This window comes from Equus caballus, chromosome 18 (genome assembly GCF_041296265.1).
Source record: "Equus caballus isolate H_3958 breed thoroughbred chromosome 18, TB-T2T, whole genome shotgun sequence".
In the NCBI taxonomy this organism is placed as follows: Eukaryota; Metazoa; Chordata; class Mammalia; order Perissodactyla; family Equidae; genus Equus; species Equus caballus.
In genome coordinates, this window is record NC_091701.1 from 14,114,381 (window position 1) to 14,186,469 (window position 72,089).

Below are 72,089 nucleotides of genomic sequence, written 5' to 3' on the forward strand. Positions count from 1 at the left end.
TAATGTATTTTTTCATATTGCTTGATGTTGTTGATTTGTGCCTCCGCATAGAGATAGAGTTCAGTTGCTCCTTTCACTTGTTTCAGCTGCTGCGGTGGCGGAGCAGCTGTTTATACTACACCAACCAGGAACCCTGTCTGCAGTTGCTAACTGGGCCTGGGGCCCTCCTCGTAGTCACAGTGGTCCTTTGGATTCCCTCCTCTGCCGTGGGGGCCGTCACAGGGGGGCTTCAGGCTGCTGGTGCCTACTGTTGCAGCCCACCTAGACGTGCTCCCTCCTTGGGGTCTGCAACGATGTTATGGGCTTTTCCAGCGGCCAGGGGTGGGATCACTTATATTTGTCGCTCCGTTGCTGTCGGCACCCACAAAATCTCACTTGTCCACTATGGGTCGCAGGAGAGCTATTGGCATCTTCTACAGTCTGTGGTTAGTTCACCTAGCTATGCTACTTTTGTCCCGGGGTCTTCCAGCCTTGTGGCTGCCGGATGGGTGCTTTCTACTAGTGCTGTGCAGAGGCTTTCCCTGGGGCTGCTGTGAGCCTGTAGGGTTTCCCCCAGGCTACGGAGCTGGGTCGCTGGAACTCCCCCCAGCCCCAGTCCTGTTCCCCAGGAACTCGGGGAGCCCTTTGCCCTGTCTTGGGGGATAGCTGGAGATCCTGATTTCAGTGGTAGCTGGTCAGCTGCTGCCCTGCCTGATATTCTCCTCTCCGGGACCCTCCCGGTATTGTGGATGCTGGGCGTGGCCCCTCCGCTAATAGCAGACAGAGAGTTTGTCTGCTGCCTGGGCAGAACTCTGGAGATTCCCCTCCGGGCCACGGAGCCTGCCTCTGGAGCTTCACCCAGCCCTAGTCCTCTCCGAGATCTCCGAGATCTCCAGCAATCCCCAGCCCCACAGGGCGGGCAACGGCAGCGTGGGGTCACCTCGCCCTCTGGGATTCCCTCCGGGACCTTCCTGGAGTTGTGAATGCTGGACATGGCCCCTCCACTAATGGCAGACAGAGAGTTTTGTCTGCTGCCCGAGCAGAACTCTGGAGCTTCCCCTCTGGGGCACGGAGCGGGCCTCTGGAGCTTCACCCAGCCCCAGTCCTCTCCAAGATCTCCGGCAATCCCTAGCCCCATGGGGCAGGCAACGGCAGCTGGAGGTCACTTCGACCTCTGGGATTCTCTCTGGGACTTTCCCGGAGTTGAATGCTGGGCGTGGCCCCTCCGATAATGGCAGACAGAGAGCCCTGTCTGCTGCCCGGGTGGAACTCCGGAGCTTCCCCTCTGGGGCGCAGAGCCGGCCCCTGGAGCTTCACCCAGCCCCAGTGTGCTCTGAGATCTCCGGCAATCCTTAGTCCCACAGGGTGGGCAACGGCAGCTGGGGGTCGCCCCGCCCTCTGGGATTCTCTCCAGGACTTTCCCGGAGCCGTGAATGCTGGGCGTGGCCCCTCTGCTAATGGCAGACAGAGAGTTTTGTCTGCTGCCCGGGCGGAACTCTGGAGCTTCCCCTCTGGGGCGCGGAGTCGGCCTCTGGAGCTTCACCCAGCCCCAGTCCTCTCAGAGATCTCTGGCAATCCCTAGCCCCACCGTGTAGGCAGTGGCAGCCGGGGGACCTCCGTACCCTCAGCGACTCTCTCTGGGACCCTCCGGGCACCGCGAACACCAGGCGGGATCTCCCCGCCAATGGCGGGGAGAGAGTCTCTCCGTGGGCCCAGGTGTGCAACTCCAAAGTTTCCCTCTGCATTTAGGAGTAATTGCGGGGGGTTTAGGTAGGGTTCTGGTCACCTGTTTCCACCGTTGCTCCTCTGTTGTGTGCTCGCTCCTGCCCTAGATGTGTGTTGATCTTCTGGGTGCGTCCGTTGGAAGAAAGCCGCTTGCGGGTACTAGGCTGTTTGGTTGGGGTCGGAGAGTTTTCACCTATTTCCACATCCTCCCGGAGGAAAGTCCGTCCGCCTTCCGATGTATAGTCGCGTGGGTCTCTCAGACGTCCTGAGATGCTGTCTGGATATCCTTTGTTAAGCGATAAGTGTCCAAATAATTGTAGACTCGAAGGGGGAGAGACAAAGAGGACTACTCACGGTGCCATCTTGGATCTCCTCCCCAACTCACCTTTTAAGTTTCAATTATTTTCTGTTCCATAATTTCTTTTGAAATATTATAGAGATTAATTGGGTATAATTTTAACATTAAGTGTAATATAATTGAAGTTGCTTTGATATGATGATATGGATAGTAAGTGTTACAACAAAGTCTTCAATTATCCATTCTGTACTCTTCCAAGTGACAGAATATTTGCTCTGTTATTACATATGAGTCCAAGTCAGCCTTGTGATAGAAAAGTCATGAACATGTCAGGCTGTTTTGGACAAGCAATTGGCCTTTGGATATTTCCTCTTGCCTAAGTGCTGGAAAAAAACCCAAGAGGATTTGGCTCTTATGGAAATTATTTATCTGAGACAGGGCAGTTACCCAGCATATTAGTGAATTAAGTTCTCATTAGCATTTGGGGACAGGTTTAACTTGCTTATTGGTCCAACAAGGACCTTTATTTCCTTCACATTTGGAGGAAAAAAGACATTAATGCCAGGCTGCCTTCAGCAAAATTCCGATAAAACATAATTTGGTCATTTAAAAAGATAGACTAGGTGAAGAAACAAAATACTACAGTACTCAAACACACACACACACACACACACACACACACACACAAATGCACTCACATTCTAACACCTTCCCAGATAAGCTCTCATACGTTATTCTTAACAATACACACAATTCTGCCAAACAAATATATCTCCAATATAGTACTCTATCAGTGTCTGTATAAATACAGACATACCTAGACCCAGACACACAGATGTACACACCTCAACACACCCATATTTTAAACACAATCACTAACATTCATAACCCCTAATGATTACTCACTTTCACCTGTTAATATTGCATTGCAATCTTCGAGATATGTGCAATTCTCACGCACGTATCACAACTACCCTTTTGCACACAACATATTCAATGGCTAATACAAAGAGCTGAAATGCTGCTCCTGTCTCCCTCTCCCATACAAGGATACACACACGATTTGTAGTTCCTGTGTCTATAAAATCGTCCTCTGCCTAGAAGGTGCCAATGCTTGTTAATGCATTCCATGTAACTAATTTTCTATTTTGCAAGCACAAATCTCACTTGATCCTTGCTAATCTAGAGGATGCTGTTGTCAGGTAAGAAGAAAAAAGTATAATTAAGTGAGTAGCCTCTATTTTTCATTTGTGAGGTTAGTCCATGTTCCCAGTAAATAGATTAAATGGAGAAGTTTAGAAGTATCTTGAAGGAGAGTGGGGACACCAAAGTGTTTGTTCGTTCTCTGTGTTGTGCACCAGGAAGCAAAATACTTCTTTAGCAAAGGTGTTTTTATAGAACTAGTTTTTGATGACTTTCAGGGAAAGGATGTAACATATATGTAAGTTATGAGCATAGCAATAACTCACCATCCAACTTAAACCCTATTGTCTCCTTTTTGGGGATTGATCATTTGGCAGTAAGACCATCTCATTCTGTTTTCCATATATGTTAACCCGTTGTTCCCATGTCCCATCTCTTTGTCTGAGCTGTGTTCTTGGCGAGTGCTTTTACTGTACTATTTCCTCTTCATTACGTATAATCTGATATTTAACCCAAACTTTGATTTTTTTTATAAGATTTTTTTAAATTTTTTTCCTTTTTCTCCCCAAAGCCCCCCTGGTACATAGTTGTATATTCTTCGTTGTGGGTCCTTCTAGTTGTGGCATGTGGGACGCTGCCTCAGCGTGGTTCGACGAGCAGTGCCATGTCCATGCCCAGGATTCGAACCAACGAAACACTGGGCCGCCCGCAGCGGAGTGCGTGAACCTAACCACTCGGCCACTGGGCCAGCCCCCAAACTTTGATTTTTTTAAAACAACTTTTTTTCATTTCTAGAAGCAATTACAAAGATGCCTGGTCATTTTTAATATTTTCTTAATTCTTCCTCATTTTTGTGTTTCCTATTTGTATTTTTTTATGTGTTACATCCATAATTGTATGAAGGCCTACATTTGGTGGTTTCAAAATTCAAAGTCCTTAGAGGTCTCAGTCCATTGTTCATTGTTTCTGTCGAGTTTCACTCATGATGCTTTGTTTTCTTGTCTGTTTTGTGCTCTTTTTTTTAAAAAAAAATATTGGCACCTGAGCTAACATCTGTTGCCAATCTTTCTCTTTTTTTCTTCTTCTCTGCAAAGCCCCCTAGGACATAGTTATATATTCTAGTTATAGGTCCCTCTGGTTGTGCTATGTGTGATGCCGCCTCAGAATGGCCTGATGAGCAGTGCCAGGTCTGTGCCCAGGATCCGAACTGGTGAAATCCTGGGCCGCCGAAGCAGAGCACACCAACTTTAGCCACTGGGCCAAAGGGCTGGCCCCTGTTTTGTGATCTTTGATTGCATTGAATTTGTTTGATTTTAATTTCTGGGAATCCTGCAGATGATGTCCTTCAGAGAAGATTTGCATTGGCTTCTGTTGGGAGATTCTCACAATTTGGAGTTACACTGGCTTCCTTGGATGCTCTCTGGCTTATAGTGAGTGTTTTAGGCTCTGTCCCCACTTTTCTGCTGTCTCAAGATATGGTCTCTAGATTCCATGTTGCTATTCACATTTGTACTCAGGACAACTTCACCTTTAAATTTGCTGACTACTTCTAGGTCCACTTTCAGCTTTGGTGGAAGGGTAAGGGCTGTGGAAATTTCTAATTCTTTTTGGAGGCTTAGCAATGTGTTAAAAAAAATACTTTATTTGGGATGTAGTATAATAGTTCTTTGGATTATGTAGTCTGTGACTCTGCCAAAATGGATTTGCAAACCCTGATTTTAATTGATAATCCACTCACTCTACTGATATTGAAAATCTCCCAGTAGGATCTCTGCTTATAAAAAGACTTTGATAAATATTTCAAGGGATATATCCATGGGAGCTTAGAGACTGATGCAGGAAATAGACCAGGCATACTTAAGAATCTGTAGCCAACAAAGATACAGACATCACTGCTGAGGAGTGAAAACTGGCTTATGCCTACAATGAGGAGGAGCAAATGCCCAATTTGTGATGGAGGTTGTTTTACACTTTTGTTGTTCTAGTATTATTATAACCTCTTTAATGAAGACTTCTCTGACCTCCCCTAAGAACTAATCTCCCAGCAGCCCCAACTCAGCCCAACTGTACTTAATATCTCTCTATGCATGTATTAGGAATTCCTAGGCTAGTTAGTAAACTCCCTGAGTTCAGGGGGTGTTTCACATGCTTTTCACATCATCCTAGTACTCGGCACAGTGCCTGGCAATGAAGGATGCTCAAACCATATTTACTGAATGAGTTATTTGTGTGTTGTTTTGTAACCACTTATATTGTGAGTCCCTAGACTAGGTCTTATTTATCTTTGTAGCCTTTCAATACTTAGCATAAGTCTTAAAAAAGATAGGTATTGAAAAATATAAATAAATGAACAAAATCAATGTTAAATAAATACAGCTTTGAATGTTGAATAACTATTTTAAGTCCTTACATTTTTATTAAAGGTATTAGTGTCTATAGGTAAGTGAAAACAAAGTTCGCATTTTCACAGGTGTATATGATGATCTCATCCTGGATTTCTTGGTGAAGACTCATATTAAGCCACTCTTTCATACGCTGACTCTTGCAATTTGTACCACAAATGTTATTTTACAAAATATACATATAAATAGAATTTAGATTCTAAATTTCCTGTTGTTTTTTCTTTTAATCATTATAGATGATGTAAAATTTCATAGCAATTTATTTCTCATTTTTATATGTGCCTGAGGAATTGGAGGGGCTACAGAGGGAACAAAAGGGAATAATGTGGGATACCTCCTGAGAAATCTCTACTTGCATTAAGTTTTAAAGGAGGCTAATGATGTGGTTTATTTGAAGTAGGTGTGTTAGGTTAGAAAGAAATATAGAACTGAGGTTATAGTCATTTAAGAAATATTATAGACTTCCTCCTGGCGCTAGGCATGGAAGTCCACCAGATCCATAGCTTGGGTGAAACAAACTACACAAAATAGTTCTTCAGTAAATTCTGAGACCATGAAGATCTGTTCTTCCCACTCGAGGAAATGCGTTCGCCTTCCTGGATATGTGTAGGGCACTTATCAATCTCCTTGACAAAGTACTTTGGGTTGAAGAGGGTGCATGGGAGGAAGCCATCCTACAAATTATTTTACTATATTTTTAAGCCCTTGTTTGGGGTCACGTGTTTAAGACTTGCAGCCGACCTGTAGTTTTTCTCTGTGTCACCTCATTTCATGGTCATTTCTGCCATTCGGTATCGATGAGAACCTCCACTTTGACCTTGGACAGCTGGATAAATTTCATGTGGGGCTATCTCTTGAAACAATAAATAGCTTTGTTCTCTGAACTGAAGTATAATGTTTTCTCTGACAAATGAAGCCCACCAACTCCCACCTATTTGAAATTGAAAAACATGGGGCCTCAGATCACCTCTGAACTCCTTTTGAGAAGAATCATAGAGATGGACTTTCTGCGTGTGTGAAACCTAATGGCCACACCTAATAGCTCCAGTATATTCCATCAAATGGTTTGCAAAGTAAGGCTGTTCTTTTGTCATTGATCTTTACTAGTTGTAGTTTGCAAAGGAACAGAGTTGGACCACGGAATGTTCGTGTGTCCTATATTATTGCCCTTGTTTCAAATTGGAGAGAAAGGAATGCTGCTGGAGATTTAAATAAAGCAAAAGAGTTTATTTTCATCAAGGAGGAAAAAGAACTATGTTGTCCTGCATTTAGTGTCTATTCCAGATTTGAAGTGGAGATACTTGTAACTGGCTTGATACTGATATTTGCTTCCCAGATTGACTCAGCATCTATTTCAGGAAGATTTAGAGAACTGTCTCTATCTCTTAAATTATGCTAGGCACTGTGAGAAAGGCAAGGAGGTTTACAACATTAGCTCTGCACTCTGAAGCTTTCATCTCTGTTTCTAGATGGAAGAAATAGATAAAACGAAGAAATTGTATGTACTAAATGCTAACATTATCTTAGTGCTAGAAGTTTTGGAGCGTTTTCTTTGGTAAAGGTGGTAATTAAGGGCGTATCTGTTTTGGAAGAAAAACTGACCTTGACAATAATCTTTCAAACGCAGTCTGACTTTAAAGAGGAAATTGCATGGCTGAGCCAGGAAAGCTAGCTCAGAAGTGAGCTTTCACTGAAGTCGCTGTCATTTTACGATGATCTGGACCGCTTTAGATGGAGCCCTCAGAATACCCTGAGGAAACAGGCCGAAGCTACAGGTGAGAGTTCTCATTGCTTTCTATAACTATGAAGAGAGACATTTTTGGTAGAAAAACTATGAATTATAGAAAAGGAGAAGACATAAAAATCACATGAAGTTCTACTATCCAATGATAAAAATTAACTTTTTAATTTTTTTGCATTTTTATTCTAAACATAGATAAATGGTTATGACTAAAGCGTATTGTTCATTGTTTCTTTTGTTCCATCTTGTTCCATTATCTTTTCAGGAAACATCAATTTATGTGTATTTTGTATCTCTTTGTTTTGTTTTCTCTTAAAAAGCTTTGATACTCTCCTTGCCACTTTCCTTAGTGTTGTGTGTGGCACACTTCTGATTCTACTTCAGTTTAAGTTTCTGCAATGATATTATTTTTCCCTTCAGTTTTTCTCCATAGCTCCTCATATTCCTTCTCATTCATTCTGTTGTCTCTTCTATTTGATATATATATATATATATATCTCAAATACATATATATATATTTTGACTTAAGTCTCAATCCTCTTTAATTTCTTTGAAAGTACAAAGCAGTCTCTTGCCTAAGATAGTCTTCATCTTCAGAGAAAACTTTGTTTGCCTTTTCTTGTTGTTTCTTTCCTGTATTTGTCTCATAATTTTTCCCTGATTCAATGTTGATTTAAAAAAAAAGTTTTTCTTTGTCTGCAGATAATTTTTTCTGCCCAGTGGAACTTTTGTTTGCTGATGTTTTATCCCATTCAAGACAATTATTCCTCGGTTACACTCAATCTTTCTTCTGCAAGTCTTGGCAAATTCACTTGTCTTTTCTTTCCTGGCTACAGAGTGCTCCTTATGCTCATTTGGAGAAAAGATTCAGGTGCATTATGCACAGTTCTCCGTGTCCACCCATTTCCCTAGTCCTCATATTACAGATGAAGTAGCTGAGGCACAGAAAACCCAGGTGGAAGTCTTATAGAGTCAGTGACAGTGTAAGGACCTGACTATTTTCCTAATGGACTCTCATTCCAGAGTTTATGCATCAAAACATTCTGTGTCAGAGAATTCATAAAGACTTTGACCTTCTTGTTAAACTAGTCAGTCATCCACAACAGATGACAGTTTTGTGCAGATATCTGGTTCTAGAATTGATGCTACTTATGCAAGCTGTCTGTGTGATTGGGCTTATTTGTAAATGTAATGATTTAGTCAGAGGATATGAGGTTACCAAATGTTTCACACACCATAACATGGATCACCATTTTTCCAGTTTCTTAGAGCAGATTTCTTTCCACTTTTTCCAGCCTTGTCTAACAATTTCTCATGATTTTTCCAGCATTCCAAAACAGTTTCTTTGGCATTTCTAGATGCCTATCTTAGTCAGTTTGGCTTCTATAACAATGAACCATAGAATGAATGCCTCATAAACAACAGAAATTTCTCACAGTTCTGAAGGCTGGAAGCTCAAGATCCAGATTTGGTGTCTGGTAGGGACTTACTTCCTACTTCATAGATGGACATCTTCTCTTATAAGAGCACTAATCCCTTTCACGAGGACTCCACCCTCATGACCTGATTACCTCAAAGGCCTCACCTACTAATACCATTACCTTGGGGGTTAAGATTTCAACATGTGAATTTTGGGAGACACAAATATTCAGTCCATAAAACCTCCTATAACAATTTCCTTGTTGCCTGCTGTCTGTTCCAAAAATCAATTCTATAAACTTTAGGTTACTGTTATATCAGAACTCACTTTCAGTATCAACTTTTGCATCAGTTATCTATTGCATTATATAGGGCTGCATAACAAGCAAGGCACTGGTGATTGGTGCTAGAACATTTAGCCCTAGTTGATTAATCCAACAGTCAACATATATTAAGCACCTCTTAGTCTTAATTATTGTTCTGGATGCTGAGATTGACCTTTGAACAAAATTGATGATGAGAGTTGTCATGGTGGGGAGAAGAAGTGCTATGCAGAGGGAAGTGGAAAACCCAGACAATCACAACTTTTCCCAGGAAAGCATGGTAATAAAACTCAGCTAACAGTTCTTTGGGAACACTCCACTACTACCGTAGAAATCAACAACCTTTTCTTCACAGAGGGTCAGATGACAAATGCTCTTCACGTGGGAGACTTTCCCATTGATGCCTTGGTCTTGTTATGACTGCTTCTTGGCATGCTTGGTATAATGTCCTCGCTTTTGCTCCAACTCAAGAAAACATATCCAAAAGTGAGTAACTAAGAGTTATGGATATCACTATAGTCTTAACTTTGAATTTGTAGTTTATAAAAATAGTTAATCATGGAAAAACCTTAGTTATTTTAACTTTTATTAGTAATATCTCACTTTTGAGCCTTCGCTCTCCTGGTTGTGGAAATACCAATTTGTTTCCTGACTGGCAAGCACAACGATGGGAAGATGTTGTCTGATGAGACGAAGTCCAGGTTTATTAACATTCACTGATGCAAGACCCTCCATGGTATCTTCTCTGTTTAATTCCCACCCTAATCTAATTGGTCTACCCCTCATTTACCAAACTGGTTGATGGAGTAACTTGGTGTGCAATGTCATGTTTCTAGCCTATTTCTCTCCTATTTCTACACTATTTCAAATGTGTGTTTTCATGCTCAGCTGCCTCTCTGGAATGATATCTTCTTTCCTCCCTCCTCCTCCTTGGACTGGTTAACTTTTATGATCTTTAAATAATGGGTTCAAACACATCCTCCAGGAAATCTTCCTTGTCTCCCTCACTGTGCTTCCCCCCAATGCTCCTGTGAGCTCTCATAGCATCCTATGTACACTCTGTCCTTACCGCATGGTGTACTTCATGCACTGGGCTACAGATTGGCTCAACTCTCTCTCTCATGCTTGAACTCCTAGGAAAATAGAAGACAGTTCTCTCTTGAGGTCTTGATTCTATTGCTTCCCAGTTGAGGGTGCTGCTGATTTCATTGTCTTCCAATTCTCCTGCCACCCTTTTTCCTTTTCCTTTTGACTTAATTAAAAATGCTTAACACATAAGTATTAAATTGTTAATAAGCAGGAATAAGTCATTAATTTGAAAATGCTTTATTCAGAGGATAGACTTGCCGTAAGATTTCACTGGTGGCTGCACAATAATTAATGAATTTAATTTTCAGAACTAAATACATCATAATTTGAGGCTGAGTTTATGTGCTAATTGCAGTTAGGCCCAGAAGAGAGTGTATTTTCTTGGACTGCCTTCATCTACTTATTTAATTTTGATTTTCCTTTTGAAAAGCACATCTCCTTAAAGTGAACCTTCTAGGAGGTCCAGTTGGCAAGAACGCTGGGCCCACTGGGCCTCAGAATGCGCAAGAGTTGTGTTTGCTGAGGATTGTGATGGTTGCTTCTGATACAAAGGAGCATGAACAGGCAGGCGTGGGTCTGAGGGCTACCTCCAGCTCTTGCTCCCCATATGACTTTGAGTGTGCCCTCTGAGCCCTCCTTTCCTCATCTAATAAAATACTTAAGTTACAACTAAATGAGGTTTGTTTAAAGATCTGGCACACAATAGGTTCTCAATATACTTGGTGCTATTATTATAATCTTTACTACAACGAGGTTGAGGATCTCTATAGAATCTAGTTGTGGGCTAAGTGCTGAATCCATTGAGATTCAGCCCTACCTCTCCAACTTTCCCATGACCCACAGCCTGGCTCGACTGCCCCAACTTGGGACTGTTATTCTTACAGCAACTCGTCACTTACTACCCTTTCTATCCATCACCTACGACTCCCGGGGCCTGAAGTGAGCAGAGCTGTCATCTGCAAAGGCTCAATCACTGATAGAGGGGACCTTTCTGGCCCCTGGGCTCTGGTCTTCACTCGCTTTACCTCCCTGTGGCTCTCTGATGTCTTGGCTTCCTATTAGGAGAGCCCATTTTCAGAACCCCAGAATAAAGGCAGACAGTTGCACTCCCCCTCCCCCAGTCTTTTGTTATGTAGTTTTTTAGGCTGCCTGGAATTGGTTCAATGAAGCAAACTAAAGAAGAGAGGAGATGTAGTTGGGGTGGGAGCTGTGTGGTACTTGATTCTCACAACTGCATGCTGCAGAACGAACTGCTGGGCAATGTGCCCGCTAATGACACAGTGCATCCACCAGAAGCCTCAGCGCACCCCAGACTCCAGTTAGCAGGCAGTATCTACCTTCCCAACTAATTAAAAGGTGGCTGAGGGGACCGGATGTTTGTGTTACCTGCCATAAAACACTCTGGGGTTTGTTTGCAGTTCTCCCTGAGGGAGCCATTGTCTCAGTTCAGGACGCAGCACTTGGATTCAATTAATTCAATGTTTCTTATCAAGTGGAAGTCAGGAGGGTTTCCAGGTCAGCTTGCATGGGAGGCCACTTTTGGTTTGTTGGGGAATGAGCTTTGTAAATAAGAAATAGATAGAGACCCCTTTAGCTTTGCATCACAGGAAAGGCCCAACCCAAGGAAAACACCATTTAACTGGATCCCTCAGTTGACTAAGTTGTTTTGTTTTCAGTTTCAGGAGAAAAGGTCAAATGAAACTGTTACAGTTTAATATTGTGCTTTTTCTCCAAAGAGAAACTTCCAGGCTATGATCTAGAATTAGTATACAGTCTGCATTTCCATTTGTAATAATTTCTAATGTTCTGGGTGATAATTTTGAGACTGTGAATGGCTCTGGTTAATTGAGGGAAGATTGAATTATTTTCCATAGGTTGGTTGGAACCAGCGTTCCTGGTGGGCAAAATAGTCTTTGGTGATTGGCTATCACTTCTCTGGTGCTAATAATATACCTCCTTTTCATTTTTTCTGTTTAATGTCTCTCTAACTGGCCAGAGAGCCTTTTATTCCTCATCTGAGATAAAGCTTAGAACACAAATCTGATATGAAAGAAGTAACCCTAGATTTGTACACTCTGCTGTAAATGACCCTTATGAGGTCACTTTTCGCAGTTTGGTCCAGGGAGAGGGAAGTGAGGTAGAGGACGTTGCATACCTGGGTGCCACCTAGAGGGAGACTGGAGGAGGTCGCAGAAAGGAGACAGGCTCAGCCCTGGTTCACCTTCTAATCTGCTCTCAGCTTTCTCTTTGAATATCCAGCTGTCTGTTGATCTTCATTCCTCTTGCCAGAGTCAATCAGATGACAGTATAAGTAGAGATAATTTCAGAAGCAATAGTTTCAGAAATAGTTACTGTGTTTTGTTTGCTTGTTTTTTTGTCAGGGAGCTATGCAGGGACTGTTAACGTTACATATGATTTGGGAACAAAATCAGATATCAAACATCTTGAATGCCTTTAGGGAGGTAGTCAGACTAATAATACACGAGTTAGGTACTATTAAATCCCATCACTGAGATTTAGAATGGTTAAATGATTTTCTCAAGATCACACAGCTAGAGACCAGAAACTGTGGGGTTATCTACTTTGCTATCTGCCTTTAGAATCAACTCGGTGGTGCCTAATTCCTCTGCAGCATACTTGTGGGCACTATAGGACACTTCTTGAATTTCTTAGATTTCAGGGGAATCTTGGTTCCCTTCAAGGCTATTGGTGTGCAAGACTGAATCCTGCCTTAAACCAGTCAGCTAGACGAATCCTGTTCCCATTTTATTCCCGTTTACTCTGAATTTTCCCAACATGAGCCCAGCTGCTCTTTACTTACTCTTGTCTTGAAGAATGGAATTCTTTGGTGACCAGATGTGATATATAACACTCCTACTTGTTCTTGCTTTACTTCTCCAAAGCCACCTTCTTAATGTGGTTGTTTGGAGATTCTGTCATTCTAGATCCTGGTTTTGACACTAGGAAAGGTTTACCTCTCCCTGTTGACTCTCCTGTAAGTTCCTGGAGTTTTCCTTCTGTCTCTATGCTTCTGTCTTGCTGTAGCTTCTTCCTTACAATTATCCCAGCCCTGTCCTGGGCTTGGAAGAGTGACTATGATCAAAGTAGCTTATTACAAGAAAAACAGACTTCCAAGAACATTGAATGAAATAACATTTTCAATTAATTTGCGATCTATTTTATCAAAAGTTGCTTTCTATTCTCTGCATATTCTAATCAATCGGAGCTTTGTTCTAACATACTAAAAATACTGGACTGAAAAAAGGAACAAGATGCAGCATTCCTGAGATGAATAAGTGATGTTTTGAGCCTGGATGTTTGGGACCCTGGTGTTCACTGTGTGGACTGGAAGAGCTGGACTAAGTTTGGGTGTTGCAATATATCACAAACCAGTGTTAGCTTTTGGAGAAGATGAGGAATATCTCACTAATGGTACCAGACACTTGAAGCCCCACTGAGCAGGACATGAAATATTTACCATCTCCTTTTAAGTGAGAAGGAAGAGACTTCATTAAAATTTCATATTTAAATTTCCATCCATCAGCCAGTTTTCCAGTTTGTGCCATGTTCTCAAATTTTTCAAAGCACTCATGCCTTCAGAGAATGAACTGGGAGGGAGTCTTTACAATATGTCTGCTGAGTTTTCCCCAGAATGGGATGGCTGGGAAAATAACTTTTTGCACAGGAGAGGCAGTGCATTTCTGCTTATGTAAGGAGTTCAAATCTTGCAGAGAGGCCCACACAGGCAGTGGCCACTTGCATCACTGAACTTACAGACAGTATCCCCATCCTCCCCAACTCAGAGAGTAATTGGCCAGGATAGACGGTAGTGAATGCTGACTTCATCTGTCTTCATCTCTGAGTGTACTGTAGTTTGCTAAATATTTTTTGGGTGAGCTGATGTATTTTTCTGTGGGAACTATACTTCATATACAAGGAAGCAGACTATCCATGTTAGCCCTCTCCCACTCAAACAGTGAGCTTCCTTGATTACACAGGTGATGTGCAATTTGTGATGCACTGATTTATAGTTTACATTTCCTACAGTCATTTTCACAATTTAGTACTCATTTCAGGGATGCCTGATTCATATTCTTCATTAGTTTAGAATTTTCTGCATTTATTGAATATTTATTAAACCCTTATTCAACAAATATTGGTTAAGTACCTCCTAGGTATCAGGCACTGTGCTGGGTGCTGGAGATACAAATATAATCTCATAGTTCTTGTCCTTAAGGTTCTCTTTAAATGGGTAAATAAGTAAATAGAAGGTCACAAATGTGTGTGTATGTGTGCATTTGCATACCTGGAATGCCAAAAGAGAGTCCGACCTGAGTTTCAAAAATGTGCTTGTCCTCATGGGAGAAAGAAGAACAAAGAGAATTCATTTTTGTCTCGGTCTTATTACGTGCCTTCAAAGAGAGCTGGAAAAGATGCTGTAGGAGGGACCCAGGGAAGATTTTGGATGCTCATGTAGAAAGACAGAAATGAAGGCATAAAACAAGACACAAAGATAGAAACAGTGACCAAGAGAAATTGAGACAAAGAAGTGGAAAGGGAGGCAGAGGATGAGAAAATACAGATTCAGTCTCTACTTCTAAGGAGCTCACTGTCTAAGAGTGAAAACAATAACCAAAGACAAGCAGAACCGTAACATGAACACAGTTGTAAGGGGAGCCCCTGAAATGGAGGAGAGAGAAAATCTAACTTCCAAGTGTCATCACTCTGACTCATCTTGAGGAGTAAATGACATGTGACCTGCTCAACGAATTCTGCCCTGGAAACTGGAATTCTACTGGCTGAGGAGTCTTATACTTCCCGGCAGAACTCTCTGCTCCAGGGACCTCATGTCTGCGGCTGTGGGCAAGTCCAGGGAATCTTGACTTGACTGCTTTCTCTGCACGTGAGGACTGAAAAGCAAGAGACCTGCATTTTTCTTACTTTTGCTCTAACATCGGAGGGCCTACTGTAAAAATCTTGTGGGTTTATTTGTATATCTTTAGTTCATATTATTTTTATTTTTGAAAATGATTTGTCATTTTGTCTCTAATTATTATTTTAGAAAGCTTAATTTGATTATTTAGGGACAGGCTATATTCTGGTTACAATATTCATTCAGCGAATGTTAATCTTCCCATCTGGAAATCAGAAACTTGGTTTGATTCTTCCTCCTTAGTTCCTGTTGAATCCACTTGTCTTTTAATCCCTACTGCCATGCCTTGGTTAAGATCCCCTCCCTCCCTTCTTTACCTGAATTAGAGCATCGGCATCCTCATCTGTCTCCTTGCTTTAGTCTAACCACTCCCTCATCCTCAGTCTGCTTTCCATCCTGTGGCATCTTTGATGTCAAAGACAAAACTAAGTCTGAGGCAACATTAACACAGATTGTTTATTCATAAACTTACAGCAAGGTACCCATTTGCTGTCACTTTTGTTTCAGCAGAGTTTAAAGGTGTCGAAGGGAGAGTCAGTTTTCTAGACTAAAATGAGGAAACACTGAGACTGTCTGATTGGCAAGTATTCTATTAAGTTTGGTGTTTTGGAAATGGGGAAGACTTTTTAATTGGTCTTGGGTACCTTTGGCAGTCTTTGGCTGCAAAGGACAAGCAAGCAGTCTTGGGACATTTCAAAAGAGATAGGATTGTTCAATCATATGGGTGGAGGGTTTTCTGTGACCTGCTATTTCCTAGAACAAGCTGTGGGGAGCTTTTCAGGGTAATGGTCCTTATGAGAAGCCGACTGCCATGGCAGGCCATTTGTCACTGCTAATGTCATTCTTCGGCTTAATCTTGAGTGGTCTCCCTTAACCTTCAGTAAAAGACCAATTATCTTGGCCTAATATACAGAGATTTCTTTAATTCTTGAGTCTCATAAAGTAATTTATTTGCAGTTGCCCAAACACATGTGATTTCTCTTTCCCCTGGAACTTTACCTATGTTTTTCCTTCCATCTGGAACTTTCTGCCTCCCTATCACTAACTCTACACCAACATACCTATGGGTGCACACACACACATGCGCTCTCTTCACCTAGCTAACTTTCACTTCTCCTTTGGGAATCAGCCCATGTGTCTTTTCCTAAGGGAAGCTTAGTTGACCTCCTTTTGGTTTAGGCTGACAATCTCTTCTGCTCCAATAGCACTCTGTGTATTCTCAGCGTTATCACATTGCATTATCATCCTCATTATTATTATTAGTGGTTCACTGTGGGTCTCTCTCACTGTCCTGTATATTCTTGAGTTGGGATTTAGAAACTGCGTGCCATCATCTTGGTAGTCTCAGCAATCAGCACTTAGCAGGAGCTCGATAAATATGGGTGAATTGATTAAACCATTAATTAATTCTTGCTTGGAGTTTTTCTTCCACATTGACCTTCATCTCAGTATATTCCAGAAGGCTTGCTCAAAGGAAGTGAGGATTCAGGGCTGAGGCCTTGCATTCCTGCTTTGTGCTCAAACACCACCCGTAATTTCAACAGCAGCCCGTACTGAAGATCTTCACTAGGTACCTGTTCATAACATAAGCATCCCCTGTGTGCTGGTGTCCTGCACACGGCAGTCACTCAAGGTCCTTGTGTTTAGTTTTGTTTTCCAGTGACTGATGACACTGCTTTTATTTGCAAAGGCAAACTCAAGCAGAAACAATTCAAGCCCCAGTAGAAGAGGGTGGCAGTAGGTACAGGGCTGACAGCGTTTCTAACAGACTCCTTTTCTAATGCTTTTGTATTCTGTGTCCCCCAACACCCCCATCCTGCAGCTAATGGGTCATTAGGAATGGAAGCAGTCCAACTACCAGGTTTCTGACAGGTTGCCTGCAAACATCACAGCATTAGTTCACGTGTGCTTGTAGCTTGAGATTTTTTTTCTAACTTCTGAAGTAGTGAATCATTGCTTAGAATCATTTATTTTTTCCCTAGTAGGTGCTAATGTGATTCTCTCTTCAACAATCTTAACTTAAATATGTAAGAGCAAGTTTCCCTGGGTGCAGAATAGGTGATAGAAGCTACCACAAGGAAGAAAGAAAACTAGTTGTGTTCTCAGGCTTCTCTCTCATGACTACTGACTGGGCAACTTCCAAATAATACATGCTAACATGAATTTTGTATCCACTTTTGCCTTCAGTACATGAGAAAACACTATTTTATAAACTGAGTCCAAAATAAAACATCAGCTAACCAAATTCAACATCATATCAAAGAATATATTGGGTTAATTTCAGGAATATAAGAAAGCCTTAATCTTAGGAGAATCTATCCGTATAACTCATGGCATTAACAAACTAAAGAAAAAAAAATGTGATTATCTCAAGAGATACAAAACAAAACAGCATTCGATAAAGTTCAACACTTCCTTGTGATGAAAACACTTAGAAAACTATGACTAGAAGGCAATTTCCTTAACTTGACAGTCTGTACACAAACACCTTACATAATGGAAAAACGTGATATATTGCCTTTAAGACAAGATTGAAAATAAGACAAGAATGCCTGTTATCACCATGATTATTTAACATAACATTAAAAGTCCTGAATAAATAAATGAGATGCAGAAATAAAAGGTAAGAGATTAAAAGAGAAGAGACAAAATTTATTTCTTAAAGATGATATGTGTATCTACATTGATTCTACAGACATTATTAGAACAAAGCAGAGAATTCTGAAGGATTGCCAGATCCAAGATTTATTAAAATAATCGATAGCATTCCTCCACTTCAGCAAATATCATCTCCACAAAATCACCTTCACAAAATCAAATTCTCAACAGAGAACAAAAGCAAAAATAACTATGGATTCATCATTCTCTTTGCAGAGAAAAATTAAGAAATGTTTAATAAGGCCTGAACAAAGGAAGATTTATACTGAATTTATGGTGAAAATACCTAATTTTGTAGAGATATTGTTTTTCAGAATTAATTTATAAATTCAATGCAAGACCAGTAAAAATTCCAGGAGGAATTTTTGAGTAACAGCAAACATTCTAAACTTCTATGTGAATATAAATCATTCACAAATAGCTACGTCAATTTTGAAAGAGAGTAGCAAAGTATGAGGCCTGCTATACCAGACATAAGGGCGTACTATAAGTTATAATGACAATATCAGCTTGGTACTACTAGTGTGGAGGTAGACAAATACATCAATGGGGAAAATTAGAGATGATAACAATAGACTCACATGTACCTGGAAACTTCATGTATGATAAAGATGACACCAAAGATCAGGAGTAAGTTGGGCTGGGAAAATGGGCTCATACAATGTAGAAAATTAAAGTTGGGTCTGTACTCACTCCATATACCAAGATGAGCTACACAGAGATTAAAGCCCAAATGTGAAAGACAAAAACCATAAAATTAAGAGAAAAAGATGTGGGACGTCTTCCCAATGAAATTGGAAAGACCCTTAAACCACACACAAACTATAAAGTGAAAGATTTTCAGATTTGCCTGTATCGACAATAAAGATTTCTGTTTAACAAAAGGTATCATAAATGCTTAACAAAAGGATAGCAGACTGGGATAAGACATTTGCATGATCTGTAAACAATACAGAATTAAAACTAAAAAATACAAAGAATGCCTGAAAATTAACAAGGAAAAGATGTGAAACTCACTAGAAAAAATAAATATATGGATATGAGTCAGTGAGCTGCTGAGGGAGAAATCTGGAATGATAAGAAAACAAATGGGTCCTCAACCACATTGGTAATCAAACAAATGTATATCAAAATAAGAAAATGAAATACCACTTTACCTTCATCAGACTGCTAAAAATCAGAAATGTGGATAATTCCAAATGCTGCGAGAATGTGGGGAAGCAGCAGGAATCCCTCGTAAAGAGCTGGTGGGGAGGTATGATGATACAGTAATTGTGGAGTGCACAGCGACAGCAATAAGTGGACGTAAGTAAATCGTCTATGACCCAGCAATCCCACTTCAGAGAAGCTCGCACTTGTCCCTGGAGGGATGTGTTTGAAGGTGTTCCTTACAGTGCTCTTGGTGGAAGCAGGGAGGTGGAGGTAACCCAGGTGTTCATTACCAGAGGAGTGGACTGGCAAAATATGATGAAAACAAATGACAGATAGTTTTGCAAGAGTAGGTTGGTGAAGTAGATGCACATATAACAACACGAATACATTTAAAAGCAGTATTGAGCAACAAAAGTAAGAAATCAAATGCTATCCATAGACATAAAACAGCATTGTGTGTTTCTCAAAGAAATATCCCTTTCCAATGTCTTACATGCCTATAGGTTAGGTTGGAAGTAGGGATCAGAAATAAAGGAAACAGGTTATTTAAATACAAAATGAAAAAGTGCTTTGCCTGACCTAATGATGGTAGCGTGCCATGAACTGACTAAAAAAACAAAAATCTGAGCTGAATTTATACGTGATTCTGAACTACCTGTGTTGCGTATTTAGGCAAATCTTCGAGGGATATCAAGAACACTTAAGGGAAATAACTTGGCCGGAGTCTTAGAAGGGCTATGGAGGTAGGACGTTGGAAGGTCTTGAGGTCCTCTAATAATTATTCTTGGAGCATATTCTCATACTTTAATCAATTTCTTAGCTATATTTGTTTCTAATCTGTGTTAATGGTACTTTTCCAAAGACTATGCTTAAAATATATTTTGATTATTTTTAATTTTCTAAATAAAATGTCCTGCAGTAATTCAAAGTTACATTTTATGGTTAGTACACTTGCAACCGGTGACACTTTCAGTTGACTTTTTTTGCAGACCATAATATTTTCGATGGAGAAAATACTTTCTCTAAGGTGCTGATGTAATTAGTCAGCTCAGTATAAATTCTGCTAAATCAGGGCTCTTCTTCTTTCCGTTTTTTTTTCGTTTTGAAATATGTAAATATTTTAGCTCAAATGTATTCACAGATACTCCTTTTTTTCCATTCAGACTTTCTTTGGCAAATATTTTTATACGGCCAAAACCATCAATTAACTTATCACAATTCTTTTAATGTTGCAAAATTTCATTCCTCTCAGCTGAAAATAGGAGCTCCATCAAATGACCGTTCTTATACATGGAAATTTTCCCAAAGTCAATTACATAATTTCAAGATTAAATATTGTTCACCATTTGAGCTTTCATCGTTTAATTTGTTGAGTCCCTTCTTATGTCAGTAGGGGGTAAATTTTGATGCCATCCTGTTTCAAGAGTTTTTGTTGCTGTTTTTTATAACTTCAATTCACAAGAAGCTTTGAAAGTTGAAGGTTTTGGTCTTCCATTTGTTTGATAATTTGATTAAAGATTTCCAATTGATTCTTAACAAAATGCAACTAAAATTTGGAAAAGTTGTTAACAAAAAATTCCATCGTGGGGCACTTAGGTTCATTTACAAGTAGTTTTTCAAAGGCTCAAATATTTCTCAAATCTGATTGATGTTGAGTAGCAAAGAGAGAAAGTGTGTACATAAATATTTTTGGATATTCAACTTTAATGCCGTCACATTTTGTAGTTCAGTTACTCTACCAGGGCAGAGACAAAAATTAGCAGAATATTGTAGCTTGGATGAGATTATAAATTATTTGTACATCATGACTAATTGCAAGTACATTTTTTGTTCCGTAAGTTTCTTAAGTTGGTAAGAATGTACTTTTATCAAAACAGTGTGCTCCACCAAAATTTGTGTTCATATTATTACACCACAAAACCAATAATTTTATCTTCAAGGTTGAACATTTTAACTCAGATTACACTAGCATTTTCAATAATGTCAGACGTTACTCCTTCAATAGAATAAACTTCCCAAAACTTTTCTTTGTTCTCGAAAATTGAATAAAAAATGAAACCATTTCTAGAATTAACTTATTGTCTAGTTACAGCATCTGATGATATGGGTATAACACAGGCATCATTGAACTGTTTGCTATTTTTCTGCAAATGGAGCCATCTCTTCATATATACACAAGAAGATTTGAAATTGGAAACCAGTAAAATTGATTTAGAAGAGCAATTATTTAATCTAAATGAAAAGTCGTGCTTCACAAAATGATACATAAATGCATCATTAAATAGCTGCCTTTGAGCATAGTCTTCTTAAAGTAACCGTATGCTTTTGAGACAGATTCTGTTGCTTCTCACAGATTTGCGGTTCTGATTTTCTTGAGGCCAGTGATATCACTGCATGTCCCTCCTCCTACTATAATATATGTCAAAAAGTCTTATGTGAAATTTATTTGTCCATCATCAACTTATGAAACCGGTTGTAAAATAAGCTGAATTCCTGAAATTCAGTTTAGAAATTAAAAATGTACATTTTTAGTTCATTGTTGCCAACAGTGTTTATTGCAAAAGAGAAAGAAAAAAATATAAAGTAAATAAACATTGTAGGATGGCACCATATAATAAATGGGAAAACCATTATAACAACTGTACTGGCTACTCTCTCTGTGCTCTACAGCAGGAGGGCTCGGCTTCCATTTACTGTACATATTTTCGAACTTATAACTCACAATTTTACAATGTATAATTTCCCGTGTTTCTCAATGACCCAGCTGGCTGAGAGCATTTTGTAGGCTGTGGCCCAGGCCATGACATGATTGGCTGGTGCACCAAGTGGGTGGCAGGGACACGCAGCTGTGACTCCTTCTCTCGCTAACACTTATGTCTGGGAGGAGTTTGCTGTCCCCAGTTGCTAGCATCTGGGCCCACTTTGTTTTAATCACTGAGCACCCTGAATAATGTCTTTAAAAAGAGGTATTAGTTATATTGTGTCTGAAGAGAGCCAAGACAAGAAACATGAGCTATGGCTGGTTATTGCTTGGATTTTACCATGTGTCCAAGTCATAAATCTTTTCACATCTTACAAGACGAGACCATAGTAGAAGATGGAATTACAAAGTGGAGGTCTACCAAACCCATCCTGCCTTATTTAACACAATCATTAATGATGATATTGCATAAAGAAATGGAAAATCCAGATGGGCTAGGACAGTGATGCAACAGGTGTGCACCAGGACTGTTTTGGCCAAGCAGGAAAGACTGGGCACTTTCTGTATCAGTAATATTTTGGATTAAAAGAATTATTTTTTGGGAGGGATTATGCACTCACACACATGTTTAGCAAACTGTCTGTTATCTGAACAAATGGAAACGGATGTTAATGTGGGTAAGATTAAATTGCTGGCAATTTCCTAATCTTCACTATCATGGTCACATCTGATTCTAATATCGGAAATATTAAATACTTAAAAGCTTATTCATTCATGCATTCATTAAGCTTTCACTGAGCACATATAGTGTGAGTGGCACTCTCAATGGTAGTCTTCTAGTTCTAGGAGCGAGATCTAGACACTTTTCCCTCTCTGACTCTTAAGTTCTGGCCATATATGCACACATTCCCTATCTTGCACTTGTGGATGAGCACAAGACATTTGGAACAACAAACGCAAATGTGAATCACATAATAAAATTAATGATGATCAAAAGACACCATTTGAAAGAAGTCGAGAATTGGAATCTGACAGTACAGGAAAAAGGAATGGGAGAAACCCTTCCCACAATCTGGAGGGCAGTGGAGTCAGCAGTATGACTGGCCAAGACACACCATGGGTTGGAAAATGCAGCCCTGGGACAGCTAGATAACTGAGACACCTTGAATATATATGCAAAATCATGGGAATCCCGAAAAAGGATGAAAAACCTTTGAAGGGAATCAAGAAAAGCGTGACAAAGACAGCTACATTCTCTTGAAGGAGCAAGAGGGCCATGACAGATGAACAAAGGATGGAATGTTCCATACAGAGAGAGCAGCAGATGCAAAAGAAAGGAAATGTGAAAGCCCTTGTAATCTAGTGATAAGTTAAAAAGGCAGAAGCTGAAATTTATCAGCACATAAACTATGTGCACTAAAGGACAAGAGTAGAAGAGAATACGGGAAAATGGAAATTGGTTTTAGGATCGTGCAACTTTTCCTTTTTGTCACTGCTAATAAAATATAATTTGTGATAGCAGGCTGAAGAAATTATTTTGGTTGAATTAAGTTCTTAAAAAGAATAATTTTTCAATTGGACTTTTCTCTGTTTTGGTCACTGCGCTCATAATGAGTCACCACGCTGACACAATTATAAAATGATTATAATAATTGAGGTTGACACATCCCTTAGCAAATTATTGTTATTCTGAATATAAATAGGACTTTTCTCCAAATGTGGAAAGCATGAACTCGTATTATCTGCTTTCTCATGATTTCATCCCCTCATCCTACTGAGTGCCTTGAGAGAGCTTTCATCACTGCAAGGTTTAATTTTAGTCTAACCAAACTGGGTGCCTGTATGTTTACAACTGATAAATGCCATGTAAAAATAGATGGAAACCGTCAGGAGATGTCACTCTTATTTTAAAAGGCAGGAGTTAATTTGTCTTTCACAGAAAAGGAAATTCTCCCTGGCCGTGGCAGGTAGTGTTGAGTCTAGAATCATTGCGTGTCTTGCTTCCCTTTCTGTTCTTCTTGGCTCTGCCATGGGCAGTCTGGACAACTTCCTCCATGAGAGGTACAAGCCTCAGGTCGGGGGGGGGGGGGCGGCACGGGGAAAAGGGTGTCTCTGGCACATTTAAACCTTTGTGACTGAGTTACCCTGGGTAATTTTAATCACCTTTAATTTTCCTCGTACAAGAGTGTAATCATGCCATTTTCTCATCTTTACCGGGTGCAGTTAGGACAGCAATGTCCTTTTCGATTTCAGAGCTATAGTCTTGTTTGAAGAGTAGATGAGGAGCTGAGAAGTCTGGAGTTAATCTCAGATCGTCTATTAGTTTGACATACTATCATCAGCAAGCTGCTGCTCCTTTTGCAGCCTCAGGTTCCTTTGTGAAAATGGGATAGCACTTACTTACTCCCAGGGTTGTGTCAGATTCAAGTAAGATGATGCCTATGAACTACTTTCTAAAAGTGTAAAGTACTAGACAAGTTTGAGTTGGATTTTGTATTTATCAGGAAGCGAATTCACACATAGAGGTGTACAACTGATTCATTGAAATATGTTGGTAGTTCTGAGTAGTGGTTCTTACATGACTAAATTCAGTTTAATTCATTCTCTTCAAGGTAAAAACATGGTATGAGAGTTTCTACCATTATGATAGAATTGTAATTACTATTCATTGTGTTTTTGTTATCTAAATCAAGCTAGTATCAACATTTTATGACAATAGTTGTACATATTCATTTAAACAGTAAACACTTGGAAGCCAGAATTATATGCATAATGATAGTAATAGGTATTATTTGTAGTACTTATTACGCATCACTGTAATGAGTGCTATATAAAAATTAGCTCTTTGAATATTCATGAGGTAGATTCAATTTAGATCCATTTTACACATGAATAAACTAAGATGGATAGGTTCAGTTGGTTACACAGCAAATCCGGCCCACCTACACTCCTTAGAGAGGCAGTATTGTGTAGGGCCTTGGGCCTGCGTTTTAATCTCACCTTCGCTATTAATTAGCTAAGTGACTTTCTGTGAATTACTTCAAATGGGTAAAATTCAGTTTCTACTTTTGTAACAAAATTAAAAAATGTGAAAATAAATATTCACCAATAGGTTGTGGTAAAGGTCCGAGGGGATTTTCGAAGCATTTATTACAGGGCTCACTTAGCACACTATAAATGCTCAATGAAAGGCAATTGACATGATGATTATCATTATTATTGTTATTACTTTAGTGACGCTTTTTGTTCTTGGTAGTGTTACAAAAGTAGGCAAGGCAAGGTCGCTAATTGCAAGGTGTTTAAAATAAATTATTCTAGAGTTTTCCTTTAATCTACCATCATTATTGCTGAGCATAACCTATAAAGCATCAGTAGCCTTGGTCCCGAATCCTTGGCTTTGCTTTGCCTTACCAGTTATCAGCCTACTTGCTCCCATTTCCATTCTCACCTTCTCCTCTGGGCCTGATGCAGGCCCTTTGCATGACTGAGGTTTGGCTCTCCCTTTACAGTGATTTTGGCTCTTCTTCAAGGTGATGTTGCCTTGGGCTGCTTTGGGGACACCTTCTTGCTCTCACCCAGGCATATATGGACCCTCCTAGCCCTCTGTTCCACTCTGCTTCCCAGAGGTACCCTATAACATGAGGTGGAGAAGTCAGGGAAGAAAGGCATCAATTTCTTGAGGAGGTCTCTTTGGGTTTCAGAATTAGTGGGTGCTTACTCTATACCAGATCCAGTAAAATAGGCCATATCTTTTTTCTGAACCGCTATCCAGAGATTAAAAGAGTACCTGGAACATAGTTGATGCTCATTAAATATTTACTGAATGCATGAATTTTCCGATTTCATCTTCACAACAAACCCGCCCAAGATGGGAGGTATTGTTGTTCACACTGTAATGAAATGTGGAAACTACAGCTCAGAATCCTTAAGTAATGGGCCCAGGGCTGCCTGATAGCTTCTAAAAGTTTGAGTCAGGAGTCTATTCTAAGCAATCTGATTCTGGTGTCTGCCACTCAATCACTATGAAATATGCTTTGAGTCTCTAGGAAAAGTCTATGCCTCCTGAGAGCATCAGAAATGCCCTTGCTTAGAGTTAAATGTCAGATTGGATTGCATCACTGTATGCAAAGGGTGAGCTGTGCTCTGTTGTCTGCAATGTTGTACACTTTCCTGCTCCATTGTTATACTGGTTTCTACTGGTGGTTGGGTCATGACATTATGTTAATTGGAGATCATTTTGTTACCAAATACCCTCAACCCCTAAAGTATAAGTATGAAGTTAAGGATGACACTCCTTTGCATCAGAGGATCCTAGAACTCCATTTAAAAATTTAGATGTAGGGCCATAGGCAACTTGGAATATTTAAATAGCTTGCACTGATTCTGCATTTCTAAACAGGGCTGACCTATTACCATGTGACTGGAAGTCAGTGAAAACAAGCATCAGGCTTCAAGACTCTGTTTTAGGTACGGCCTTGAGCCTCTCTCTTAGAGCTTCTCTGGATCGCTCTCTTTCCAACTCTAGAACAATTTGGATTTGTTTCCTGTTTTCGATGATAAATTAGGCTTGTCTGTTTTTTAAACTCAACATTCCTTAGAATATACCTTATACTAGTTCTTGGCTCCTCTTCCATTCATTCATTTACTCACTCATTCATTCACTCATTCAGAGTCCAGAAAATCCAGTCTACTCAGATTTGCATCTTGATCCTGCTACTTGTGTGACTGTGGGAAGCTTCTTAGTCTCTCTGGACTTAGTTTCTTTATTTTTAAAATGATGATAATGATAATATCTGTCTCATGGGGTTATAGCAATGATTAAATGAATTAATACATAAAATATGCTTAGAATACTGCCTGTCACATAATGAGGGCTATATAAGTTTTCTATTCTTGTTATTATTGTAATTCACTTCTTTATTATTGTTTACCAGGTATACTGTATGCCAGGCATTATGCTGTGCTGTATGCTGGATATAGAACACGTACCCTCCTGGACCTCATAATTTATTAGGGGAAACAGGCACATAACTAAATAAGAGTTGATAGTACAATTTATGAAGTTATAGGGTAAGGAATTACAGAGACATATGAAAGCACTAATCAAAGGCCTCTACTAAGAGCATAAATTAGGGGATCAGGGAGGGCTTCTGCAAAGAAAAGATTTTTAAGCTGAGGCCTCAAAGTTAAGCAGAAGATAAGCAAATATGTAAAGCAGACAGCCTCCCTTAACCTTTTCAGGGTCTAGGAAAAGTGCACAAATAGAAACCTACATGTCATAGGTCTAAATATTTGAAGGTTGAAATGAAGCTGTTAAGTCAAGTAGCTTTTATCTCTCCTACATTGAAAAATATACCTTCATAACAACCTGGAAAGCTGGGTTCAAAGTCAGACTTCTCAGGCACTCTAAGTTCTATGTTAAAATGAAGCAGCACAGGGAGAGCTCATCTTTGACCCCTTCCTGGTTACAGACAAGCTCCCTTTGTTTCCTGCCCCCAGATCCCTCAGTGTGGGGCATTGTGTGCACAGCTCCATCCACATGATCTCTCCCTGCCCAGCTCCCTCTTGACCAACTCTCAGGCGTAGGGGTGTGGACACCTGTGGCAAGGCCAACCCTTAGGACAGACCCAGAGAAGACAGACCCTGGAAGCAAGCTGAAGACAGGGAATTCTGAGGTTCCAGGTACCCACAGTAAGGTCTGGAAGGAGGAGGCATGACCTGTAGGATTCCCATTTTCTGGAGAGGGACACCACAAGAAGAGGACCAGACTAGGGCCCTGAAAGAAGTGGTTCTAAAACTTTAAGATTAATCAGAATCATCTGCAGGGTTTGTTAAAACACAGATATCTGGGCTCCACCCTACTGAGTTTCTGATTCAGTAGGTCTGGGTAGGGGTCCAAGAGTTTGCATTTCTAACAAGTCCTTAGGTGATGCTGATGCTACCGTTCTGGGAACTCTTCGAGAACAATTGCTTTAAACATGGCACCAGAAAAGGGGCCCTCTTGCTCAAGTCTATGAAAGTGGGTTATGCTGAGTCCAGGAGTGCTCTTGGTGAGGGACAGCATGTGAAATGACCCAGAGACAAGTGAAGCCAATGGTATATACATGGAACTGATCCCCATATGTTCTCAAGCTCCAGCCATTGGGAAGTTAACCAGGTATAGACCAGTCTGCCCAGTGGGTTGGCCACAATGTGCCCATATGGGGATATTGCTACATAAAATGACAGGGTCAAATGCCAGAACCCTGGAGTGAGAAATCTTCCTTTCTTGTTCTCTTTGTGTAGTGGCAGGGATCACAAATCAGAAATCTGCCAGAACCTAGGCTGTATCCTATGTGCCTTTTTTTCCTTCCCTTAGAGTTTCTTATATTTTCATTGTTATTCAGCCCCTGTAGCTCAGCTCCAGCTGGACATGGTAAACCTCCAAGCTGGTAACCTGTGTAATGAAACACCCAATGGATCAGGTTTCCTAGTAATCTATAGAGGACTCATCTGATGAGTAGAAAATAACATGTTCAGTTGTTTCAGGAACTATCTGTTTACTCTGCTTTGATAGTAAGAATTACATTAAGGCTGAAACTTACCTGTGGAGATCAATACCAAATGGATTTATTTAGCATGTGCAGGAGAAAATGGCAGAAGTGTCTGTTAACCTGATGACACTTTGTGCTGTTATTGAAAGTTCATTATTTAACTGATCTCCCTGCATGAGAAGGCTGAACTTTGAAATATTATTAGATATGCTGATTGAAGCAGAGGCTGCAGCACACGGGTCTGAATATTAGCTTAGCTTTTCAGTATAGCGTGTCCCCAAACATCGCTGCTGTGCTTTAGCATTTAGACTACATGGATTTTCCCCTCACCTCTCTCTTTTATCATGGAGTCTTTGCACATGTTATGTTACTTTCTTAGAATGACTTTATCCTTGTGTTCAGAAAACCCGATCTTTCTTTCTAAATCCTATGCCAAGGCCACTTTCTCCAGGCGGATCTGGTCTGATTCCTTTTTACAGCGTTCAGGGCCAACAGGCAGTGTTTACCAAGTTACTGAGACCTGGGCCAGTGCCGTGTCCAGGGCAGGGCTGGAGCAGGACTGGAAGTTACAGACTTTATAGAAGCAGGTGTAGTCTGAGAGGCCAGGGCAAGTTGAACACACATGCAGCAGGATCATGCAACAGATCCAAGAGAGGAGAGAAAAGCGGCAAGGTATGATGCAAGAAGAGCAGAACTAGGAGGAATTTCAGTGTAAAAAGAGACCAACTGATATGTCTAGATACGGGCCATGGGGGCTGGCCACATGCCTTGCACCGGGGTGTCTGGTCGTTAGTTGGACTGTTATCCCTAGTTATATACACTAGTGCTATACACACAACCTTATTTTATATCCTGATTAAACTTGCTTTGGTCTGTTTCAGCACTTAAATGATCAACTGACCTCAATGAAAGTATTTTGAAATAATTGAGTTGTTTGTAATCACGTGATTTTCCTTGAATCAAATGGACAACAACGATAACAAAAAACCAACAAAAGACTCAAAAAACTTTAAAGTCATTTCTTTCTCTAAGGGATGGTGGAAGGTTATTTTCATGGATGATTGGAGAGTGTCAGGACAACTGCGTGTGGGCAGGTGCTTAGACTCCTGCTAACCAGGAACTAAACAGAGAAACGGCTTTAATCAATAGTGAAGTAGCTGAATGGCATTCTGTTGTGTGGATGTTTGTTTATCCATTCACCAATTAAAAGATATTTGGGTTTTTTCCAGTTTTTGGCAATTCTGAATAATATTGCTACATATTTCTGTGTTTAGGTTTTTGAGTGAACATAAGTTTTATTTCTCTAGAATAAATACCCAAAAGTGGGATTACTAGGTCAAATAAAGCATATGTTTATCTTCATAAGAAATAGCCAAATTGTTTTCTAGAGTGACTGAAAGATTTTGCATTCCCACCAGAATTCCTGTGGGTCTGCATCCCTGTTATCACTTAATATTATCAGTATTTTTTAATTTTGGTATTGTTAGTATTTTTTAATCTTAGCTTTCTAATAGACATGCAATGGTATTTCATTATGGATCAGATTTGAATTTCCCTAATGACTAATGATGTTAAACATCTTTTAATGCACTTATTTGTTGTCTGCATGTTTTTTGGTGAAGTGTCTCTTCAAATATTTTGCCCATTAAAAAAAATTGAATTGTTTGTTTTATTGTTGAGTTTTAAGAGTTTCTTTAAATCTTCTGGATACAAGTCCTTTGTCTGATATGTGATTTGAAAATATTCTTTTCTGTTCTGTGGCTTGTCTTTTTACTTTCTTACAGTGTCCTTAACAGATCAAAAGTCATTGATTTTGATGACGTCCAATTTATCAATTTTTAAAAAAGAGTTTCCACCCACTTTTTTTTCTCAGGGAAGATTCACCTTAAGTTAACATCTGTTGCCAATCTTCCTCCTTTTTTTCTTCCTTCCCCCCACCAAGCCCTAGTACATAGTTGTGTATAGTTGTAAGTTCTTCTGGTTCTTCTATGTGAACCTCTGCCACAGCATGGTTACTGACAGACAGGTGGTGTGGTCCCACGTCGGGGAATCAAATTGGGCTGCCGAAGCAGAGTGCACTGGACTTACCTGCCAAGCCATCAGAGCTGACTCTCAATTTTTTTTTATTAATTGTATTTTTTTGTGTCATATCTAGGAACTTTTTGCCTGAATCAAATCACAAAATTTTTCTCCCAAGGCTTCTTCTAAGACTTTTATAGTTTTACATTTTTTCATTTATATCTATAATCCATTTGGGTTAATTTTTGTCTGTCTTGAGAAGTATAGGCCAAGAATCATTTTCTTGAATACAGATGTCCATTTTCTACACTCCCATTTATTGAAAAGATTATACTTTCTCCGTTGAATTGCTTTTGAACTTTTCTAAAACATAAATCGGCCGTATTTGTGTAGATTGATTTCTGGATTTTCTAAACGCCCTCATTGGTCTATATATCTATCCTTTCAACCACTGTGATCCATTTATACATGTCTTTCCATTTATGAGGTCTTCTTAATCTCTTTCATCAGCATTTTATAGTTTTCAGCATATGGATTCCGTATACATATTCTTAGATTTATTCCTAAATATTTCATATTTTTGAAGGTATTGCAATTTAAAAAATATTGTGATTTATGATTATTGCTAGTGCATAGAAATCATTTGCATATTGATCTTGTGTCCTGTGACCTTGCAAAACTTACTTATTAGTTCTAGGAACTTTTTTATAGATTCCTCAGGATTTTCTCTGTAGACGATTATGCCGTCTCTGAGCAGAGATGGTTTTACTTCTTCCTTTCTAATCTGCATGCCTTACACTTTTTTTCTTGTCTTAATTGCACTTGTTAAGGCCTTTAGTATGATATTGAATGGAAGTGGTAAGAGCGAATATCCTTGCTTAGTTCCTGATTTTAGTGGGGGGGTATTTAGTTTTTTACCTTTAGGTATGGTGTTAGCCATAGTTTGACTTAATTAAGTAATTAATTAATTTTGTAGATGCTTTTTTTACATTGAGGAAGTTCACTTCTATTCCTAGTTTATCTGAAAGTTTTTGTCATGAATGGATGTTAGATTCTTTTCAAATATGCTTCTGTGTCTATTAATGTGATCATGTGGTTTTTCTCATTAAATTTGTTAATGTGATTTTTTGAGTGCTGAATCAACCTTGCATTCCCAGGATAAACTCCTCTTGGTTGTGATATATTATTCTTTTTACACGTAGCTAGATTCAATTTGCTAATGTATTGTTGAGGACTTTTGCACCTGTGATCATGAAGCATATTGGTCTGTAGTTTTCTTTTCTTATACTGTCTTTGTCTGGTTTTGATAGGAGGATAATACTCCTAGCTTCATAAAATGAGTTCTGAAGTGTTCTTCCTATTTACTGCAGACATAAGGAAAAATCAGCATTATTTTTTCCTTGAATGTTTGGTAGGATTTGCCATTTGGGACTGGCACTTTCTTCTTTTATTTTTTTAGAAAGTTTTAAAACTACAAATTCAGTTTTCTTAAAAGACAGAAGATTACTTTTTTTTTCTTCTTGAGTTTTAATTATTTGTGTCTTTCTAGGAATTGGTCCATTTCCTCTAAATTGTCAAATTTATGTGTATAGAGTTGTTCATAGTATATTTTTATTATCCTTTCAATATCTGTGAGGTCACTAGTAATGTATACTCTCTCTCTCTTTTTTTTCTTTGGTGAGGAAGATCGGCCCTGAGCTAACATCTGTTACCAATCTTCCTCTTTTTGCTTGAGGAAGATGGTCCCTGAGTTAACATCTGTGCCATTTTTCCTCTGTTTTGTATGTGGAACATTGCCACAGCATGGCTTGATGAGTGGTGCATAGGTCCATGACCAGGATCTTAACCTGCAAAGCCCAGGTCGCTGAAGTGGAGCACATGAACTTAACCACTGTGCCACTGGGCCAGCCACATAATGCATTGTCTTTTATTCCTGATATTCGTAATTTGTGTCTTCTCTCTTTTTGACCAGGAAAATGGTCAATCTGACTAAAGATTTATCTATTTTTTGAAAGAATTAGCTTTTGGTTTCATTTTTTTTTCTCTTTTCAATTTCATTATTTCTCTTCTGATCTTTGTTATTTTTTCCTTTCTGTTTCCTTTGTACTTACTTTATTTTTCTAATTTCTTATGGCAGAATATTAAATTATTGGTTTGAGACGTTTCTTGTTTTTAATATTAGCATTTAATGCTACTAGTTTCTCTCTAAGCACTGCCTTGGTTGCATCATTATTGTATTTTTGTTTTCATTCAATTCGACGTATTTTCTAATTTCTCTTGAGCGTTCTTCTTAAATTCATGGATTACTCAGTAGTGTGTTATTTAATTACGAAATATTTAGAGATTTTCACAATAGTCTATTATTGATTTTTAGATTTATTTTGCATAGTTGGAAAACTTTGAATAATTTTAATTTTTTAAAATTTAATGAGGTTTGTTTGGTTGCCACAATATGGTCTTCATGGTGAAGGTTCTATGCACGTGAGAAAAATGTATAGTCTGCTGCCATAGGATGGGTTGTTCTATAAACAATTAGATTAGGTTGGTTGATGGTGTTGTTCAGTTCTTCTGTAACCTTGCTGATTTTCTGTGTGTTTATTCTATTTATTAATGAGAGACAAATACCTAAGTCTCCTACTGTAATTTGGATTTATCTGTTTCTTTTTTCAATTCTTTAAGTTTTTGTTTGAGGCATTTTGAAGCCCAGTGTTCCATGTATAAATATTTAGGATTGTAATGTATTTTGATTAATTAACCCAAATTAACTTTTATCATTACGTAATATCTTTCTTTATCTCTAGTGATTTTCCTTGTTCAAAAGTCAGTTTACTGTGTTAGAGATAGCCACTCCAGTTTTTTTCAGTTAGTGTTTGCATGATAGATCTTCTGCCATTCTATTGTTTTTTTTAACTATTTATACCATTATGTTTCAAGTGGGTTTTCTATAGACAGCGTAGAGTTGCGTCTGTTCGTTTTATCCAATCCAACAGTCTCTGTCTTTTAATTGGCATGTTTTAACTACTTACATTTAATATAATTGTTATTATGCTTGTATTTAGGTCCTCATTTTACCACACATTTTCTGTTTATCCTTTCTATTTTTCATTCCTCAATTTTCCCTTTCCTTCTTTTGCTGAATTATTCGAATATTTTCAAAATTCTGTTTTAATTATTTATTAATTTTTTGACTATGTATTTTTGTGTAGTTTTTTTTTCCTTCTTCTTCTTCTCCCCAAAGCCGCCCAGTACTTTGTTGTATATCCTAGTTGTAGGTCTTTCTGGTTGTGGCGTGTGGGACACCACCTCAACATGGCCCAACGAGTGATGCCATATCCACACCTGGGATCTGAACTGGTGAAACTCTGGGCTGCCAAAGCAGAGTGTGTGAACTTAACCACTCGGCCACGGGGTCAGCCCCTGTGCTTTTTTAGTGGTTAGCCTCAGAATTATAATATACATACTAAATACATTCTACTTATAAATAATGTTGTATTATTTCAAGGAACATATAGGAATTTTACAACCATATAGATCCCTTTACCATCTTCCCAGTATGAGGTTGCTGTCATATGTATTACATATCCATACATTGAAAATCCCATAGACTATGTGATGATTTCTATTTTCAATGGTCATGCATAATTTTAAAAAATATAAGAGATAAAATATAGTCTGTTCTCTTTACTCACATGCTTACCATTTCTGTTGCTCTAACTTCATTCCTGGCAGTCCATGATTTCTTTTGCTATCATTTACCTTTCACCTGAAGAACTACCTTTTTGCATCTCTTTTAAGGCAAGACTGTTTGTTTTCATCTGAGAATGTTTGCATTTTGCTTTTATCCCTGTAAGATAATTTCACTTGTTATTGTATTCTGAGTGGATAGTTTTTTTCTTTCAGCACTTCAAAAATGTGATTGCGCTGTCTTCTGGACTCCCTAGTCTCTAATGACAAATCTGCAGTCATTTGAATCTTTGTCCTCTAATATGTAAGATGTCATTTTTCTTTGACTGCTTTCAAGATTTTTATAAATCTTTGTTTTTCCGTAGCAACTTAATTATGATGTGTCTGGGCATAGTTTTCTTTAAGTTTATCCTGTTTGGAGTTTTCAATGATTCTCGGATCTGTAAATATATGTCTTTCACCAAATGTGGCCAGTTTTCAGCTATTATTTCTTCAAATATTCTCTCTGCATCAATTTCTTTCTACTTTCATTCTGGGACTCCATGACACAAATGTTAGACCTTTGACTGTTGTCCCACAAATACCTGAGCTTTTTAAAAAATTTTTCTCATAGCCTTTTATCTCTCTGTTGTTCAGATTAGATAATTTCTATTGCTCTGTCTTCAAGTTTACTGACTTTTTCCTCTGTCTTCTAAATTCTACTCTTGAGCCCCTCCAGTGAATTTTTATTTCTGATATTACATTTTTGTATTAAAACTTTATTTTGGTTCTTGGCTCTATTTTAGTTTATATTTCTTTGCTGAGAACTTTTATTTTTCCACTTGTTTTTAAGAGTATTTGTCTTCACTTCCTAGAGCGTAGTTACAATAGTAGCTTTAAGGTTGTTATATGCTCATTCTAACATTTGATTAATCTTGGGGCTGGTATCTATTCATTGTCTTTCTCCTTAAGAGTTGGTTAGGTTTTTCTGGTTCATTGTGTATTAAGAAATCTTGGGTATACTGTATATTTTGGATATCACGACATGATACTCTGATTTCTGTTTAAATCATCTACACAATGTTGATTATCTTTTGTTTGTTTTAGCAGCCAGTTAATCTGGTTAGATTGAGATTGCACACCCTGGTCCACTTTTTTAATGTAGGCTCCTGCACCAATGTGAATTTATTTTTAAAAGTTTTTGTAGTATTGTTTCCAGTCAGTTTCATGCATATGCAATTCAGGGGTGAGTCTTTGACTTTAAGTGTACATTTAAATATCCCTTTTCTTTAGTTATCTACTTTCCGTTATCCACACCCCCATGCTCTGATGCCCCTAGTTCCCTCTTCCTGGCGTTCTGGCTATAATGTTGGGGTCTTGGGCCTTCTCACACTGTCACCAGGTTCCATCCTGCAGGCTTCGTTACGATGGTGGGAAGGAGAGGGGTTCTGCCTCTTTGTTTGTACCTCCTTGGTTGCACTTACACTGCCTTAGTTGCCAGTGGGAAAGCGGGAGGGTATTCATCCTTTGTTAGTGCTCGCTCGGTGTGCAGTGGAGAGAACTGATAAGAATCTACCCTGCAGAGTTCACTGCCATTGCACCTGTGGGAAGTTTCAGGGATGATGTCTTTTGCTGCCATTTGCTTGGTATAGGGTGAAGAGAGTCAACAGGGCTCTATCCTACAGAATTCATTTTTGCCGCAGTAGTAAGGTAGGGAAGAGAAGGGATGCCATTTCCTTGCTGGCATACACTTAGTGCAGAGTGGGAAGATCTCAAGGAGTTTGATCCTCAGGGTCCACATCTGCCTTGCTGGTAGAGGGAGAGAATTAAACCACTTCTTCAGTACTGCTCACTTGAGAAGCGCAGGTGAAGTCAAAAGAATTCTGTCTCATGGGGGACCCCTCTTCCCAGTCCTCTGGCTAGACAGAGTAAACTTTTCCTGGGGATTTTATTGTTTATACTTGTTGACTTTTCTGTGTTTGGGGCTGTTTTAGCATTGAAACTGGGATATATAGGAGGCAAAAAAAATCCCTAACTAACTAACTGCTTAGTTGTACCTTGAGTCTTGATATTCTTATCTGGTCCTCCTGCTTTTGTCAATCCCTCAGAGTCTCTGACAGTTGATTAATGTGTTTAAGATAAGGTTTTTAACTGTAACTATTGGGAAAGATAGAGTTGAATGTGCTTACTCCATTTTGCCTGGAACCAGACGTTCCAAACCTCTTGAAAGGGTTGACTCTAGTTGCCAACTGTGTTTCTTTTTCACTCACTCTTCAGCCCACTCCAAGCAATATTCAGTCTCATTACCCCATCAAATCTCAGCAAGGTCTCTAGGGACTTCCATATTGCTAAATCCAACTGGATTTTATTTAATCTTTCAGCAGAATTTGGCATTCCCATTCTTAAAACAATCTCTTCTCTTGATTTTCATAATACAATAATCTCTTAGTTTTTATCCTACTTATGTGGGTTTTCCCCTCTGGCTCCTTGGTGGAAGCACAATCCTTTGCCTAGTTATTAACTATTTTCATTCTTCAAGGCTCACTACTAGACATTCTTTTACTTTATTCTCTACTCTCTCCCTTAGCAATTTTATCTATGCCTGAGGCTTCAATATCTATCTTTATGTAGATGGCATATAAACTTATATCATCAGTTCAGATTTCTCCTCTGAGTACCAGACATTAATGTCCATCTGCCTCCTTGATGTCTCAATTTTAGCTCTACATGGTCAGGAATGATCTCATGATCATCTTTGTAAAACATGATTATTTCCAGTGTTCCCCATTATCTATCCATCAATATTCAATATTTCACAATTGATTTCACCCTCGTAAATACCTCTCAAGTATGTTCATATTGCTTTATCTGCACTGTCACGATCCTAGTCTGAACCTGTATCATCTTTTATCAGGATTATCATAATCACCTTTTATTTTATTGTCCTGCATCCTACATTTTCTCCTGCAATCAGAATGAGCTCCTTAACAAACCAGTCTGATCATGTCAGCCTGCCTGCTTAAAAACAATTTGCTTTTAGAAGAATCCTTATCTTGGACCACAAGGCCTTGTCTGATTTGGTCCTTGCCTAGCTCTTCAGCTTAATCAATTAATTAATTCATGCACTCATTTTGCAAATATTTATTGAGTGTCTACTATGTGTTAAGAACTCTTCTTGTTGCTGAGCATATAGCAGTAAACAAAACAAAGTTTTTTTCTATGAAGCTTATATTATAGTGGGAGGATATATACACAGAACACACATATAAACAGTATTTCATCTGATGATGAGTGAGAAGATGCAAAACATATCAATTTAAGGAGACAGAGAATTATGGGGGGAAGTGTTATTTTAATAGAATTGACAGGGAAGGTCTCACTGGGAAGGTGACATTTGAGCAAGGACTTGAAGAAAATGAATAAGCAAGCCATGCCAATACCTGAGGGAAGGAACAGGCTTCAGGAATAAGTGCAATGTTCTGAAGCAAGAGTGTGTTTAGGTGTCCAAGGATTTGTGAGAAAGCTAATGTGGCTCAGAGGAGTAATTCAGAAAGAAGAGTAGTAGGAGATGACATAAGAAAGATATCAGGGGTCCATTTGTGTAAGGCCTTGTAAACCATGATAAAGACTCTATATTTTATTGTGCATTGGAGGAGAATATATAGATGGTTTATAAGCACGGGTAGGCCTATAGGCAATCTTTGTACCAGAGCTCCCTGTTGGACAAGTCAAGGCTTTCTCAGAGCTATACTGAGGTCTGAAGCTCTCTTTATTCTGTACTCCATCCTTCTTCATCTCCTTTCACAGGTGTTGGATCTGCATCATGGTCTGAAGACTTTCCTTGCCTCCTCCTTTTCCCTCTCTCCCAATAAATCCCCTTCACTTGTGACTCTGAGATCAGCAGCTACTTGGAGGAACTACCTGGCACAATCATTAACCACCAAGTCTTTCAAAGTAAAACATTTTATTCTTTCATTTTGTTTTCTCCTTATATGCTAAAATTCAATTAATTATCAAGTTCTGTCAATTTTCTCAGAAAAAAATATCTTTCTCATCCTGTAATTCTCAAAGTGATATTTACCATATTCTTGGAAATCTACAAATTCTCCCTATTGGAAAAATTTACATATTATAGCTTGACAAAACTTTATAACTAAGCATGACACAATTTCAGTGTCCATTGTTATCCATCACGATCCAATCAGAAGACAAAATGACATCAGTAATCTGAAGAAGGAGAAAAATACAAAGAATTGTCAACTACTGAAAGGTGGTTAACTATCAAAAGACGTAAAAGAGGATTCCAAAGAATACAGAAATATCAAATGCAAAAGGAAGCTACAACCTGTAGAACGTAGAGAAAATGAGCAAGAAAGGAATTATGTGCTTAAAAGAACACACCCGAGGCTGAGATTCAGACCTCATTGCAGAGAGTGTAAAGCTGCTGGGGGAAAACTTGGCAGAGGGCATGAACTAGAGCAGGTTCATAGGAATGGCCCTCTGGGTGGCTGAGAACTTGCTGAAAGGTGTGAGGGGGCCTGAGTTGGTCCACAGGAACAGTCTGTGGGTGGTAGGAAAAACATATGGTGCAAGCTACAGCTGGCGCATGAAGGCTGTTGAGGTGAGTTCTACTGGGCTTCTCATTTCTCACATCCTGGCAGCTGCTCCCCAAACAGCACATGGGAACCAGGGGTAAAAGGCCTCTCCTCTTGTTATGTTTGCAGTATTCCTCCAGTATCTTCTATTGACAAAACCTAACAAGGATCCATCCAGTAATGAAAATGTTTACCTGGTCCAGCTCCAGTGTCACAAAGCAGAGAAAAGAAGGGTGGATTTGGAACTGAGAGGCAATAAACTGATCCTCATATTCAAAGTAAAAGCCAAATAGTGTCATGAGATGTCATAGTTGACACTATCAGTGATTCACTCATAGCCTCTCCAATCCCTTCACAATTTTCCTGCATTGATTCATGGCCTACCCTTACACCCAACAGTCAGCACCAACAGTCAGCATTGCCCTCAGGTTGCCAGAGCCTACTTTCCTGAAATGCTGGGTAGTTTATGTCTCTCTAAGGGCGTCCTTTATCCAGTGACTGATGAGTGTGATGGGTACATGAGCATAAGTATTTAGGCTCCCCTGTCCCTAGTCAGCGGAACTCTGGAGGGTGATCTACTCTGTCTCCAGAGCTCCCCGGAAGGATTAAGTCAAAGTTATCACCTTCAGGACTTTCCTTCACAGCAGGCCCTTACCTGGCTTGCTTCTGTTATCTGTCCTGTTCCTTTATTCCCCTATGAGTTTTTCCTGAGAACTCTTCCTAATAAACTCTGTTCGTTAGAGTCCTCGTCTTGGGGATTGCCTCTGGAGAACCCAAATGAAGTCAGATGCTAAATAGTATATAATAAAAGTTTTGCATTAGTTTGAGAAAAGAACTGCAAAAGTCAAATCAAATTATCGCGTAGGATATGGTAGTAGGAAATGCTGAACTAAAACAGCTAATGACACATGTGTCTTTCCATTCAGTGCCACATCTTTATGTGAATTAAAGATTCACATCTGTCACAAGTGGCACATATCACTTGTGACAGATCACTAACAGTAAAAGCATAATAGTAAATATGTAATAAATTTTTATATTCCCAAGCTTAGCAATAACAGCATTAGGTAACTATTTAATCTGGATATCAATAATGTCACAATTCTCTTAGAATGCACAGGAAACTGGCTTCACAGAGATACTAGGAATCATCTTATTAAAACTGCCAGTATAGTAATGCTCACTGGCAGGGTTTTGATTAAGTATAATGTTGGATACAGAGTCTGAGAGTTATTAATACCATTTTGTAGAATATACTTATGCAAATAGTCATTTCTTACACGAGTATTACAAAAACAGATAAAAACAAAATTGGTTTGGAAGTTATATGTTTTCTTCTCTTAAACGCAAAATGGTCTTTTAATTCCAGCAGAATAATATGTCACATTAAAGTTAACATTAATTTGAATTTTATTAATTTTATATTTTTGTTTGTATTTAATTTAAATATAGGTTAGCTTTTATTGTTGTATATGAGCTATAAGCATAAGGAGTTTATACCTAATTTTATATCTGTATATTTTTAAGTGACATCGTAATAAAAATAGAGGGGAGGTATTGGTAGTCTCACTGATGTATTGCATTAAAATGAGTCCATATATTGCTGAGGTTAAAGAAACAGTTCTTTAGTTCATTTAATTTAAGTCCATTTAATTTAAAATATGGTCCCTGAACCAGTAGCAGCCATATCAACTTGGAACTTGTGAGAGTTGTAGATTCTTGAGCCCCAGCCAGACCTGCTGAATCAGAAATTCTGGGGTTGGAGCCCAGCGACCTGTGTCTTCACAGGCCCTCCAGGTGATTCTGAGGAGCTCTGAAGTTCCAGAAAGCTGCTCTAATCCTTCCTCTCCTCCGCTGTTTAGGCTCTCTTCCTCCTTTGAGTGTCTCTGGCTACATTCTCTACACCCCTAATCCTCCTCCACACAGCTATGAAAGGGATCTTCCTAGAGCAGATCTGTCATGCCCCTCCCCCTTTAAGTTAACTTCTGTAAGACAGGCATCTCATATGTAAAATGGGAACAAGAATGCCCTTCATCAAGTTGTTTTGAGGATGAGCATAAAGTAAGCATTAATTAAATGGTGACGGTCACTATTATCATTCTTCTCCTCATCATTTTTACCATCAACAGTAGCATCCTCCATTGTCTAAAGAATTAATTATAAATGTGTTATAAGGTTGGGGAGTTATCTACTATATGAGCCTTCATGGGAGCTGATCCCCAATTTACGAGCATCCCTTGTGTCAGGCACATAACTGACATCTCGGGTATGTTTGTGTCTCACTCTGAACCGGGAATGAATGACTCGAAGCAGTAGCAAAAGATTCATGCTGGCTGCGGGACAGCAGCAGCAGAAGCAGTTTTCAAGAGCAGCAATGGTAGAGCTTCTAATGGTGTCCAGTGTCCAGTATTTGTGGTGTCTGTGGGAGAAGCGGTGGGGACAATGGTGTCAACCCAGGACTAATTTTGGGGATGATTGACAGTGACTCTGGCTGCCTTTCTTCTCTTTTTCTTCCCTGCTTTCTGTGCCTGCCTGATTTTTCAGGCTTTTAGGAGATTTTGTGAGCTATTCCTAGCATCTTTTCTTGCGATTAAGAAACAGTCTGGTACAGACTTCGAACTGTATTTCTGGATTCAGTTCTGATCACTCTCCATTCTTACAAACCTAATGCTTTAACAGTCCTGGAGCATTCACCCTTTCGCAAATGTATCACATAATTTCATGCTTCTTTATTTGTGCTTATGATGGTCCCTCTGCCTGGGAAACCTATTTTGCCTGGTAAAATTCTATTTATCCTTTAAGTCCGAGTAATTCTTTCCAGAATTAATTTCTCACTATTGATGATTAGATAGCTAATGGGTGTCCTACTTGTATTCTGAAGAAGACTACTGAAATAAAATACTGAGATGTTTAGAAAATCACAATAAAAATAACAAAATTTCCTTTAGCTAGTAGGCCAGTAGGACAAACCCCCCTCCATCATTTCTCTAACTGACACTACCCACTTTCTTCCAGGGCGTTTATGTAATTTTGCTGTTAGTGCCAGCCAGTTGATTCCAACTCCTAGTGACCCTGTGTACAGCGGAGAAGAACCCTGCTGGGTCTTTTTGCACCATCCTTTCACCTTCCAGTGTTATATTAGACAATGCTCTGCTGCTATTCATAAGGTTTTATGGCCAGTTTTCTGGAAGTAAGTGGTCAGTTCCTCCTTCCTAGTCTGCCTTAGTCTGGAAGCTCTGCTGAAACCTCTCCACCATGGGTAACCCTGATGGTATTTGAAATACCAGTGGCATAGCTTTCAGCATCACGGCAATATGACACTGCCGCCACAGTATGACAATGGACAGATGGGTGGTGTGGGAAATGAACCTGGGCCATGGTGGTGACAGCACTCAATCTTAACCATTAGACCACCAGGGATGGCTTATATAATTTAGGCATTGTAATTGTGATGGGAGATAATACATTTTAGCATTATGAAGTAACTAGCCCATTAAAAAAAAATCATGAAGCTGGAATAGCGTGAAGATTGTTGATAAAAGGAAACAATGTATAAATAAAGCCATAAGTCAACTTGTCTATTGTATTGAGGCCCAGTTCTGGACATTGTGCTTGACTTCCAATATATTTTCCATTCTCTCTCACTTGTGTAGCAGCCATGTGGTTTAGGGTACTGACCCTAGCTGCAAAGGTGCACCCTGATAAGTCTAAGGGAATGATGATCATCAGTGGTTTAGGGACCCAATCTTAAGCCAATCACATGATATTATACTTGTCTAAGTGAACATATTGACTCAATCAGACTAAAGACTTTTGGTTCTCTATCTCTTTCATCAACTTTCTCTATGTATCTGTGTATCTATCTATCATCAATCTATCATTCCAGATAGGAAACAAGAAGCTTCAATGACCATTATGAACCAAACTGCAATCCAAAGTTTGAAGCCAACAGTGTGAATGGCAAAAAGGAAACACAGAAGAAAATCTGAGTCCTTGATGACACTGAACTACTAATCCACCAGTCCCAAATTCTACCCTGTGCAGGTCTACTTCATAGAGCCATGTTTTTTAGGCATTTTATGACTTAATTAACACAGACAAAGATGTGACTGGTGGTCTTGAGGTCCTTAGTCTGAACTTACCGATGTTAAAAACAATGTATTATCTTTAATGCTTAAGGCAGTTTGAGCTTTTTCAAGGATACTACTTGCAGACAAAAGGACTCTGATGTCCACGTAATGTATACACTCCCAACTCCCCTATTTTGTCACTGCAAATCACATATGCTTCCCTGGGTGCATTGACACCTCCTTGGGAGTTGGCGGGATATGTGTCATTTTTGTATAGCTTGGATCTTTCCTAGTACCTTGCACAAAAGAAGGATTCAATACATTTTGGTCAAACTTTTACATTTATGTTCAATTTCTCTAACTAAATTTAAGCATTTGGGGAAAAGACAATGTACGATTACTCTTTTGTATCTCTGGTACCTATTACAAGGAATATGCATCGTATAATTACTCGGTTGATAATAATAACTGATATTATAGCTATCATTTATTAAGTACTTGCTGTATGTCAGTTGGGACTCCTGACACATCACATATATTAACTCACTTATTCTCTACTAGCAACTTTCTAAGTAAGAAATATTATCAGTTTGCAGGTGAGGGAAGAGAATCTTAGAAAGTTACTGACCTGTCCATGGTCACACAGTTATCATAAATGTAAAACCATGATTCAAACCCAAATTCATCTGACTCATCGAAAAAGATGACAATGATAATGAAACATATAAGTTTCTTCCCTCCTCTGACACTGTGATTATATGACTTTATTCCAAGAAAACAAATCTAGCTTTAGGGAATTTATGTTCAAAAATGAAAATGAGCCAAATGACTTCATCCTTGCTCCAGGGCACCATACTCCCACTCGTAAAGTCAGCAAATGGTTCAAACCACACACTGCTGAGATGTTCTGAAAACCCAGTCAGCAGGGGTGGACACCAGAGGGGCAAGAATCAGTGAGAGCCAAAGTAATGAAGAATATGCTCGTTTGCTGAGAAGCCATTTACCGGAACTTTCTGCTCTGCTCCCATATCTCAACATAAAATGAAGCATGAGACAATCACACCAAGATACCAATGTCAGATCATTAGTAACTTGATCATGCAACAATCCTTACAACTTCATATGCCCGACAGTGGGCCAGGCCCAGCAGGAGGCTGAGGAGAAGTAAATGGGCTTGCAATGCAACTGGGGAGAAGAACAAAATATTACGTGAAAGGATGACTAACAAATAAGGTCATGTGTGCTAAAAGCTAAATGAATACTATTGGAAGGAAATAGGAGACTAAGATAGAAAGGACTTGAACATGAATGATTACTGTGGGTAGAGGTGATTAGCAAAAGCTTCAAAGAAATGGCAGAGCTTGACCTGGGCTTTGATAAGCAAGGGATATGCAGAGAGGTAGAGAGAAGACACACACCAAAGGACACTATAGAGATCAATATGTAGCCAAAGTGCTGTTTAGAGTGGAGTGGGAAGATCACTGAGTTAGATGGAGACAAACTTAGTCATCTGGAATTCCAAGATAAGGTGTTTAGAGTATATCCTGTAAGAGAGGAGTTTCCAGAAGGTTTGCAGCAAAGAGATGACATGAGAAAAGAGAAGCAAGACTGACTTGCTAATGGACTCATAGACCTGAATTTTCTTGTGTAATTCAAGCTTTACTATATTTAAATATGAATAGGGTCATGTAAAGCTAATGTCCCAAATCTGCTGGTACTCTTCCCAGAACATCATCCCTCTGTATCCTTTCTGAGTCTCCTGGGCTCATGATGAGTTGCTCTACTTTTCTCCTTGACCATCAGGGGCTATGAAAGGGCAGTGCCTCACTACTTCTGTTGCTAACAGGGCCAGCATAACAACATGAAAGCCTCTGATGTAGGCATTGTCCCCAGTGCCGTGTTGAGCTATCCCGGCACTGTTGTGCTTGCCTCGTCAAAGGCACTCATAGAAGTGAGCATGAGGCTACTTCCCCCACCCACTAAACCTTCTCCTCACCTGAATTCTATCTCCTTAGTGAGTGCCTTGTGAAAACAGTACTTTCAGATTCTCTCCTTATGGCTCAGATATGTGACTAGGCCAAGCTGGGATCCAATATCTTAGGTAAACCCTATCTGGCCTTCCAATTCCAGTCATTTTCCAGAATCCTTTGGGCAAACAAACAAAAAATCCTAAAAACGTAAAAACCTTGTGCAATTGGCTCCTGGCACCTTGCCCATTAGTCCATCAAATGGGCTCAGATTTGCATATTTGCACAGGTATTTGCAGAGCATGCCATCAAGATTAGGCATTTTCTGGTAGGTAACAGTGCAGGACTGACGATGCTGTGTTTACCTTTAGGAATCCTTGGATGAGTTGCTTCACACTATGCTCTACCTAGTCAGAAATACAGTCTTATTCTCTCTGCTGCTGCACCAGGACATTTTGCAAACACTAGGCTTTCCTTGTCCCAGTTATGAAATACTGTGAAAGTGCCTGCATCCAACGGCACCATGGGCAAGTACCTCCAAACACACTCCCTGGGCAGCCTCATCCACAGAAGATTGGTAGGACCAAGAGGTAGCCAGTCACTGACAACATCTCAATCATTTCTCAAACTCATGTTTTATCATACATTAAAGGGAAATGAGGCTACTGGAAGAACCACGGAGAAAAACAAACACACAGAGATACACATGGGTCTCTGATGTATTTTTCCACCAAAACTAACAGTCGACTTTGGCTTTACAATAAAAATTTCCCCGGTGTCTGCAGTTAACCTCGTATATGACCCACAGAGGTTTGCACTTGCTCTGTGTTCTCTACAAACACTTCCTTCAGGCCCTAGAATGCAATTCCCCTTGGCGTTTCAAAGGCAGGATCATAAATGCAAAATGACTGAAGCTATATTAGCTGTTTACATCAAGGATGCCATTAAGTTTTATACAACTCTCACTGGTTTCAACTAAGCATCTACCGCTGGGATGATGAGGTAGTTTATATTCAGCAGGACACTAGATTTCAAAACTCTTGTAGTATTGATTTTACCAGGAAAATTCTTTGATTTATTTCTGAAGTTGGTCCTCAATTGCGAAGGATTCTTTGAGGGGAGAGTAGAGATGATTGACGATGCAATAAGCAAGGTCTTCACCCACCACAGTACTTCTTGAATATCCATTCTTGTGGATGCCATTGCTCAGAGGCATGACAAGAAACAAATTGTTGTGTGAGATCAGCTTCTGCATTGCAGGATGTCTGTACCCAGATATTGGTTATGAGATAGCAGGAGGCATGCGGCAGTGCTGTTACTTGGTAGAATGTGGCTGATATACCATTAACGCTGGCATCACACAATTTCAATAGGACTTAGACATACAGTGGCAGGCAAGCTGAGTTTGACCAAGAAGAAATTTTTATCAATGGACAGGTTAGCAATCTGGAATTCAGGTAGTTACAAAAGAACGGAGAAGCAGGAATTCAGAAACAGGAAGTAAATAGAAGTTAGTTCCATCTGCCCTAAACTCAAGAGGCAACAGGCAAGAGAAATGGCAATGAGAAATGCCTAGAGAAATGGCAATGTTTCTTGCACTTGAGTGTCTTCAGAATTACCTTGTAGGCTTAATAAAACTTATTTCCGAGACCTACCTCCAGAGTTTCTGATTCAATAGATATGAAGTGAGATGTGAGAATTTGCATTTCTTTTTTGTTCTCAGTTTTATTGAGGAATTAATGAAAAATAGCATTGTTTAAGTTTAACTTGTACAACATGATGATTTGATAAATGCATTTAATGCGAAATGGTTACCACAATAGGATTAATCAGTACCTTTACCACCTCACATAATTACCTTTTTTTTTGTGTGGTGAGAACATTAAAATCTAACCTAACATTAAATTGCTAAGCAGGTACTGTTGGCAACTTTAAAGTATATAATATACTATTCTTAATTATAGTCACCATGCTGTGCATTGGATTCCCAGGACTCGGTCATCTCATACCTGGAAGTTTGTACCTTTGAGCTCTGAGCTAACATCCGCTGCCAATCTTCCCCTTTTTGCTGAGAAAAGAGTGGCTCTGAGATAATATGTGTGCCCATCTTCCTCTATTGTATATGTAGGATGCCTACCAGAGCATGCCTTGATGAGTGGTGCAAATGTTCGCACCTGGGATCCAAACTAGTGAACCCTGGGCCACCGAAGCAGAGTGCATGAACTTAACCACTATGCCACCAGGCTGGCCCAGGAAAGTTTGTACCTTTTGACCAATATCTTCTCATTTCCCCCACCCTCAAGCCCTGGCAACCAGCATTCTGTTCCCTGTTTCTATGAGTTCAGCTTTTTAAGAATCCACATACAAGCAAGATCATACAGCATTTTTCTTTATCTGTTTGACTTATTTCACTTACCAAAATGCCTTCATAATCCATCCATGTTCTCACAAATGATAGGATTTCCTTCTTTCTCATTGCTGAATAATATTCCATTGTATATATGTATATATACCACATCTTCTTTACCCATTCATCCATAGATGGACACATGCTTTTTTTCATATCTTGGCTATTGTAAATAATGCTGCAATGAACATGGTAGTGCAGATATCTCTTCAAGATTGTGATTTCACTTCCTTTGGATATCTACCCATAAGTGGGATTGCTGGAACATAGGTAGTTCTATTTTTAAATTTTTGAGGAACATTTATACTGTTTTCCATAGTAGCTGTACCAATTTACATTCCTACCAATAGTGTACAAGAGTTCCCTTTTCTTCACAGCCTTGCCAACATTTGTTATCTCTTGTCTTTTGATAATAGTATGTACACTACAGATTTTTATTTTGTGGTTACCATGAGATTTACATAAAATATCTTATAGATATAACTGTCTATTCTACCCTGATAGTTTTGATTGCCTACAAAAAACCTCTATCATTTTACTCGCCCCTTTTATGTTTTTGATGTCCCAATTTGCCTCTTTTTTGTATTGTATATTCCTTAACAAATTATTATAGCTATTGTTATTTTTAATACTTTTGTCCTTTAACCTTTATACTAGAGTTAAGTGCTTACACACCACCGTATTACAGGAATAGAGTATTCTGAATTTCACTATATATTTGCCTTTACCAGTGTGCTGCAAATTTTCTATATTTTAATGTTACTAATTAGTGTCCTTTCATTTCAGCTTGAAGAACTCCTTTAAGCATTTCTTGTAAGGTAGATCTAGTGGTCATGAACTCCCTCAGCTTTGTTTGTCTGGGAAAGTCTTTATCTCTCCTTCCTTTCTGAAGGACAACTTCACTGGATACAGTATTTATTTTTGGCACTTTTTTCTTTCATCACTTTGAGTATATCATCCCACCCTCTCTTGACCTGTAAGGTTTCTCCTGGAAATCCATTAATAGCCTTGTGGGGTTTCCTTGTAAGTTACAAGCTTCTTTTCTCTTGCTGCTTTTAAGGCTCCATCTTTGATTTTTGGTGGTTTTATTTTCATGTGTCTCGAAGAAGTTCTCTTTAAGTGGAGTTTGTTTGGGAACTTACGAGCTTCATGAACATGCATGTTCAAATCTCTCCCTGGGTTTGGAAGTTCTCAGCTGTTATTTCTTTAAATAAGCATTCTTCTCCCTCCTTTCTCTCTTGTCCTTCTGGGACCATAATAATTCTCAAGTTGTTTCTTTTCATGGCATCCTACAGATCATGTAGGCATTCTTCACTCTTTTTCATTCTTTCTTCTTTGTTTCCCTCTGACTGATTAATTTCAAATGTCCTGTCTTCTAATTCACACATCCTTTCTTCTGTTTGTTTTATTCTGATATTGATGCTCTCTATTGCCTTTTTCATTTTGTTCATTGTATTCTTCAGCTCTACAGTTTCTGTTCAGTTCTTTTTTATGATTTCTATCTCTTTGTTAAACTTCTCATTTTGTTTGTTTTCCTGATTTCATTGAATTGTCTTTCTGTGTTTTCTTATAGCTCATTGAGCTTCCTTAAAACAGTTAGTTTGAATTCTTTCTCTAGTAAATCACAGATCTCCAGTTCTGTGGTTCCTGGAAAATTATTGTGTCCTTTTGGTGGTGTCATGTTTCCTTAATCTTTCATATTCTTTGAAGTCTTGCATTGTTGTCTTCATGTTTGAAGTAATAGTCACCTCTTCCAGTCTTTACTGACTAACTTCAGGAGAAAAATATCTTCCATCATCCTTGTTAGGGACTCTGAAGTTTTCTCAGACCTTCTATGGATACATGTACTCCACATTTCTTGCTCCCTCTTGTGGCAGAATTCTTAAGCTTTTATGACTTCTAATCCTGCAGAACCAGGTCATGTGCTAACCACCTCCCATTTACTTTTTGAAGGGCAGTCTCTCCCTGATCTTCAGAATCAGGCTGACTTTCTGGACATGCTCACTAGCCACCTGCAAAAGCTCACTCATGCTGCCATCAGGAGTGCACATAGGGAGTTGGCCATGGGATAGGGGTGTGTGTGCATGAGGTGCACAGAGCACTGAGGATGCCCATAGACCAGCTGGGAAATCTGTAGGTGAGGCAATCCCAGTGGCTCATGGGTGGGCTCCCAAGGGAATCCCTGATGCAGGGACCAGAGGAACGTGGTCAAGGGATGTGGAGTCCCTTTGATACATTCTGTTCTGAGCCCTGGCTTCTGTTCTCCCAGCCCTCACCATCCCCCAGTCATGCAGCTGACAACTCAGTACTCTGGATGAGATGAGAAAGAAATGGGCCTCTCTGGTGGCATCCTGCACAGCTGGGGAATTTAGGTGCTTACTGACACACTCTCACTTTCCCTCACAGGAGAAATCATAGGCCAAGAAGGTCTTTTGGCACTGAGCTGTGCCACCTAGGGAGAGCGGTGATGCAGGTGAAGTCAAATTGCTCCTCCTACCCTCTCCAATGTTTCTACTCTCATATTTTTTTTGCTTCAACTGTGTGCTGGAACTTTCCCACTGGCCTCCCAGGCTTCCGCAAAGGCTTTCTCAGCTGTGGGTGATAGTGTAATTCACTGTTCTCCCAGGGCTTCTAGATTATGACTGAGAGGGGCTGGAGCCAGTTCACGGGCCACTTCAGGGTCCACAGCCAGGACAGAGGTCTATATGTCTATTACCAGCACAAGGGTGGGCAAGATTTCTCCAGGTCCCATGGTGTGTGGTGCTGGTGACAGAACCAAAGACAAATGGAGTTGTAACCAAATCCTCAGGGCTGTGGAGCTGTTTCCAGGTCTATAGTCTAGACCGTGGTGGGTGAGTCTTTTGCCTGAGTACAGATCTGTGTTCCAAAGCAGCTCTCCTCATTCTTGGACTGTTTTGGGCATTCACAGTCTCCTACCTGAATCCCAAAGCTCCTACAAAGGCACTTTTGTCCCTGGATGGATGCCAAATTGTTTTTGTTGAGGGGGGATATGAGCGAGTGATGTTTTATTCAGCCATCTTGCTGATGTCATTCCTCTGCAAAAATTGCATTTCTAAAAAGTTCCCAGGTAATGCACCTGCTGCTGGTCCTGGGGCCATACTATAAGAGTGACTGCTCTAGGGTTTTTATAGTTGGAATAAGGCCACAGATGAGAAGGTAATTATTTTGGGGGGAGCTGAACGTTTCCTAAGTTCAGAGACCACAAGATTGGTTTTAGGCTGAGTCTGCCTATGCAGAATGGGTAGGAATAAAGAGAAGGGGAATTCCAAGTGGAAAAAAGCCCATTTCTAAAACAGCATAGGCAATTAGAAGAAGCAAGAAGGAAGAAATTTCCTAACAGGGAGCATGGAGTTGGAGATTTAGCAAACAAAAGCACAAGAGCATCACCACTAATGTGAGGACAGAGACCAGCTAGCCACCAGCCTCAGATCAGTGCTAGTGGGCTTGGTGAGATTGACTTGGGTGAAAGTGATCAAGGTGGGTACAGGTATCTACTGAGACAGGCAATTCAGGCCCACTAAAATATCAATGGGGGTCAGGATAAGAAGTGAGTCAGACATAAGGCAGGTCAACATATCCAGAGTGTTCAGGTCAAGGCAAAGAGAATGGGCAAAGGGTTTGGCAGGTGGTCCTAAGCAAAAAAATTGCCAGGAATGGGGGAAGCACAGTGAGGGGCAAGAGATGCAGACAGGGAACCATACTATGAGCTCAGCAAGAGGGCTCAGGAACTCAGACAACGGCAAGGTGAAGGCCGTTCAACGAGGAATCCAAGCAGCAGGCGCAGGAATGAGAAGGCAGAAGAAAGCAATGTGTCTGCTGGATCTCAGGTGCTCTTAGTTATCTCCTAAAGTAATAGAAGCTAACACTAAGCTTCTAACTTCTAACACTAACTCAAGTGTGTGACCTACCTGTTGCAACTCAACCCACCTGGTGCTGAGTACTAGCACCCAATGCCTTCTTCACATTCACTTTGCAGTTTCATGAGGAAAGCTGAAAAATTAAAATCCTTGTGTTCTGATTATTTTAACTCACGGCCAATTCTTTTGGCCAAAGACCAAGGATCCTAAATTTCACTATTTTCTTACTGGCATTGGTACAGCACAGATAACTAAGGAGCCAAAACACATGAATTTTTGAAGTGTTGAGGCCACAGTCTTCTGCATGTATAAGATATTTGTATATATTTTAAAAATACAAAAATATGCATATGTATGTAATATATGTATGTACCCATTGCACATACAGCCCTGTTGGCCTACGGAGAAAGGCAGAAAGATAAGAACTATACTAGCTGCACAGAAAAAGGAAACTGGCAGCTCAATGTGCTTGCTAGCATCCTAGAATCAGGTTTAAATCATTTTTGTATGTATTACATGTCCCCATTCCGTTTGTTATCATTAACCAATTCAACAGATATTTACCAAGTGTCTATTATATTTTAGTTACTTTTCTAGATATTATAGCCCCAATTTTGAACAAAATGTAGTCCTTACTTTCAAATTAATTAGAGTCTACTGGAAGAGACAGTCAGGCACCAGGAAACTAACATACAGAATGAAGAGCTGTGATGGGGTAAGTAGGAAGTGCTATGGGAACAGTTAGGTAACTAACCTCGTCTTTGCAGGGTCAGGGAGTCTGTCAAGGCTAGAATTTTGAACATGCTTTCCCCATCATACTCCATTCCTGCCTGCCCCCCCATCCTTATTACCAATTTCAGGAGGAAAGTTCTTCACTCTCAGAAGCACATGTTCTAGTTAGGCAAGTTAGGGAGACAGAGCAGCATTAATAGGAAAGCGTGGGGGCGGTGGAGTCAGACTGCTTGGGTTCATATCCCAGCTCTGCCACGTTCCAAACGTTACATTGGGCAGTCACTTAAGCTCTCTGTGCTCTGCTATTTTCATCTGTAAAATATTGTTGGTACCACATAATGATGTGAAGATCAAATGGGAAAAGAGATGCAAAAAATGTAGAGTACAGAGTAGATTCTTAATAGGTGTCAATATTCATTGCTGTCCTTGTTACTACTGTTACTCCTATTGCCCTACCAGTGGCAAAATAGAGCCCCAGTCTTTGGAAAAATTTCCTATTGATCCAGTTCCTTCATCTCCAGGGACTTCCTTCTTAATCTTGACAAGGTTGTCATCAATGCCAGTGTCATCACCATCCCTCAATTCCCTAAATAAAACAAACAGACATTATAACTAGGAAAAAAACCAACTTACCCAAGAACATTGAATTATTCCCAATTTCATGGAATTGGATGCTTATGTTTTCAGGGAGATAGAAATAAAGTAATATAGTAAAAGAACTTCGAGAAAAAAAGTCCCTTGACCAAAGTGTGTATCACTTTTATATTAACAACAGGATTGTCACACTTAGGTAGGCATAATACCTTTGAAATACTTTTATTTCTTTCAAAGATCAGCAGAACTAGAACAGAGAAACTGAAGAGGAAAACAGCCTCACCTACCTAATAGATATTGGACATGAGAGGAGGAGTGAGGAAGGATTTGTTCCTGACCCACAAGAGAGCAAAGAGCAGGAACGCCTGATGTTCCGGAGGCCAAACTTTTATCAAATCCACTTCTAACAACATTCTGGATAATAGCTTTACTGAGAATCACAGGTGAAGGAGCTTGGGACGTTAAAAATAACATCAGGACTCGCACAGCGCAAGCTTTGATCACTAACAAATCCAGTGTTCCTGCTATCCGAGTGTATAAGGTGGCCGTCCTTTTAGCCTCTGTTTTCAAGAACAGACAGTCGTGGGCTGAACCAGCCATGCTCTGAGGGAGAAGTTCTTGAAATGCATTCATTCTGTGGGAGAAAGGACCCGTGCTGATGCTGCGAATACATTCATCTTTCTCTGCTGCTTTGGCATTTCACAGGGCAGAAGGCAGACGATTCCCCAGGAATTCAACCATGGCCTCATTCTGGTATCAACTATTTTAATTTTGTTGCAGAATAAAATGCTTTTTAACGGTAACTCTGTGGACTGTGGACTGTGAAATAGGGAAACTGGATGTTTAATATCAAGCATCCTTACTCTTTGCTCTCCTTTGGATCAGAAAGCAAAAGGCTCCAAAGGAGAGCTCTCCACTGAAAATGGTCACTTTAGTAGGTCAGGCATTCAGTTGATTTGTGGGACCATAGCTCAAAATATTAGTCTTCTCTCTTTATGAAGTGCCTTCAGATTTGGTTTACAATACTCGCAAGTAGACAAGTCCATGATTTTACTGAAGTCATTCCTTATCTATGATTCAAATCTCTTAAAACCATCACCTGTCAACCCCAGATCCAAATTGCCTTAAGTTGGCTCCAGTAGTCAAATCTTACTTTAAAAATATGATTCAGCACCATTAAAAATACTCAAAAGGAAGTTCTTTAAAGGTAAGCCCAGAATAGCTCACAAAATGTCCAGAACAATATCAACATCACTAGGACAAATATCTAATATATAACCTACCAAGGTGGCTACTTTGATGGGGAAACTCTCAATGTTGATGTGCAAGTTCTGGTGTATTCAGATAAAAATATTAAATCATGTTAGCATATAATTATACCTCTTATGCTAATTTGTCTTTGTCTATAACACAGGGCAATTTGTTTTTATATCTGTTTTCCTGGGAGTTATGGACCTACAACCTGATGTCTCATAAGTCTTAGGGATATATTTATTCCATGGCTATATAATCCCTTTTGATGCTAAAAAGCTGCTGCCATGTAGCAGTGATGTAATTTGATTCACAGGGCATTTCAGGTAAATTTGAGTGCAAAAGGATAATTAAAGTCTATTACTAAAATATTTTATTTACCTATTTATCTACCTCTCAATTCATTTACTTGTATTTATCTGTATTTATCTATCTGGAAACAAAGAAGGAGAGAGGGCAAAAAAAAGAGAAGGAGGAGGGAGGTGAGAGGAAGAGGAAATAAATGAATTAAAATCTGCAAGGACCAGTTCATGTTAGATCATGGAATTTTGATCTCTAATAAAGAGTGCTTTCACACTTGAGAGTTGAAGTCTCAGAAATATCCAGAACAATCTATGTTATCTATGAGCTTTACAGACAAAGAATTTGCCCCATTATTTCATGTTCTCAGAGAAAATATGCCAGACACTTCAGGCTTAACATATGCTTGAAAAAGGGACCAAAAACATAAATAAAAATGCTCTACAAAGAATTTGGGGTCTCAAAGTTGATATGGAAGCCCCTATTAGAATCAAGCATCAGTCAAAAATACTTGCTGAATACCTTCCCTGTTGAAGCTGTAGAGTCTGTGTAGCCACCCATGCCCAGGGCCATACCAAAACCTGGTCAATTACCAATCATGGCACCACCAATTTCAAAGATTCTACTTCTGAGCACTTTCTATCTTTCTAGAATATTCCTTCTGGTCTGTTTACTCCAATAGTTCTTCAATCTATCGACCCAAGCACTTTTTCAGTGTCTGTTACTGCTCACTCATACCCCCATACTCAAGTTACATTCCATGGCTCTTCAACTCCCTTTTTCCTGCATCCTACTTCCAGGAAAACCCCACCGTGTTTAAATCCAGCTCTCTAACTACTGTGCTCCTGATTGCAAGCAGATGTACATGGATATGAAAAATACACAGCCATGCTAACTGGTATAATGCTAAACAATCACTGCTAACTTCAAGTTGATCATTATCATGCTTCTTAATCTCACTACATTTCCCTAGTCAATTTACTTTCCCATTCTCAGATATAACTATTTTACACCTCTCCTCACTTTACATAATCAAAATGGGCTCTCCAGCACCTTGCTCTCAACAAATTTCCTTGCTTCTTTTTTTTCACTAAGAAAATAGATTATATTTTCTACTGAATTAGACGTTCCTTTCACTTTGATTTATTACCAACCAGCAAACAAATTAGGTGAAAAGTAAATAAGGTCAAGATTGCAAGTGAGTAGATGCAGTTGCCCATTACCTTCCCAGTTCCTCCCAGAGGTACCCTAAGTTTAGTTCAAAACAACCTGCATGGATGGAGGCATCTACTAGGTCAGAGGAGTCCGGAAACGTAGAGTCACTGCCCTTCCTACTTGTACCCAGGGAGCAGCCACAGCAACACGCAGGGGTCTACTCCACTAACACCCAAGGAATTTCTCTCACAACTCATTAGACTATACCTTCAAAGCATGTTCCAAATCTATTCCCTCCACTGCACCTACCACAGTCCAAACCACCATCATCTGACAACTGGACTATTGCAGAAGGCTCAATTTCTACTCTTGCCTGGCAGCCAAAATAATCCTTTGAAAGCGGAAATCAGGGCATGGGCTCTCACAATCTTCCAGTAGTTTCCTATCACACTGAAAATAGCATCCTGTCATTATGATGGTCTCGCACATGATTTGTGCTGGTTGCCTTCCCAATGTCATGTATTACTACTCTTCTTTCTCTGCTCCAGCCCCACTGGCCTTCTTGTTATTGCTCAAACACATCACATACGTTCGCACTTCAATTCTTTGTACTTGCTGCACCGTCAGTCACTAACTCTCCTGCCCCAGATCTTCACACAGCTCATCACTTAAGTAATTAAGATCGCTACTCAAATATCCCCTCTTCAGAAAAATCTTCACTGACAACTTATCCAGAAGAGTTTCTGCACTCAAACGCAATCACTCTGTATTTCCTTCCCCTGCTTTATTGTTTCCCAACTACCTGATATTATATATTTATTTGTTCATTTATTCATATTTTTCTCGTTCACTAAGATACAAGTTTATAAGGGCGAGAACTGATTAAACACTGAGTTCCTTGCCCCTAAAGTAGTGCCCATCACATCCTAGATATTCAGTAAAAGCCTTGTTGAATAAATGAACAAATTATTAACATTCTACCTACTCTGTTATAGTTCAATCAAAATGCCTTGATAGCAGTTATCTTCCGTTATTCTTACCACCAATTTATGAGGTAAGTGGTGCTGAGATCATTGTGCTCATTCTTTAGATAATAAGAGCTATCTCTCAAGATGTAATAAACTGCCCAGGATGACCCAGCCCATAGTGGCAAATCTGGATGCCTGTCTCCAGAATCCTAGTTCAGTTAACACATTTGCCACTCTGAGCAAGGCACAAATACACACTGTATTTTAATGAGCAGCTCCAGGTCACCTTTCAGGACAAATGTTCTAGAATGCTGCTTTTCATTAAAAACAACCTCTCTTTCCACTCCATTATGACTTTTAAATATTTACAGCTTTTTAGACAAAATATGATGACAATTCTCATTAGAGAAATGGAAAGTGGGAGTAGCGTTACTATTTTTAAAATAGTAATGTACATTTTATGGCACCAAAGAGCATTTTTAGTATGATACAGGACCTCCTCTTCCAAAACTTCCAAAACCTTAGCCCCTTTTCTCTCCTGCCATGGAGATTTAATTTGAGATATTTTTACCTCTTGTTTTATTTGTGCATGGCCCTCACCATGTACCTAGCTCATAAACACTTCTAATTGTTGTAAAGTGGTTTCTGCAATTTGATGCCACTTAGCCACATTTTAGTGGGAGTTTCCATAGCAAACTTTCCCTCAGGATTTTCTCATAACTGTAGGATGTATAAACAACGAGCTGTTTTCCACCTTGTTGAATGAAGATATGGGAATGTGCTTCAAACAACAATTTTAGCTCAGCAGTTGGCAATAATTCTGAGACCACCAGCAGCCTTTGCCTGCCTGCCATGGTGTCCTAGAGATTTCCAGTGCATCATGGTAGTAGGTGGTAGGGAATATGCCTTTCAGTGCTCTTAATAAAATTTTGACAAAGACAAGGCAGGCTCTTATCACTCATGGTTAAGTCACAGACAGTGACATTTGAGGTCTGGAACCGTTAAGAACCATAAAATCCTGGGAGCTTTGCCTTCCCACACAACTTGCTGCTGTGCTCATGTTTGTGAACAAGCTGTCCTTCCCATATCCTCAGCTTTACTTACAGCTCCCAGTGGAGAGGAACAGAAAACACATTTTATATTTGTATTTCCTGCAGCATTATGAATATTGACATCTCTTTTGCATTTCTATGCCATGAGAATTCACTGTCTAACTGATTAATGGGTGACAGCACCATAGAACAAATGCTGAGTGCATTCATAATTTCGAATATTATAATAGAAATATGCTATCTTGCTCTATAAGTGGACTTTTCTAGTTGATCTCCTGTCATTAGAATGAATCTATAGTGTCTGATTTTAAATTTTATAATAAGGGAGGATGTGTACTATTTAGAAATGGAGGCTATCAAGGTAAAAGAAAATAGGTTTTTCCCCAGCACACCCAGCAAAGAGAAATCTCTAAACTCATGCTGATCTGGGTGGAATGTAGTCTTGGTCTCTGTCCCATAATAAAGGGGTAAATACAATGGGAGAAGATTACTTTCTATTGTCAGGAAACAAGGCTGTGAATCTATGGTGAATATTTGAGACTGTGCTCAAAATAACAGATATTCTTGATTCATTATGCAACGTTGGTTGCCTCTGTATCTGCTGATCATTTGAGAATGATTTACTTATCTTGAAAGACTACTCTTCCTCTCCTTCATATCAGAAACTTACATTTCTTGGAAAAATCCCCAACTCTAGAAGAGATACAAATAAAAGAGCAACCTCCTGAGTTTCAGGAGCAGTTAAGCAACAGGAAGTTATGGATTTTCATTAATCTGGCCAACTCTTTCTTTTCACAGGTGAGGAGACTGAGGGCTGGAAGGATGCAGTGACTTTTGCCATCACTTATGTTTTATGGCCTTTCTCCTCTACCAAGATTTAGTGCAAAATCGTGGTAAGATTAATTGCATTCTTTGCTATATAATAACCAAGCTTGACATAGTCAAGTAAGTTCATATTCTTGAGGAATGGTAATATTCAGACAAGAATTCATGTTAATTAAAAAGTGTTTAATAAGACAGAAAAAAAATTCAAATATGTCTTCCTTTCTTGACTGAAATTTCTTAAAATATCTCTAATTGCCAGTTCTTATATTTTTCATTCACAGCTAACAACATGAGCGTATCCTTGGCAATATTCTCCTACTTTAGTATCACGTACAGTCCTGGATGAATAGAAGTGAAAAGAAGAAAGTGAAGAAGGTCTATTTCTCCTATATTGTTTATGCTGATCATTCTGACTTCTGATGTTTAGTATGAGGTATAGAGACATCTTGCTATGATATATGTAGAATATTAAAAGGATTGAAGACCTGGAAAATAAAGGATTAGAATTTTCTTGAGTTAATTTTTCCCATCTCTTCTCCCCTCACATTTCCTAGCCATAATAAGGTGTTGGTAGTTACCAGGGAGAATGTTGGTGAAGTTTGGCTTATAAAATGTTTTTTATGAATATCTCAAGTTACATCAGGCTTGGGTAGCTCATTGCCCAATTCCCATGGAATTCTGGGCTCTATGTACCTCTAAAACCCCAGATGTATGGTACCTTAATTTACCTAACCCAATCCCAACCACTCATGTTGGCCATAATGGCTGAAAAAGGAAATGACACTCATTGTCAAAACACATAAAATGACTCTATTTCTGCTCAAAGTACAGAGTCTCACACCCATTTAGTTGAACGTAGTCATACAAATGGCACTTTCCATTGTAGTCTTTCCTTTGCTTAAAATTCTAGACAATTTAAGAGAGACAGTACTCTTTATTCCATTATATTGTTTAAATATCATCTTGGCAACTATGCACACACCTATGCTGATTAGAAAACTGAAAAATTGTCTCCAAATTCCAAAATTTTCATCAATATCTATTACGTCCATGGAAGGCTCCTATCTTCTCCATGAATCTGCCAGCACCACTCCCAATCCTCAGTAATAGTTCCCTTGAATGAACAGCAGAACTCCAAATGACATTATCTTGTATCATTTGCTTATAGTTTCATACATCATTCTTTTGGTTGTTAAATAAGCATTTCTTATGCATATCGTAGAGACCAGAATCATGCATGACAAATCTTAACTATAGTTTACACAAATTACTTTTTAAATATAGTTACCTATGCTGATAGACACATTGAAGACAAACGTGTCTTCTTACTTATGATAGCCTTTTCTGATTTAAAGAATAATTACTGTTTAAAACACGTATACATTTAAACTACAAATTATAGTACTAAAATTAGTCATTCCACAATTTTGCACACTTTTTGAGAAAAAGAAGGCATATAGTAGAGCTGAAATAATCTTAGAATTCTGAGGAATGGTCTCCAGTTCTAGCTTAACCCATTATTAACTTTGAAATTTTGGGCAAGTTATGCACTTTTCAGAATTTCCTTATCTAACAAATAATAAAGTTGTAATTAATAATTTTGCATGTACCTATTAACAATAAGATCTCATGAAAATATATAATAGTGAATTGAAATTCATTATTGATAAATACATTGTCAGAAGCCAGCTTATACACATATTACATGTACAACATATATACACATAAAACTACTTTCTCTGTCTCCTGATTCTGTCATTTGTTGATATTTAGGAATTAGAGAATTCACAGAGATAAATACAAAGGTTTTGTGGATCATTAATCATTAACTTGGATCCTTCTTTTGATGAGACTTGAGCCCACCAAAATATGTTCATAGTGTCATTTTACTTTACTCTCAATGGTTTATTTTATTGAAAAACTGGGAAAAATATAAACTGCATTAACATTGCATAGAAGAAATAATCAAAATGAAATAGCTGAGAAGAAAGAAAACATATTAAATATTGGTAGAGGAAACCAAAATTTATGCCAAAGAGCTACTCTCCCCAAACACCAACCCTGACAAGTTTCCAGGGAAATTTTGCTAATATTCCAAGATCAAGCCATTCAAATATTGCCTAAATTATGCCAGAGAATTGAGAGAGGTGTAAAATTTTCAATTTGCTTTTCTGGGGCCATTATTGAACTGATAATATTGCACTATAAAGCTACAAAACAATCTATCTTATGAATATTGATATAAAAACTTGAAATAAATGTTACATTAGCAAATAGAATTCAGCAACACATGAAAGAAGACTATACTACAATTAAGTGCAATTACTTCAGAAATGCAAGGATGGCTCAATTTTAGTAAACCTATTAAAATTTGCTATTAATAGAGATCAAGGAGAAAAGTCATATAATCCTTTCATTGTCTGTGAAAGGTATTCTAAAATAGCACTTGATAAAATTTAACAGACAGGTTGCATAAAATTCTTACTAAAATATTCATATAAATAAATGGATACTTCCTCAATATGTATATATATTTCAAACCAGAAATCAGAATCTTGCTTAACAACAAAATGTTAGTTTTTTAAATACTAGCTGAGGCAATTAGATATAAGAAAGAAAAAGAGGTATAAAATGTAAGAGATAGAGACAACATTATATTTATATGTAGATGGTATGATTATATATTTGATGGCATGATTGTATATTTTCTTAATTTCATTAAGTTAATAAAATGATATAATGAAATTATATGAAATGAAATTAGTAAAAATTATCACAAAGAATTTAATTATCTAGGCGTACAAAATTAATATTCAAAGGTAATATTTTTCTCTAAAGACCTCAAATTAGAAAATATAATAGAAAAAAAGAAATCTCATTTTAATGGTCATGATATTCACAAAATACTTAGGGAGAAAATTAATAAAAATATATAAGAACTACATGAAAGGAAAACTTTAAATATCTACGAGAAACATCAAGGATTTGATATTTTTATAAGACTAAATTTTTGTATCTGAGAAGAGGAGGATAGGAAAATTTAATATGTAAAGACATTATCTCTAAATGGAACTATAAATGTAATTTAACACACATTTAAACAATAGCAATATTAATTTGTTTGGAAAAAGATGACGTATGTTCACATAAAAAAATAAGATAGAAGAACAAAGACATTTCTGAAAAAGGAGAAAAAAGAGATATCTTGTTATGTACATTTAAGCAATATTAATTAAATTTTGATACAATTATGTATCATTCATCCATCTGTCTACCCATCCATCCTTCCTGTCTGTCTGTCTGCCTGGTTACACTGTATGAAATTGCTGATTTTCAATCCTTTCTGATCCATGAAAATGGCAATTTCATATTGCTCAATGTATTATGTAGGTGGCATTTCAGATCAATAGGACAAAGATGGCCATTCACAAAGAAGACATTTAAATACATGGAAACCAACTCAGCCTCATTTATAATTAATGAAAAACATGTTTGAAGATAGCATTCTTTTAATATTTCAAATGGACAAAGTAAGTTAAGCTTAAATATATATTGTGTTGACAACTATATGGGGAAATAGACAATATCATACATTATTGGTGATTATTTAGATTGGTACCAACTGTCAGGAAGGCAATCAATAATATCTGTCAAAAATGCACAGCTTTTTTCCTTAAAATTTTCATTTGAGAAATTTATTTTACAGAAAACTTTGAACATATGTGCAAAAAATCTGCATAAGAATACTAATTGTTGCACTATTTATAATACCAAGAAATAGAAAACAACATTATTGTCAATCAATAGAGAAAAGGATAAGTAAATTTTGGAATATTTATATTATGAAATGATATGTAGCCATTGAAAATGGTGTAGACATATATAGGATTTTATGTGAATATTTCTAAGAAATAATTTATGCAAAAATACAAGGTATTGAACAACAAAGATGGGAGGTCCTCCGTTGTGTAAAAAACAAAAAGGAATGAATATATAAAAACATATACATATATATCTTTGTAAATGTGTAGACTACCTCTGGAAGGATACATTGAAATCAGGAAGAGAGATTATTTCTGAGAGAGAATGAGGAAACTGGGGATTTAGAGAGGGAAGAAAATGGACTTTTCATGTGATGCCCATTTTTCTGTTTGAGTTTTTATGAAATTAATTAAATATACCAATATTTAAAAAAAACTAAAAATGAAACATATTTGCCATGTAAAATTTTGGGAGAAATTTTGGTTTTAGTTTGAGCATTATAAAAGTCTGATGTATATGTAGAGAGTTGCTTGCATTTCTATTACAGAATAAAAGGGGTTGACAAACAATCCTTGTATGGAAAAGTAAACTTGGTCAACAAGTATAACAACTAAAAAAACATGCAACTTACCTCATGATTACCCTTTCTTTAGTGGGGGCAGGACACCATCTTCGTAATGAGTAATCGAAAAATTATCTGATATTTTTAATGTGTGAAAATCTGCTAGCCACAGCATGCCTACTCATTTGTGTCCCATAAACCTTTCCGTGAATGGGGTACTGTCCCACACTCATTCCAAAACCCACATATAAAGTTTGCATTTCTCTTTGGAAAAAGCGTATGGGGAAGAAGTCTGAATGATGAGAAATCCTTTTTCACATTTCCTTCTCACTGTGCAATAGTAGCACCAGCAGGACTGGCAAATAATATTCAAGTCTGAAGGCACATACGGTTACTACAGAGACCTCCTTTGATACTTCTGAAGTCATTTTAAATGGGGCCGTCCATTTTGTCTGAGTTGCACAACTCATCCAGAACCTAGTACAGTCATCTATTGTCGCCCGCTGATCACCTGTTCCTCCCATGATCTTTGTGTTTGATCTCGGAGACATTAAGCAGCACGGAGAGCAAAAGCATCATTGGGTACCCCGCCACCTGCCCTCGTCAATCGACTTCATGGAGAGAACCTTTTTATTTGCCATTTACCCACTGCCGGAGAGGGTATGCTGGGGTGAGTAGTGTATGTCTGAAGAGTTCAGCAGGGGGTTCAGTCTGCAAAAAGATAACCAAGTTAAAACACAGAAAACGGTAATGCTTTTAAGCAAGGAAGTGATGTCAACCACCAGGTGATCCGCTTAAAGAGTGGAGTTCAACTAAGAGGTTTGTACAATTGCTTCATGGGATATCTTCACTCTTTCCTTGAAGGGTCAACTTGGTCTGGAAGTTCCTCTCAATAGACTCAGCGGGTAGTGCCAATAACTCCCTAGCTAATAAAGAGCTTTTCCTATTTCTTTCTTTCTTTCTTTTTTTTTTTTTTTTTACCGCTGTGGACTGTGATACTGAAGTAACTGGCTTGTGAAAGGAAGTCTAAGCCTGGGCAGTATATCTGCCCATGCAGCTGAGGTCAACAGCAAAGGAACTGATGCCTGGAGTGAAAGAAGATAGCTGGCGTTGGGCACACTGCCCAACAGTGGAAAGCTAGACACGCTCAGGGGAAATGATGAGTGGTCTATAGGGGAGAGCAATAGCAGTAGAAATTGAGAGAACTTGAAGATACAAACATCCCTGGCTTTCCCACAGTGAAGCATAAGCTCCATAGCAAGGAAGTACTGGAAAAATCAGGTGCGAACCCTTAGAGTCAACCCCTTAGGGGTTGTAATCCCACATTCCTTAACCTTATTTTTTTTTCAATAGATACAAATGAATACTAAGAAACTTGCGTAGTAAAGGTCACCCTGTCTTCAATTTTCTAAACCAAACTGAATAAGTATAAATTTATTTGGGAAAACTTTCCATTTGGTAAACAAAATTGAATTCAGCTCAGTGGAATCAAATTATTCTTTCTAGTATAATATATATATTTTTTGTTATATTGAACTAGATATTGTTTGAGGCATATTATATTACTCAATGTATCTAAAATCCAAACAGTTTTTTAAATTACAGGAATGTGTGTTTCTGCTATATCAATTGAACAAACTACCCAAGAAGGTCAGACCATCCATTTTGCAACATAATCCAATCTACATGGAAATGTTGGTCCAGGTTTTGTCTCTGGCCTCTGGTCTAGCCTCTTATTAAATCTTCAGTTTACACACTGTGTAGAAAGAGAGAGACAAGAATTGAACTCTATAAGTCTGGAGTAGAGACCAATGAAATAAATGTTCTGTGCAATAATTCTAAGAAAAGAAGAAAATGACGAGAATTCCCTTACCCTTGGCTTAGATACATACTACGTCTGTTAAATGTGCGTGTTTTCCTGTCTTCTCGTGTGGCTGTCATCCTAATTGAGACATCATCAATGCTTCATGAAGAAGCATCCAATCTCAAAACTTTGTGGGAATAATATAAAATTTATTACACTTTAAATTCAAATATGCTGTCCAGAAGTTCATTTGCAGATTTTCTTATCTTCTTTTTTAGATGCTGGATATGGAGCCATCTTCTTTTTTTTTTTTTTTTTCTTTTTTTAAGGTATGCTTTGGGTGAAGAAGATTGGCCTTGAGCTAATATCTGTTGCGAATCTTCCTCTTTTTTTTTCTCCCCAAAGCCCCAGTGCATAGTTGTATATCCTGGTTGCAAGTCCTTCTAGTTCTTCTATGTGGGGTGCTGCCACAGCATGGCTTGACAAGCAGTGTGTAGGTCTGCACCCAGGATCTGAAGTGGTGAACCCCAGGCTACTGAAGCGGAGCATGTGAACTTAACCATTACACCACCAGGCCGGCTCCCCTGTGGATTTTCCAATAAGAAACTAAGCAATCATTTTCAGATGCCCCCACTTCTGTACTAGAATATCTGGTACAAAAAAATGGCTGGTTTGTTTTATGAAGACATAGATATAAACATGCATATATATGTATATATATAGTATATATATTTTAGAAGTGGTCACTGAAAAGAGAAGCCCCTGGTTCAAAATTTCTGTCCCCAGAGTCCTTTCCATAGATGATCCATAATCTTGATTCACTTGCCATTACTCTCCCCATTTTACTCTGGCTCCAGCATAAACAAATTATTTTCTTAGTTCTACTGAGTGAGTAGTGATATCGTGGGATTTCTGATAAGAACTTTTTCAAGAAAGAAGAAAGCAGCAGTGAAAATTTAAAGCATCCTCTTTCCAGTGGACAGTCTTCTGCTCTCTAGCATGAATCCGCTGGTCTGACGTTATGAAGTTCTTTCCTGGACATGGCTTCTCCTGGTTGTTTATAAGTAGATGCTTGTTACCTCCTACCATGGGGAGCAGCATTTAAATAACGTTTCTGCTTGCAGCTACCTAACATACATCTCCAGCGCAGACCTCACCTTGAGTTTCAGCTGACGTATCTTCATTGACCTTAAAACTCATATTCCTTTCTCCCCGTACTCTGCAGTCCTCCCATTAGTAAATGAGACCACTACTTAATTTCTCCCATTCTTTCACTGCTCATCCTAAGAGTGAATACATGTATGCACACATGCATGCACACACACACACACACCTCATTCATCAAGTCCTAGGGATTCTACTTCAAAAATAAATTTTGAGCTTGTCCCTCAGCAAGTCCTCTGCTTCACTGTCTCTCACTTGGATTTCTGCTTTAGTTTCCTAACTGGTACTCACATGCTTATTCTTGTGCCTCTACAATCTGTACTCCAACTGAGAAGTAAGAATGGTCTTCCGAAATTAAAAAGCGGGCCATGGGGCTGGCCCCGTGGCCAAGTGGTTAAGTTGGCATGCTCAGCTTTGGTGGCCCAGGGTTTGCTGGTTCGGATGCTGGGCACAGACATACACCGTTCCTCAAGCCATGCTGCGGCATCCCACATAGAAAAACTAGAATGACTTGCAGCTAGGATATGCAACTATGTGCTGACGCTTTGGGGAGAAAAAAAAAAGAGGAAGATTGCTAACAGATGTTAGCTCAGGGCCAATCTTCCTCACCACAAAAAAGCATACCTTAAAAAAAAAAAGTGGATCATGACATTCTTTTTCTAACTTTTTATTCTGAAATAATTTTAGACTTGCAGAAGAGTTGCAAAGATAGTATAGAGGGTTCCCATAAACACTTTACCCAGCTTCCTCTAATGTTAACGCCTTATATAACCACGACAATTATCAAAACTAGGAAATTAACTCTGGTACAACACTACTAACTAAACTAAGGACTTTTAAAAATTTCTCCAGTTTTTCTACTAATGCTCTTTTTCTGTTTCAGAAGCCCATACTGATAGCACTCTTCTGCTTAAAAACTTACAAGTGTTTCCCACTGTCCTTAGAATAAAATCCGAACTTCCAATCGTGTTTTATAAAGCACTGCATGCTGTCTGCTCAGTCTATCTTTACAGCTTCATTTTTCTAAATTCTGCCCTTTGCTGTGTTCAGCCTTACTGGACATCTTTCAGCTTCTTGAATACCCTGAACTGTTTCACATCTCAAGGCTTTTGCACGTCTGTTCCCTCTGCATGGGATGCTCTTGTTCTTCTTCTTTGAGCAGCCAGCTCTTTCTCTTCCTTTTGGTCATCTTAAATATTGCTTTTACCAACAGCTCTTAATACATGGGTCCCCTATGACATTCTCTGTTTTATCTGTTTTCCTATTTCTCACATAGCAATTATTTTACACTTTGCAATTATTTTGTCAGCTTATTCTGTTGTTATCTGATCTACTAGAATATAAGCTCTAGGAGAGAAGGGATCATGTCTATATTAGTTTTCTATTGCTGCTATAAAAAAGTTGTTATAAACTTTGCAGCTTATAACAACATAAATTTATTGTTTCACGGTTCTGTTTGTCAGAAATCCAGTGGGGTTGGCTGGTTTTCTGCTCTGAGTCTCAAAAGCTGAAATCAAGACGTCCGCAGAGCTGTACCCCTTTCTGGAGGCTCTGGGAGAGAATCTGATTCCAGGCTCACTCGGGTTGTTGGGAGAGGTCAGTTCCACGTGCTTGTAAGACTGAGTTCCTGTTCACTTGATGGCTGTCAGCCAAGGTCTTTCTTGTCTTCTCAAAGCCACCTGCATTCTCTGGTTCTTGGCTCCTTCCATCTTTAAAGCTGGAAATAGCAGGTTGAGGCCCTCTGGGCTTCGACTCTATCCTGCCTCTTTTTCCACTCCATTTCTGACTTCAGCCAGGGAAGTCTCTCTCTCCTTTTAAAGGACTCATGGGGTGAGATTGAGCGCACCAGGATAATTCCAGATGTTATTTGTTATGGACTGATTTGTGTCCCATCAAACGCGTATGTTGAATCCCCAACTCCTACGGTGACTATTTGGAGATAGAGGCTTTAAGGAAGTGAAAAAAGACCATGACAATGGGGCCCTAACTTAACAGGATTGGTGTCCTCATAAGAAGAAGAGGCACCAGAGATCTTTCTTGGTACACACACAGAGAACAGGCCACGTGAGGACACCGTGTGAAGGGAACACTTTACAAGCCAGAAAGAGAGGTCTCACCAGAAACCAACCCTGAGGGCACCTTGATCTTGGACTTCCAGCCTCTAAAATTGTGAGAAAATAAATTTCTGTTGTTGTTGTTTAAAATAAATTTATGTTGTGGTATTTTGTTAATGCAACCCAAATCGACTATTCCTATTTCCAGGCCCTTAACCTTAATCATATCTGTAAAGTCTCTTTTCCATGTAATGTAACATATTCACAAGGAATTAGATCATATAGACATCTTTGTTGGGGGGGGGGGTCATTATTTAGTCTACCATCTATCTGTCTTTTAGACTGTTGTATTACCCAGATCTTGATCATGTAGGCCTTAGATAACTGAATAATAACTGATTTGATGCAATTTAATTGAAAATTATTTTAAGAAAGCCAACTGGTTTAATCCAAGACACCATAAAGGCCCTTGCATTTCCTTCCTGTACTGATGTCTGATGTTCCATCATCCCCTGGTGTACGCTTGAGCTTTGGGCAGTGGTTGGTTCAATTATGTTTAAAAGAAAAATTAGACCAATTGAAAAATGTTCTCAGTTTCTTGAGTCTGCAATTGTTGAAGCAGGAATTTCATCAAGGGTACATCTATGGCTTTAGCTATTTTGCATTTCGAGTGTCTAATAGAGACTTCTAGTAGAAGAGAGAGACCTTCTGTCTCATTCTCTGTGCTACTTAACCTTCTGAGTATGACATAGAAAGAAACTAACTTCTTTCTTAACTTTTCTTTGAGGAAAACTTTCTAGGCATTCTTTAGTCTTGGATGGCTCTCTTTGACTTGGTCTTAACATTTCTTCCCTCCTTCTCATCTTCGTTGCAGCACTGATGTCAATGTGAAGTGCATGGACTGTTGCCTATGCCAATTCTTCAGCATTTAAGGGTGCACAAGAAATCTTGTGACCGCTGCTCTTTCCTTGAATTGTAATTTTCAACTTACCATATTATTTAACTTTGTGTGTTTCTCTTAAGAACAGTATGGCAAATTGGAAAGAGCCAATGTTTTGTCATCAGCAAACATAAATTCAAATCATGACTGTAAACATGAATAGCTACATGTATCTTAAAATACTTGAGCCTCAATTTCTTCAAGATAATGATATTTCTCTTATAAGGATTAGTTAATTTAATCACTCCTCGGTAAACTCAAAAACAATCTGGTTATAGAGATTTTCCCAGACATTTTTAAGTCCTCAGGATCCACAAACACACATACACTCCGAGCTTTACATAAAGTTTGGGTCAGCAGAGGTTCTCATTTGATTTGGTCATAGGAGAAGAAATTTGCTCAATGATAAGAATCAGAAAGATTAGGCAGATAGAATGAGTACAAGAGGGAGAGGAACTTGTACAAATTGCTGGGCGCAGAGGTCCAGAAGGGACTGAGGGCAGACCTATGGAAAGATTTTTAACCAGTTTCTCTCTTGTTGTGAGGAGGCGGAGGGGCTCAAAAACTTTTAATTGGGGTTCTGACCTATTCTTGGCATTTCCGTGCAACAGATTTTAGAAGAAGAAATAACATAGGGTGTAGTGAGAAGGTGGAAGAGAAAGAGAAAGAGGAGATTTCTAGCCTTTTTTTGCAGTTCTTTTCCATATCTGCCCACATGCTCACAATTTCCCTTCTGGAAGACTCTGCTTTTCAGCCCATCTGACCTCATGTTGCTAACTTTTGTGAGGCAACATGAATTCCTAATCCCTGAGGTACTCTTGGCCCCTCACTAAAAGAAGAATAAGTTTTGAAACCCTGCTGTTATCAGGCTGCCTCGCAAAGGCACAATGAGCACACGAGGCAGCAGGTGCCCAGAGGAGACCCTCTGTCACAGACACTGATCGACTCGGGCCTCAGGAGCCCCAGAGAGTCTCCGCTGCCACCAGTGGAGAAAGCCGTGTGGAGCTGCGAGGGAACTAGTAAGTTAAAGATGTCTGTTTTGCTCCAAACAGTTTTCTGATAATGTAGGAAGAGATTATGCCTTTTTGAATAATAAGGCCTGCTGAGAGGGAGGCTGATGGCAAGTGAGGGGAGGTGAGTGCATTTGTACTTTCAGAGAAAATGAGCAGAAACTCTGGCAGCTAAGATGCACTGGCATGTTCTTTTGTTTTTCAAGAATAAGCCCATGTCTGAGCGGAAGATCAACACCACAGGAATCAAAGCTCGCTGCTGGCGGATAAGTATGTTTAGAAGAACAGTAGCTTGTTGAAAATTTTGACTGGGGAAAAATAGAGGTGATCTCTGAAAAACAAGAAGAGAGAGAAGATACATGCATTCAATTGTCTTTCTTAGACTGAACCAGCCTTGAGGATTAAAATTATACCTACACCAGAACTTAGAGTAGAATTTGTATGCTATTGTTATGTATGTGTTTGTTTCAATCATAAAAATTAAAAAATGTATTTATTTTTAGGGATCTCAGTAAGATATTAGTTTTAAGTGACAGGATCAGGTCTCCAGTATCAATCCTCTTAGATTTCACTTTCACCGGTGACACTAGGGATGCGGGCTGAGCCAGCCAAAGAGTCAAAAGAAAGATTTCTTAGACTTTCAAGGTCTGGTAGTAGTGCTCCTTTATTCAGAGAATAGCATGGGGACAGGACCCATGGGCAGTGAAGGGCTGTAATGTGTTGACAGCAGGGCTAATTTTATAAGGCATGGGTATGTGACTTATTTTTACCAGACAAAGGAAAGATGATGTAAAAAGTCACTAAACGGTATCAGGGCAGGTGGGGTCTGGTTATTGTGTGGTCGTATAACTTTAGATATCAATCGGGTCATATAGATCGACATGTAGTCCAGATGCCTTGGGCTTCTCTCTCTGGGGCAGCCTTGATCCGCATCAATTAGCTCTTATGAATCCCTTCCATTCATGTTTTCTTACGGGCAAGAAAGGAAGAAACTTTACAAAATGTAACCATTAGCCCACTGAGCAGGTGAAAGGGAAATCTGTCTTGATTCTAGAGAGAATATCTAAATTAAAAGGCTAAGAAAAAAATCAAATGAAGAGTCATTGACCTTCAGGATTAACCTTTAGCCATCTCTCTTGCCTGCCATCTACATGCCTCTCAGGGACATCAGCTGATACACGCACATGCAAACTTGGGCTCTCTAGGACCTTAGATTTGAATCTGCCCTAGGAGAAAAAGAGAAACAGCAACAAAAGCCCCAAATTCAAGTTCCGATATTCCCTCGCTTGTCTGTTTCTTGTTTTACCTATAACTATTTTGGATAGGCACTTAAACCCCAGAAACTGGGGACCGATCATGTGCAGCAGTAGCTCCTCACTGGCTATACAATTGCTAGTGTTCTCCCCCTGAGCTTCACTCCCCAGGAACACGAGGGCTTTTCAGTATGTACTCATTTGAACCTGCCCTTATTTTAAAATAGCGTCTGCAGATTTGGTAATCTGGTTATTGGATTTCCTCCTAGTGTGCACTTGACATAATTTCTGGGCCAGCCATTGGTGACTCTGCCTTATGCTACTACTGTGCATAAAAGGCATGAACACTCTAGAATCTTCCCTATACCCCACGGCATACAACTGGGATGGAGTCCTTCCCTAGTCCTTTTAAGAAGGGAAAACATAGGGAGAATGAATAACTAAGTGGCTACCAGTATCCAAGGAACTGAGGAGTCTGTGTGAGCGGATGAAGCATTTAATTTTGGTTTGCTTTTAAGATCTAGAGGCTCAAAAGTATTTATAAACAGAGGAAAATTGCCAGAGATCAACAGAGAAGTTTATCAACGGAGAAGAAGGGAAACATTGAATGCTCAAGAGAAAGGGAATTATTAATACGGAAGGGTCCCAGAAGAGGCAGATAGGAAGGCATGACAAGGATGAAGACCCTCCTGAAAAGGAGAGGAAACACATGTCTCATCTAATAGAAGAATGGAAGATGAAAATGTACAAAGATAGAGAGGAACTCTAAGTTGGGAAGGAGCACAATAAATGCCATTTATTTCGACTGGTCTTAATATTTCCTAGGGATAGTGATTTCCGATTTGATATATATGGGGACTGAAAAAAAAAATCAGGATAGTCCTGCACAAGATCTAAAATGTTAACCAGTATATCCTAAGTTTAATCCACTAGTGAGTAAAATGTTCCACAAAATCTGATTGCCACAAACTCCCAGCTGTTTGAGCAGCATGAAGCTCAGTCTTTTCCTGTAATATCCACACACTTGCTTCTCCCAAAATGCCTGGGAGGGGTCATGCAAATCTGTGATGAGGGTCAGGGTAGGGGTTGAGGGTATTTCTCACCTGAATTAAGATGGCAGGCTGATGGCTCTATGCTCCCTCATCCATGCCACTCATCTCCAGGGTCTCCTCCCTCTTCACTGTGCTTCTGTTTTTATTGTCAGCTCTTCCTGCAGCAACTGATTTCTCCTTCTCATGGCCCACAGGTACTCGGGTAGGAAGGAGGAGAAGGTACTGGATGAATGGAGAGCCAGACGGCCAGGCCCAGCTTGCACCACATTTAGAATTACCAGTTACTTCATCTTCTATTCTTGCTACTCAGGCTAGCCACTCTGTCAAACTTCTTGTCTCAAATGATCTTCCTCAGGGGTTTCATTATCTTGTTTTTGGTCTGTCCTCTTAAAGAACCCCTATTCCAACATTGGTATATATCTCTACTGAAATGGCAGGCTAGATTCTTATCAACAGGATTCCTTGACCCATGACAATGAAGGGATGTGGAAGGACATCTATTTTGGAGACTCAGCCCCAGTCATGTAAACAGATTTTCCAAAGACCACCCCTTGATTTGACTGAAGAGTGTTTGACTATGCCAGTTCTCAAAGGAGCTTATTGAACTCATGGAATTTGATGGGTAGGAGTCGAGTGAAATGATGCTAGTCTTCATTTTTATCCCTTCTGAGAAATTCATCAAAGTTTTTAAGGGTTAGAAATGAGGTACTTTCTTCTGAATTAACTGGATGTTTCAGTCCTCTGGTAGCAGGTCTTAAATCACTCCATAATTCTCCATAGGAATCAGTTGAGGAGCTTGTAAAAACACTACAATCCCAAGATCTATCCCCCTACAGGTTTAGAGCTAAAATTTACACTCTTATTGTGTTCTAGAAAATCCCAAACAAAGACATTAATGTACCTTCAAACTATGCCA

At 39.0% G+C, this 72,089-nt stretch overlaps 1 long non-coding RNA gene across 1 annotated transcript; it reads left to right on the top strand.

The window, feature by feature from the left end:
• The first annotated feature begins 6,939 nt into the window (after positions 1 to 6,939).
• Positions 6,940 to 59,306, top strand: LOC138918630 (uncharacterized). The gene is made up of 4 exons (XR_011428182.1): positions 6,940 to 7,045; positions 7,175 to 7,322; positions 57,546 to 57,640; positions 57,854 to 59,306. It is a non-coding gene; the product is annotated as an uncharacterized lncRNA (long non-coding RNA).
• The last annotated feature ends 12,783 nt before the right edge of the window (positions 59,307 to 72,089 follow it).